Below are 72,089 nucleotides of genomic sequence, written 5' to 3' on the forward strand. Positions count from 1 at the left end.
TGACACATAAAAACTCCCTTATGAAAGACACAGGAGACAGAATACAATATAAATGCTTTTCTAGTAATAGCAGAGTACTGTGGGGTGTGCAGTGCTGGGCATGAGCACATTTTTTAATCGAGCTCTATGGGGCAGCACTGCCCAATCACATGATGAGGGGAGGTGGGGGTGAGGGTAATAGGGACCCCACTTTGATGCAGCCAGGACAGAGGAGATGAGGTCAGGCAGAACCCAGAGAACTTTGTGTGAAAGCAAAACCCCCAGGCACCCTCCCCAAGTGCTGCCCCAGCACCTGAGCAAAGACTCTGAGGAGAGCAGACCACTATGACATTGTGTGCACTACCTCCTCTTATGTTTCTGTTTTCTTTCTTGTGTTGCCCTTTTTATCCACATTGCTCTATTAATAAAATAACATCATTAAAGCATGGTATTAAATGTTTGCTGTGCAAGAGCATTCCTTTAAAAAGGGTGGAAACATGAATCCGCATTTTTGTTCCTCCTCCTATTTACAATTATTCCCTGAGCATCTGTCAAACATTAAACAATAAGTGTAAAAAAGGCCAATTTTTTTCCCTCTCTCTGCCACGTCATGACACAAGTGCCAAACCCAATAAAGCCACATGACATGAGCACAACTTTGTCAGCTCAAGGCCAAAGCCAAGCCTTATTCTCACCTCTCTCCTGACCTGCTGACTGCTCTAGACTCTCACCTGCCCTAGGGCTGGTGGATGCTGGTTCCCACCACAGGGAAGGGTGATGGGACAGATCTCCCAAAGACTGGGTGAGCACTTGGCATCTCTACAGATACCCTGTTTGCTCCAGCCTCCCTGGAGCACTGTGCTTGGCAGTGGTGTACTCATGGAATCCCGAGGGAAACTGGGCTGAGCCACTCTCCCCACACTTCCGGTTCAGGATGAACCTCACAGACACACTTGGAATTTAACTCCCGGACTCAACTCTCCCCTCTCTTCATTTGCCAATGAAATGGTGGCTTCTTATTTTAAAAAACAAGTGTAGATCCTGAAATTCCCATTGTTGAGTGAAAGGCAGAGGACTGTCAAAAGGTTAGCAAATCTCGGGCTTGCCAGGGCAATTCTTTTAATGGAAGAAAAGAAAAAGAAAAAAATCCAGCAAGTGGTGCAGCAACAAAGAAAATTCCTTTTTGATCTATCAAGCCTCTTTCTCCAGCCTCTGTGAATGCCTCACCTCCTGCACAGTCTCTGAATATAAACTTTGCCCGGCACACTCAGGGTAATCTTTTCACATCATAAAACTCATAATCCTCTTAAAGTGGTTTTGTAGGGTTTGAGGTATGATGCACTTATCAAATAACTGAAACAAATAAATCAGCTTATTTAGGCTGTGGTCAGTGTGTGTGTGTAGCTCTGTGTGCACAGGGAGGAAGCCAGTGCCATACCAGCATTTGTATACATTAGCAACAAAGCTGTCTGTGACAAGCTGTCCTCTGCACAACTAAATATTTAGTTGCATATCATAAGTAACTTCTTAAGCGATTAAAGAGAGAGGGTGCTCTCTGTCCGCGCTGGCGCGGGGCGAGCAGCCGGTAGGCGCGGCTTTGCGAAGGGAGGCTGCCCGGGCACACCCCGCGCTCCCTCCCCGCAGGTTTGCCACGTGGGGACAATCCCGGCTCTGGCCAGGGGAGCACGGCCTCAGACACGCTTTTCTGTCACCCTTCTCTGCCCAGAAACTGGCTCTAAACAGGCTCCAAGTTGATTTCTTGCATATTTGTACAGAGTTCAAGTTTTCAAATATTTTTGCTAGCTTTTTTGGTATTAGGGCAAGGTTTATTTTTAACGTGCCTGTATTTATGGATTGCCGTGCTTGCGTATTTCTTGCATGTGCAAAATTAAGTTAATAAAACTATTTCATGTTGAAGAAGTATAGAATAAATGTGTCCTGTTTGATATAAAGACATTGTAGAAAAGACATTCATAAATTCAAAACCTATTGCTTTGTACAATTTAACTTCGATCAACAAGCTAGGAAAGCCACCCTAAATTTGCCCCCAGTATGTTTTCCTATGTGTACAATAAATGCTTTCTTCAGACGGCTCAAGAACCATCACAGCAGCCCTCACTTTAAATGTTGTAGTTGTTGGGATATAGACACATGCTTAACAGAATATCTTGAATTTGCTATTTCGGCTAGGGGAAAAGAGAAAAAGTCAGCCTGTTGTAGGGACAAGGGCTGAGTTTTTCTGAGTGGGGGTCCCTCCTCTTCCTGCTACTTACTGTCCCTTCTCTGCTTCTCCTCCCCAGAAGATATTCCAACTTCTACTTACTCTGAAAACTCCAGAGGCAATTTAAACTATTTTTAGGATTTTGCATGTCTCTTCTGTTTCAGTATGTGCCATGTGCAAGAAAAGGGCAGACCAGGACCAGGGCATTATCCCATGTGGATGATGTTTGGAGGAGTCTGATAGCACTGTCCTGCATCCCTCAGGGTAAGGGAGTGCCTGATGTGCCCGATGCATTTTATCTTGTTTCCAAACTGCTCCTTGCTGTCCCATCCCTCCCTCAGGTGCCTTGGCCACAAAGGATGCTACAGCTCTGCCAGGCCTGTCCTGGCCACCTGGGCATTGTGCAAGAGCTGCTGCAGGGTTTGGGAGCAGCTTTCATGGGGAGAGCAGTGGCCCAGCCCTCCCTATTTATTGTAGAGATGTTTGTTTATAATCAGATGCTGGAAATACAAAACAGTTTTAGCTACCAAAAAAACCTACAAGACTTTGCTCTGCTGTTGATGACATGGAGGAATTTTTAAGACCTTGTTTCCACAAAACACATCTCAGAGATTTTGTTACTTGCATCTGGGAGAGCAGCACAAGGACAGAAGCACCAACATCTTCTTTTCTAGTACATGTTGGGTTAATATGAAAAGTAAAGCTCAAGTAAATATTCACCAGAAAGTAATTTCAGTCTGTCATGAAAATAATCTACATTTATAAGTTATCTAAAGTAAAGTGAGCTGTATTAGCCTCCAGCAGCTCTGAAACTATTATGAATTATTGAATAAGTAATCTTTTTTTTTTATAGTTATTGACATAATAAATATATTTGCTTGAAAACATCCGGAGCTGCATAGGCATAGAAATATTTATGTGCCTGTGCTCTTTACAGCACTGTTTTACAGGGTGCTGTCAACTGGGAAGGGGAAACAGGAGGAAGAAGGTATCACCTCTGACGATCTTGTCAGGAGACACAGTGTTTCAGTCAGCCCCATCTCTGCAGGCCCTCATCTTCATGGACCATGACATAAATAAAAATATTTAGGTGAAAATGGTGTGACTTGTTTTCCACTTTTTTTTTGATGGTTAATTCTTTAGTGTCTGACAAATAGACCTGAAGTCCTCCAATACTGCTAGAGGAACAAGAAGCAGCTTAATTAACATTTATCTAGTAACAGAGAGAGCTTAAATTAACATTAATTTGGTAACAGAGAGCAGGCTTTAAATTGCCACCAGATCATCTCTGGAGGAAATTAAAAATTTATAGAGTTTCAGGCCCAAATGCACTGTCAAAGTGATGGGAGAATTGTCAGGTGGAGTTGAAAATCTTTGCATGCAGCACCTGGGGAGAGGCACAGTGGCTGCAGTCTCATCAGAAGCTGCCACTGCCAAAGACACTTTGCCAAGGGTTGGATGGGACCTACTGTGCCATGAAACACAGAATTTTCTCTGCTGAGGGAATCTGCTGGGATGACACTGAGATGCAAAGCAAAAGGAGCTGTGTTGGGAATTGTGGTGCGCCCGAGCGTGCCCACACACCATAGGAGGTACACCAGTCCTGCCGGGGGTGGCATGGCTTAACCCTGCCCTGGAACCTCATGGCTGCTTGGGCACCCCGGGGGCCAAACACTTCTGCACCCCTGGGCATTTTCTGGAACACTCTAGGGTGCAAAGTATTTGCGGGAAAAATCTCTTTCTGCAGTAAAAGCTGCATTATATTTTTTACCTGTCTCCTTTAGGCAGTAAATGTATCATCAGTGGCTCTTAAATTTCCTGAAGTAAAAAAAATTAGCAATTACTAGCCATGAAATCACAGAAATGCTTGCTCCTGCAAGAAAAAAAAAGCAAAAACCAGAAACAAACCAAGAGCACATTTTAAAGAGCTCTTTCCCTGGAACACAAGGCCAGACAAGGATTTAGCCTCTTTTTTTCAATTTAAGTCTAGTAGAACATCATGTCAAACCTCAGACACTCACAACAAATCAGTCTTTATTCAAATGTGAAAATTTAAGCATAAATTGCTGGCTGCTTAGCTTTCAAAACAATGTCACATTACAAGAAATGTGATATTTTGAAGAGAAACAGGAAAAAATTTATCAAAGTTTTTGTTATTATTGCATTATCCTCCCGCTTGATCTACTAGCTATAGATACTTGGTGTCTGCTTAAGTGCTTTCCATTCTTCCCATAAGCAAATTCTGGTTGAAGACTATACATCATTTTACTCTTGATCACTGCTAGCCTCAGTACCTCATTACAGCAGACCACTTTTTGAAACTGAGCTATAGCCCAGATAAATGATTGTATAAAGTTTTAAATAAACATACAACATTTATGTTATGTTGTTTCTCAGGGATGATTTATAGTCATTTTCTTCATCCAGTCCTGAGTTCTGGACATAAAAGACACTGAGCTCTCTGCTGTTTATCCAAGCTAAATCCTCTGTTTGTTCTGCATAAGCGTTCTTGATTCTATAATATATTGCAGGCTTTAGCTTCAGGTTTATTCCCTCTGGGATGGTGGAATTAGATAAATTAACTGACAAAGATAAGGTAGGGACATTGTAGCTTAATAGCCATTAAAATAGATACTGTGATAATAAAAATGGAGTTAGAAAAGGGAGTTGAGGTTGTGATATTTTAAAAAAATGTATTTATAAGACCTACATGAATAAATGCAATATTTGAGAAATCTCTGTAAGGAAACCCCCAAATGATGGTTGGATTTGGTTTAGTTGGGGTTTTTTTCATAAGAAGAGAATTAGAAATGGAAGATATTGTGAACCAGATTACAAGTCGCCTCGTGTCCCCAAAGATAATTTTTTTCTTACTAAAATGACTTTATGTAATCTGGCTGCTGAGCCATTGAAGTACTGCTTTGTGCTACAGAAGAAAAATCAAAAAAAGCCCCTTGAGATAAAACCAAAACCAGCCTGTGTGGATTGTTTTTACTATATTCCTTCTTTTATCAGCATATTTAAACACACACACACACATATAGACCTTTGTTCAAACCACATAGGGTAGTGCCATTTCCTTCATACTGCTATTCTTCATCACAGTCCTTGTTCCTCTGTTAAAAAAGCAGACAACACTAAATGGCTGCTTTCTCCTCTTCTGAGCATAGAAAAAATTTTGAACTAAGCCCACTAAAAGTTGCTTTGTATTTTGTCTCAGTATTAATTCTTACATTTTTGTGTAAAAAAAAAAAAAGTGTTAGCATTTAAAGACCTAATACCTAAAACAGCGGGAAGATTTTAAGAATTATAGTCTTTAATGTGACATACTCTAAATCATCTCTTAGCGCAGTATAAAAGTTAGCTAAGGTTTTAAAGGCCCTAGATGGACTTTCATTATTTTTCTAAGTCAGGATTAACTGGTGTATAAGTAACAGACTAGGTGCTTTCACTGCCAAAAATTATCTAACTGAAAGTTTGAATCTTGTAGTACAAACAGCAGTCCTGCCTGTACTCATACTAGCTTGTTATTTTGTGGTACACAAGTCAGAGTGCTGTCTTTGCTCTGTAAAAAATTGCATTCCATAAAGCATGAAAAGCCTTTTTATCTGAAACTTGTGTGGAAAAATAAGCAGCAATCAAATTGAACACATGGGCAGGCTTTTCTCTATTTGTTGTTGTTGTTGTTGTTTTATTCTACAAGCATTTATTTTAGTTAAGATATTCTACTTTTAGAGTTGTGAGATACTTCCAGGAATAATGGCAGATGATGTAAATGACTTACTCAATGAGCATGAAAGGAAGGAAAAAGGAAGGAAAAAATTAAACTCATGAAAACCTTCCAATCTTTGTGAAAGATTCCCTGAGTAAGCATGAAAATTATCTTTTAAAAGCAAACAAACTTATTTTATGCATATACTGCTCTTCAAAAAATAATTGTGTTATCAAGGTTGCTTGATCAAATACAATAATAAAGTAGCACATAATTTCTCTGCATGTTTAATTATCAATTTTTCTATTATTCACTATAAAGAAACATTTCAATTAACTTGTTTGCTAGTGAAATCTGCTATTCTCATCATCATAATTACACTTGATAATAGGAAAAGGAGAGAGAAAAAAAAATGGGTGTGTGTAAAAGCCCACTCTGGCAAAGAAGTGGGAATTTCTTGCCATACTGGGCAAGGCAAAAGTTTCATGAGCTGCAGTAAGAGTATCTTTTCCATGTAATGGAAAATGCAGAGATGCAAAGTCACCTTCTCCTCCCACTGTGGCCCAGTCCGTGGCCCAGCATTCCCTGAGTTTTTGTACTGAGGTCCAGATCGGGATAGAGAGTTTGTGACTATCTCATGGGCACAGTCATGTTTGGCATGTGAGCAGTGGCCTGCTGTTTTCACAGGATTTGAGAATTACTTAGATAAGAATTGGCCTCCCCCACCTTCAAGATTAATTTCCAGAAGTATATGTCACATTTGTTAGGATAATAGGGATTTGCTTTTATTAGTATTTCAATACTAATAAGTCATTAAATGATTTTCCTATAAAAGTTTTCACTAAAATCCTTGCAATTACTTATTTACTCAATAGATGGGATATGGCAAAAATGCTTGACCTTTACTTTATCAAAAAGCTGTAACAACCAAGCATTAACTAGCTATTCATCAAAGTATCAGTATAATGAGGAATCACCTTCATCTTACCAAGAGAGAAACAGAGTAAGTGGTACTACCCCATAGCAATTTAAAAGTCTTGTTTGGGGCAGACCCAAAACTTAAAAAAAAAATTTTGTCCTTTCCCCTCCCCTCATCAAATAATTCTATTTCATTAATTTCTTAACAGAAAGATTAACCAAGCCTTTCATGGAAGACTGCAGCCTTAGACTCACTTAACTTCCCTATAAGGATTGGAGTAATTTTTTGCTTTTTTTTAAAGGTTTCAGGTGAATTGGTAATTAGCAAGAAGAATGAAAGAATGTACTGATTTATCTACTACAAAAGAGCAAAATAAATAGCTTGCACTCATTCGCTGAAGAAGCATCTCAGTAGAAGCCAGTATCTATCCCTTTAAGGGCATTAAGACAACTGCAAACAACACAAATAGCTGGAGTTTAAACAGTTTGTGAACCACTTAAACAGAAAAGCTTTTCCCACATTATTCTCATTTTGCTGATAGGAAGTGAAAGCCTAGAGCCCTGTTTAGGATCACTCAACACCCCTATAACCAAGATGGGCAGAGAAACCACAGACCTGGCGTCCAACCCTCAGCTTACCAGTGGGATCACCTTCATGAGCAACTCAGGAGAGATTTTGCTGTATTGCATAAAGTACTGCAACACAAGCTATTGGTCAGGATGGCAAACCATTGCTAGTCCCTTACACAGTGTTTGAGAGGAAATGGCTTTTAAGATGCCCTCTTGCTAAGCCTACCTGTTTTTAATTAGGCAGTTACAAGCTGTCTGCATTGATGATGATATTGATAAATTAAATGGGGTCGGTAGCATAAAAAATCTGTATCCTCAGGTAAAACTTCTGGACCATTTTAATGATTTGCTATATATATGCAGCAAGACAATAGTCAGTGGGCCAAAAAAAAAAATAAAAAAAAAAGACACTTGTGTTCTGCAAGATGTGTTAGGATGGGACAGGAGGTGAAACTCACTTAAGAGACACATAATCATATTGTTTAGGTGCACAACTTTTTCCACAAATAGCAGTGCCTTCTTATAGAGATGTACCTACAAATTCCCTAGGGTACTGCTCCGTTCTTGCTTCTGATATTCTATGTTTGGGTTTTTGTTTTTTTTTTTCTTTCTTTTACTTTGGGTTATTAGCCCCATTTATTCAGTCCAATTTTTATTATCAGAGAGTCAGGATAAACCAGTAAATTAGAGTATTTAAATCATTGCATCTACATTCAGGAAAACTGCAGTAAAAGACATTATTGTTATGGAAGCATCAAAAATATTATCTAGACTGAGCATGCCCTATACCAGGCCTGAAGGGCTCCTGGAGCAGCAGGTAGGCTCTGTGGTTTGCCCCAAATACACATGGGTAGTCATGGCACCATACCCACAGCCCAGGCTCTAACAGAATACTAACTGTGTTATTCATACAGACGAGAAGCATCATGTCGTATCTGACATGAATAGGACGCAACCTTGGCTGTGTCCACACTTAATTATAAAGCAAATAGCAGCTCATGATGCTTTCTGCCCCTGATTTGGATGAGCTATTGTATTACAGTATTAATCTTGTTGTTAAAAATAACCTTTTCAGGCAAACATACCAATGGTCTGGTATCTGTACAATGAACATCTCTTAACATGAGATCAATAAAATTATTTTCTGTACCTCCAGATCAGAAAAGCAAACCAAAAAAACACCCTCACTTATGCTATGAAGCAAATACACAAATGTTGGAAAGTTACCATTACCTCTTAAATTTTTCAAAAAAATGTATTATCTTGATTGCCTGCTCCTCAAACCCTGATCATTTAACTTTGCTGCTCTATTTACATTTGCCTTTGTAAACCAAAATATATGATATTCACAGTATACAACAATTTTCAAATTTTAACAGTTTTTTTCATAGTACATTTAAAGCCATGAGCAATGTACAGTAACTGCTGAAAGAGTATTAAGCTGTGGACTGTTCCCCTAGACTCCATCTGCCCCAGTGATGCCATATTATTTTGTCAATGCAATAATGTGTCAGTAATTAAAACCTTTTGCATTAAAACCTTTTGCTCAAACACTCAGTGACATTACACTTCCGTAACTATCTACTGGCTATGTATGTTGTTAGAACAAAACTTTTTGTAGTAGTACATAAATTGTTTAAAATGCTGTCAAACTACCACAAGTTTTACACTTGGAAAAAAGAGTACTGGATTACAAAGCAAGGGACATCACTTTTCCAGCAGCATTATTAATGGGGACTATTTTAGTCTTCAGTGATGGGGAATGACAGGCTGTAGCATTTTTTCAAGTTCACAATAGAAAATAACCATATTTACAAGAATTCAATTACTCTGCATTAAAGCTGCCATGGGGTTACTGTACATTTATACATCAGAAAGTCAGTAAATTATTTTTCTATAAATTAGTCTCTCAAAGATGATTTTTTTTCCCTTTCTGTTCTGAATGCCAAACTCCTGACTGCTTCTCCACTACAGAGACTTCATATCTGAATAGCCGACATCTGTAAAAACATTTCTAATGAAAACACTACTAATACAACCCCCTGGAGAAACAAATGAAATGAGATCTAAGTATGCAGCCGCCTTTCTACAGTTCTGTCTTAAACAATAGTGAGGCTAGTGCTTCCCATCCAAGCCTTGACACAGGTCATGATCATTTAGGCACAGTAGTAGCAAAATAAATAATTGTGTAAATATGTAATAACTGGTATAAATACTCCAGTAGCACTTAGAAGATATGATAAAGGACTTCTGTTTTTAGCCGTGCATTAAGGTTTATCTCGGAGGATGGAAGGGAGAAGCATTTAAACTGCAACGAAGGAGAACTGCAGATTGAATACTTGAAAGCTCAGTGCCAGATATAACAACGCTTCTTTTCCACAACAGCAATTTAAAAAGTGTATTAGTGTTAAAAGTGTTGGATCACTGCTGAAATATTATAGAAACAGGGCTAAGAGATTCACTCCAAAATAAAAAAATACTATAAAGATCAGTAATGTAACTATAGACTTAAATAATTCAGATTCAAAGCAAAATTGCACTATTTCTAAATAATTGGACATATTTTTTTTCATAGATACATGCATAAGCATTCCACTGCTTTAATATGCAAATAAGAATTTAGAGACAATTTTTCTGTGAAACAATCTAACAATTATCAGGGGAAAAAGGTCTATTTCTTTGTAAGATTTCCCAACTTAGCAAATGCTCCATATCAATCAAACACTACATCCAGGTTTCCAGCCCTACATTTAAACCTGTAGCAAGTAATTTGAGGCAACAGCAAGATGTCACCACTGGAAGAAAAATTAACACATAAAGATATAGAGAGGGATCATCTGCCTGAAGATCATAATGAAAAAAATAACAGTGCTTTTAATGCCCTAATTTCTAAGTGGACTAATGCTTTTGCTAGACTAGACTGTTCAAGTACAGGCTGTAATCAGTTTCCTTATGCAAAGTGAACTGCAAGTTCTGGTTCCAAATCCTAAGGCAGATGAAGCTGGTACTAATTTGACATGGAACTTATACCCCTGTCACCTGGGTTCACAGAAACATATCAGCAAGGGTACTTGGTTTGAAATAATTCCACCAGCTTCCCCAGTGAAACCTGGGTGCAATAAAATCAGTAGCACTTTGCCAGAATTCCAGGAGGGTCTAGCAGTTGCTTCTCTTCCCACCATGTTTTCTCTGGCCTATGGAAGCAGGACTGAACCTGTAAACAAAAGTCTCACTTCCAGCAGCCTTTATTAATTGGGTAAATTAAAGTGGGCTTCTTATTCCATGCATCTGTTTGAAACGGCATGTCTCATGCAATGAAGAGAGATTAAGATACAAATTTTGATTAAAAAACGGTATTTAGTCTTTCCACTGAGTAACACTAAGCTCTAAAATGGCTCTGAAGTAATAAAAAGGCAAATGGAACCCAACATAAAAATCTTCTTTGAAAGACAGTAATATTGAGCTCATGTCTGCTATACATATCTACTACAAACATATATTTTGCTTCTGGACTAGTTCAGACTGAAGCAGAAACAAATTGTGCTGGAAAGAATTAAATTAAAACATACAGCTTAGATTATCCATTATTTCTTCATTCTAATACAAACAATGAATACTAAGAGTAATGATTATAAAACAAAACATATTCTATGTAAGTTTTTTTAATAATCACAAAATTTATGCTTTGCACCTTGTAAGCTGTGATCTTTCAAGTGGCTAAACTGACCCAAAACAGCTTAAATGATGAATTTTATAAATGTTTTTAGAAAACAAGCATTCTATGTTTCATTTTACTCAGTACTTTGATTTGAGAGAAAGAAAACTCAAGTTTCTTTTTAAAACATACAGCAACATGATTGCAAGTTTCTACATGCCACAGAAGAGACTCAATTAAAAATTTAATTATTAAAAAAAAAAGTGACAACTTTCATTAACAAGTTTAGTGCTTGAATCTATAAGGTAATAAAGACTGTCATATGACTGGAAATAGTAAACAAAATTTGCTCAAATCCATAGTTAAAAAATAAATGCAAAGTCCTTAATATTTACTTGAATTTGAATTTTATTTCATAAAATAATATACCTGAAAGTTGTAACATAACAGTTCAAAAAGCAACCAGTTATGAAAATTTAGTCAACACTGTCTTTGCAATATTTAAGTCTCAGGCACCCTCCAGTGTCTAGAGAAGAAACTACACAAGTGAGCAAACATTTGAAGAAAAAAAAAGCCATGAACAAGTTTTCCTGTCAAGATAGAAGTTTCTTGCATCATTTACAATAATTGCATATAACCCTGCACCAGTGATATCACACTGCATGATGTAAAAAGTATTGTAAAATTGCATTTCATGGATTTCTATGGGACTTAAGAGAGTTGTATTTTCTTTGCTAGTGGAGAGGCATCTCTAAGCACACTACTTAGAAAAATACATTTACAAAAGCATTCCTTACAAAGTCTGGTATTGATAAGTATTCAAGTATTTCTCCGGGAGTATGATCTCAATGTTTATACAGCTTGTTTATAACTTTTCTAAGGAGTCTAAATTAGTAGTTTATTTAGCAGGACCTACACTCATGGTAAGGAGGAGGACAAACAATACATGGAGAGCTAAAGCCAGATACAAATAGCCCTCCTCCCATTTTATAATTAATGCCACACAAAACAGGAAGGTCACATGTATACAAGCCTCTCTATGAACGTTCACTGATTTTATGCAAAAAACCCAAACCACTATTTTTCCCATTGGTATCTTCATTCATTCTAAAAGTAATAAATCATAAGATGATTTTTGTAGTTGACATTCAAATGGAAACGGTTGTGACTACAGGACAGAGAAGAATGCCTATTGAATGGACAGTGTTGTAAGTTACTGTAAGTTACTGTTACTAGGTAAATCCACACAAACCTAACAGAAATGGAATGAAAGCTGGAAAACAAAAGTCTTTCAATTGTGATTATGGACAAACTAACATTAATTATGGATTTCTCCCTTGCACACTGTTTGTACTTCCACAATCAAACAAAAACTTTACATACAATTTAAGTGGTAATGAGTTAATATGTTTTGAAACACATATTAAGTAACTTGAAAGTGGTTGCATCCTGATTAAAGAAACTATCTTGACTTAGAAAAGATATTGTTTTATGTTTGTGCTCAGAGTTACGTCTTCAGGTATCATTCCTCATTAGGTATTGATATAAGAATGCATGTATACTTCTGAATAAGGTCTTCACCCTCCTGGGTATAGCCTTACGAGGACATGTGCAAAACTGCTAGGGCAACCCTGGACAATCAGGCTAGTTAATAACTGATTCAGTTTCAGTTTCATCAGGTTGGTTTTTCCCCCTCACACTCAAAACCTTGTCTCTTATTTACTACATAACTTAGTTATGTTAGCTGCAGTCAGAGAAGCAAAATTTTTTTGTCATTTAGTAGTAAACTAACACTGGGTCAGTGCTTTAGTTCAGCTCAGAATTAAGAGAGTTTTGTCAGAGAAAACAGCTGATTATGTCATTTTGCCCTACTACAGCTGAAGAGATATTTTAAAAAATTGAATGAAATCATAACATTGACTAAAAACCTCTTAAAATCAATATTAAAAATATTACAAATAAACCTAGTCAGGGGGATACAAAAAGAGGTAGGAAACATTTCAGAAGAGGGTACACAAGATAAATATATTTACACACACACACAATTATATATATACATATGAGTATAAAAACATTAAAAAACAGTCATTGCCCCCATAAAACTTACAACTGTGCTTAACTTGACATGTTGCAAGCATTTACACTGACTTCAAAGAGAGCTGACCATAATGTGCAAAACAAAGCATGATGTTATTTATTTCACAAAGTACTATAGGCTTATAAAAGTCACTTTATTCAGATTTTGGCTCTAAAACTTTTTGCATGCTTTTAAATAGTGATGTTCCTTTTTGCAATAGCTTCTCTGATTTGACGATCAAGTTCACTTACAATATGGTCTTCATGATTATATACTCCTGTTCTCAGCAGGGTATCCCTCTCTTCTATCAGGCGAGAGAGGTAATCATCTGTGTTCTCATTTAGTTTTCTACACTGAAGACTATCCACTCTACCAGCAGAATTATCTCTAGCATCCTGCAATTTCTTTCTCTCCTCTTCTTGTTGTTTTAGCCTGATATAGATAAAATAAAAATAATTAGAGAATATTAATCCTCACTTTGATTATCTTTGTATTAAGTCTTTAGTTTATTTACTAAACTACAAAGTAAAATAAAGAAATCTATAAAAGGTAAAAAATTACTTTGTCTCTGGTGAAAGCAACTACAACTAAAAAGAAATGTAATACTTAAATAGTAACAAAACCTTTTGTATGTGCATATGTAACTATACTTGCTATCAAGGCTTCTGCTTGGTAATGTAAACTGTACTCAAATTAAAAGGGTTCAACATACAAAACTAGTGCAGACAGCTTTTGGAGGACAACATCAGATAAATTTAAAATTTTAATGTATTCAAAACAAGAATAAAATGTGCCTTGTTCTTTTCTTAACACAGCAGCTATGCTTAGAACTGAAGATTTAAAATAGACAAAAAGCTTGGTGCTGCACATCTGTGACCTTAACAAAAAATAAATCATGTGGTGTTCAACATGGATTTTTCTATACTGCTGTACTGTTGCATTTTACAAATATGCAATCTTTACCTAAGGGACACTAAACCGTGTTCTTTCACTGAACTGACAGTGAATTATAATCTTGATTTAATTGAGTCTTCTCCTGTTTTGAGACTCACAGCAAGAAAACAGAAGGAAAGGTGACAGGGAGGAATCTTACAAATACTTTTTATACCTGTTAAGCTCATTTCTGATATCCTCCAGCTCTTGTCGGTCTGTTTTCCCCAGCTCTTTTTCTTCTGCTGCCAAATAGCGCAACCTCATGTGCTCGAGCTCTTGTTGCTGCTTTTTAAGGTGAGCCATCGCATTTTCTTGTTCACGCTGTGTGGGAAAGGGTGAAGACATAACTCAGTTGACTATGTGATTACATGTAAAAGTGCTAATTATAGTGACAGAGCAGAACTTTAGCAATGAAGTCATGACAGTTACCTCTCCAGGAGTATTAGAAATGTAGGAGTTAACAGAATGTCTTAGCTAGTGATATCAATAATGCAGTAAGACCACTGACTATCACCATCACAGTAAACCTGTCCAGGCTGGATCAACTGCAGCCCAATCACAGATATCGTCCCATTAACAAAATAGCAAAACTATTAACAAACTCTCTTACTAACTCTAGCTTAAGTTGGTAGACATTCTGAAATGGCTCAAGCTACTGAGATTTATTCCTTCACTATATGGTATATGAAATAATTTTTTTTGAGAAAATAAAAGCTAAATAGCCACAGAAAACGTCCATCATCACCCCCATAGTGACTAGTATCGAAACTTTAAAAACCGCTTTCCAAAATTACAACTTGTGGTTAAATAAGCCTTGGAAACAAATTTCTGGCAAGGTGTCCTTTTGCAGTTGTATAGTAGTATGTAAAATTTTAGATAACTTACTTTGTGGATTTAATGAAATCAGTCTATCCATTCTAAAAGTTTGCTTGGCTCTAATTTTTTAGCTCTATACAGATACTAAAATAACTAAGGCTTGAATCCACTACCACTTCATGACATTAAAGTGGTTTAGTAAACATGGTCCTCTCTTCACTTATTTTTATCTCTGTCATTTTCCATATGACCTTGTGCACTAACTGTGTACAGTCAGTCTTACATCCAGAATAAGACAGAAGACCTCAGGTAGTTAAAAAATAAGACAGGAGTTACACAAATATCCTGGATCTAGGCATGTTGTAAAGTGCAAGTTTATCTTTGCAATTCTGACATTGCTTTCATCTGGAGTGTTTGATTATTAATACAATCTGTATTATACTTATTATGCAGGTTATAAAAAGGTCATTTCTTTGTTTGATATGTGCAAGCATATTATTTACACAATCAACCTCATATTATTTAAAAGATTTTAATAAGGCAGTTTCCTGAATTCCAGCTGCCAGAATTTTAAACACTCCCTGTTGATGATCAATAGTGGGCAAGAAAATCTGAATTTCAGTAGGAATTGGTATTAAAAAAAGGCTTCAACTGTTAATGTGAACAGATAATGCAATAGAGAAGTACTCAATAAGAAAGCAACCCTAAAGACTCTAAAAACTTTGTTTTCATACTAAATTCAATACTCCAGCCAGCCAAATTAAATGGTAAAACTTCAGTGAGACAGGTTATAAATCTTGAAGAACATCTTGCTAAAGAGATACATACTAATAAAAAAACCAGAAGCAGGAATCCTGCCAAAGAGTCAACAGCTGATAGATGACTGGAGCATAGAAAAAGCACTCAGTGAAGATAAGGCCATAGTCCTTCCTTCTCCATCACAAATTCATTGCAGAAGGACATTCCCATATGAGAGAAACCCTTTTTTTATGTGGGAAAGGGTTGAAGAATACTGCAATAAGACCTATTCTGCTTTAGTCTGTGAATAAACTACAAATACATACAGTATATGTATGTATCTGTAGATTAAACAAGTTACTTTAAACAGGCTACTACAGACTGCTGATTTTTAGAATTTTCAAGAGTTATAAGGAAATACAAACAAAAATTTGTGAGACTGACTGTAGATTAGTCTCAATTCATCACCAACACTGGTGTTTACACCACAGGAATAACTATTTTTCCATTTTTTATTTTATTCTTTCTTTAAATAGAGGCCTTAGAAATACCCAGAAAATACCAGCAGAACTTAACTTCCATAGTGGCCAAACTAGTTGAAACCATAACTAAACCTAAACCTAACAGGTTGCAGGTGTACACCAGGAAGAATTAATTTAGCTTTTATGGACAAGTCACTCTTCCCACCAGTCTTAAAAAACCCAACCGAACACCACACAAAAGAAACCTCCTACCAAACACACAGCTAAGCAGTCACACTAAAAAGCACTCTCAGCCGACTAAGGGTTTAGAACATCAGAGAAAGAATAGCAAATGATCATCTCCACAACAGTCAGGTAGTGAAAGGGGAATTCCACAAGAATCTACCCTTCAACATATTCATGACTGAAGAAATCACTATGGAAGTTTGCCGCTGATACAAAGTAATCCAGTAGGGAAAAGGTGGATGTGTAAAGAGTGGGATACTGTGGAGACAAAAATGAAAAGGAAACAGATAAATGAAGAATACATTTACTTAGGTCCATTAAAGACAATCACCTAAATGCACCTGCTGGCTCACAATGTACTTAACTGTCTGACTGAGGGCTGCTAGAGACTATTCAGATATACAAGCTGCATTTCTAGATCTCGTGCATCTACTGCTGGCCTCTGTGTGGACCAGACTGATATTTCACATCACTTCACTAGTTGGGTCTTTCTCACCTAAAGAAAAGTACAACTGAAACTCAAACCTAGGTATATTTCATCTAGAGACATGACTGAAGTTATTAAAAGAATGGAAGTTAATCACTTAAGCAATATACTTGAGCACGCAAAAGCTTCTTGACCACAGAAAGTTTTGAATGAAGATAGACATTTATGCTCGAAAAAAAAAAATACTACATATATAGCAGTACTTTGAAACAAGCAGCAGAGTGTGGGTATTACTAAGTCCGTAAAATTGGTCTATCTCAATAATTCTGAGAGAAAATTAATTTTGAAGGTACATTGTGCAAAAATTGATCAAAAACTAAATACTGCAAAACAGAGTAGCACTTGCTACTAGGACAGCAATGCTTTCACATAAACACAAACCATCACATAGCTGTGACTACACTGAGAAGAAGCTTTCCAATCCAGTCCTTCAGTTGGTGAACTATATTACTCTGATCTATGAGGGAAAATTTTGAAAGTGCTCTCCCACCTGCACTGCAGAAGAAAGACATAACTGCATGCTGGCCAGAAGCAGCATGTGGGACGACAGGTTTCATGACATGCGGATGTGTTACTATTTGAGGCAGGGAAGCTCAATGATCCATACATTTCAGCTGCCCAGCAACATACTCACAATGGCAACCTGAGAGCAAAGACTAGCTTAAAGAAGAGGTATATGTTAGAAGAAGTACATATTCTTAATGTTAATAGAACAATGTCTATTTTAAACTGTATCTATCAGACCACAGAGGACACAATACTCCCAATGATTTCATATTCATCAGATCATTATTTAATAGATTGGTCCTTTATGTCCTCACTGAACAAATTCATTTGAGAACCGTAACTTTTAAATAAATATCTTTAATAATGTTTAATTAAACCAAGAAAAAAACAACAGAGAATGATGAAGAAGGCAAGGAGAGAGGAAGGAAAAGCAAGGCTTTTCTGCAGAATCCTTTTTTCAGTTCCTGTTCCTTTTAATATTTTTCTCTGGAGAAAAAATTCTACCAAAAAACCCAACAAACACAAAAACAACCAAAACCAGTGTCACTAGTGAGCATACTCTTTGCTAGGGATAACAGTCCTAGATTTGTAGGGAAGCAAGATTAAATATAGTGTGTGCTAATTTCTTGTTTACTCAATAAAGGAAAGAAACACCCTTATCAGTACATTTTGTCTCCAAGCCAATATTGTGTAGGGATTCCTTTCAGATAAATGTGATTTGATATCTAGTTTGATTACTAATAAAATTATGATGTAAATATGGCAAATATTTGGCACTTACTTATTTGGGTGTAAAGGGAAAAGTCCAGATTAATTTAAGTCACTGAAAGTCAAGAATTTTAGAGGTGTGCCATGTTATAGTCCTGAATAGCAACATTTAAGCACAGTAACATTAAATTAAAAAAATGAAAATCAACATTTGCTGAAGCAAGATTTTCCTACCATTCAGTTCATGACAGTCCAGCTTGGAAAACAGACACTAAAAGAAGTGAGAAGGGACTCTTTCATGATTGATCCTGTGTGTAATTTACATTACACACTTCATATTCTCTGCTTTTTAAATGTCTTTCCCAACATTAGTCTTTGACTCCTTTAAAAAATCTGTCATAACAATTGGTAGGGTGCATAAGAGAAAACTTGTTCTATGTATACCATTCATAGCAGAGCACGAGAAGCCCATTTCCTAATAATCCATCAATACAAGAAGATGGCAAAGGATTTACAACAGTTTGATAAGAAGGGAGGCACGCTCACTTTAAATTAATTTATATACAATTTTGTTATGATCTGTTGAGGGACCATAAAAAGACTGTATTTTGTTAAGGTGAGAGAGAAGGAAGGATTCTTTATTCATCTCAGTGATGAAACTGGTGTCACTTTATCAGACACTCAGGTATTAAATCGACTTTTTCCATGACAATGTAAAAATCCACTCAGCAACAAGCACTCCTTTTTTAAATAGAGAAGGAACAGACCTCTACTGTGTAACAGGACTTGAAATGTAGCAGGATTTGTTGTGAGATGTTTCAAAGTAAAAATTCAATAAAAAAACCACTTCTGCACATTTACTTTACACATAAAATTAAGTCAAACATTTTAAAATCCCTTTGTTGAAACAAAAATCTTCATTTTATTCTGTGTATACTGAAAAATTGAGTTATATTTAAATACTCTGTATTCTTCAAGTGTATTTCAGTGCGCACAAGTTTAAACATACATGCTGCATGCTGAAAACTCAGTCAAGACGTTCTGGCTAACTTTCCAAACTTTACTCCTAATATATCCTAATATAAGGAATGTACATTGTATTATATACATTGTATTATATACATTGTATTATATACATTGTATTATATACATTGTATTATATACATTGTATTATATACATATTATATATAATGTATAGTATCTCCTTAAATAAGGAATATTTCAGATTTATTCCCAACTGCTTATTCTAGACAGTCAGGCTATTTCAAATCTCAATGAACAGTACTATCATTTTTGCTCCTAACATTTTACATTTTGAAATAATAGCTAAGGGAATGCTCTAGAATCATCGGCTGCTGGACTAAAGGCAACTTTGTGAACAGAATATAAAACTCATCAGAAACTCAGAACACTTGGAAATATATTGTCCATCAATATATTTGCACCACCACCCAATTATCAGCCACTATCCCACAGTGAGGCAGCAACAGATGAATCAAGAATATCATATGCAAGAACATCAAGAATTATCTTTGCAATATGTATTAGTTGGTCCAGATACCTTCTCCTGCACTACTTTCTCAGCACTGCTAATCCTGCTACTCCTCTTGCTCCTTTTCCTTCAGCCCCTCACCCACCTCCTTAAATAAAAGTTATCGACAATATTCCTTTCACTTATTAATTCCATATTCTTCCATTCTCCTCCACAAACAAAATAAATCCATACCAAACAAGTCTGCATTCTAGTTATCAGATAACATACTTCAAGGTTTCATTAATTTTCTTCACCAGTTTTCATCTCTAATGTAGTGCTAGAGGAATGCAATACTGTTTTAGAAGCTTGTATGGTGGAAATCTCAATCACGTTTTGAAGCTTATGATACTACAGAAATATCAGCATTTAACAAAAACATTAACCAATAATTAAAAAAATCAAAATTTGAATTATAATCAGATCATTAAAGAATCCCTGTATGCCACCAGGTGCTTTAGTTAAGAGGCTCTTCAATCAAGGAAGCACAATCTTTATTTTGCCATAGCTGCCTATAAATCCAAAAGGGAGATGTAAACATACATACACTAGACTAAACAATGGCTAAATAGCAGCCACTATTCACTCTCCCACTCATACATACCATGCAAGTCTGTGGGAAAAACTTACGATTGAAGCTAAGGAACTCAAGTAAAGTTTTCTGAAAATAACCCAGAGCTGACAAGTCAGTAGGAGGGCCTGGATGGTTTCAAGACACAGTTTTTAACCAAGATTTAGACTTTCAACTGTGGGTTTTTTTTTTGTGTGTGTGTGCCTTTATATATATATATATATATTTTTAACAAAGATTTACATCCTATCCTTGGCTAAATTACTTATAAATTAATCAAATTAATTACTGAGTGGACAAGCAAGATACTGGACATGACAGAATGAACTGTCAGCCAGCTAATATGGTCTATACTCTTTTAAACAAATACCTCAGTGCTGGTTCTAACAGGTCTGCAGGACACAAACACATCAGAAAACTTATAAAAATACTTCTTCCAGAACACTGGATGCATGTGCATTTTGAGATTTTGGCTATTTAGATTAAATCTAACTGAGATAATCAACTGCTAAAAATGACATTCCTGCCAATTTTGCTTTTTGTCTTGATAAAATGTTTCTTACACCCAGACAGGTACTAAATTTGATATCTAAGTTCTCTGTAAGAATGGATGCAATTTCATGTAAATAGTGATGATTCCTCTGAGAAATAATGCTCACAAAAATAAAAAAAAATAGGAAATCTCATTTGTGTAGTATTTAGATCACCTAATTGCCAAACATTGAAAGAGTTCTTGAAATCTGCAGAAAGGATAACATTTACGTGGGTGCACAAATTATGTAGTTAATTTGGTGACATTTTTGTCTCCCTAAAAGTTGAACAGGGCTATAACAACTGAAGCATTAATATAGACTTTTACTAAGTAACAGAGAAAAGAAAAGTAAGCTGGGTGAAATCTATTGTCACTCAATTTTACAAACTAATTTAAATTTAACTAACTTCTGTATTTTCTAAGTACAGGTAAATATGATGTGTGTGTGCCTTCATGTACTTCAATAAAGCTGGCACTGTGCTTAGCATTCAAAGTCCTACCCATGGAGAAGCTTAGATCATATTCTATCAACAGTCCCATACTTTAAGTTATATGCTGTGTCTCTCATATTCTGCAAAATATAAAACTATCCCAGATGCTAAGAACTAGTTCCAAAGTAAAAGAAAACTTTTTAATTAAGGAAACATTGACTTTTATGGTTGCAAATCAGAAGAGCATTTTACTAAATGCTTAGCCTGTAGATTATGCTTCTTTAATTCACAAATTGACTGCACCAGGTCACTTTTAAGTAATGGAAATCTCTGTTTAAACATTTTTTTGGCAATGGGCACAAAGCATTAGATCTCATTTCCAAGACTTACCAGCTGGGTTTTGTCATTAACATTTATTAACAATCTAAGATACGGCTTTCAGCGTCTAATCCTCACTACACAAATGTTTTGTGTAGTTCTCTAGAGAGCTTTGGTGTGACAAATTACTGGCACAGATTACAGCCCTGTGGCTATTCACCAGAGGCAACACAAAATTAACATGGTACTAATCCAATTCAAACAAGAAATTGGTCAGACTATGCACAATTGCACAAATCATCTGAACTAAAGCAAATCTAGAATTCCTTAAGCAACAGTTTCCAAATTTATATTTAAAACACAGTAAGTTTTTTTTTTATCAGATTTGCTTCAACCTTTATTAAGCTCTTTAAAGTCACTTAAAACCTTTATCAATAGACTAAGTATAGATGAAGCACAGAAGTGTAAAAACCACAAGAAACTGCATTGAAAGGGTTTGTTCTGTTGAAGTAGTTTTAGGTAGCATAATCCACTGTACACGCCAATTTATTTCATGGTTCAGACTTTCATCAAGAGGTTCAGCTGAAACCATCAACATATATTAATGAATTCAGTTCACCACGTCTTTGGTGATGAAATGTGTAACAGGAACCTGATAGTGATATACATTAATGTTAGTATGGCAAGTGAAAATCTTTGCTTTTATTCTACAGAAAATTTTAAAACATGGCAAGAAAAAATAGGCTAGATATTTCATGACTGCTGAAGAAATCTTAATCAGAGGGATAAATTTTATATTCCTCCTATCACCTTCTCAAACATAAAAGTTTCACAAATTGCAGATGACACCTTTTATCATTTGGCAAAAAAGGTACAATTTGAAGATTGCAAATGAAGGTTAGTTTTAACTTAGTAACTAAAAATCATAGCGGTGTGCATTGACTCTCTTCAAACAGAAATACAGATTAAAGAAGCATTACAAATTAGAAGCACATGGGCTTAACTTCTTATTCTCCAAAACCTAAATATTCTATCAGTAGAAATTAAGCAGGTACCATGATTTGTAAGAAAACCCAACACTGTTCCTCAAGCTGGAAGTAGGTGTGAATACAGGCAATAAAAACCTTTTACTAAATGTGAACACTGAAGGTCTGTGTTCATATCAAGGTTTGTTCATTAATCAATTGGGACTAATGATCTACTAATTTGTTTGTCAGGGCCAATGGAAATGCTAGCCATTCTTAAGCACATCATTTAGCTAACATTTACTGGAATTCATGAAAGACAGATGATGACAAAACACAACATGAAATACAGATTCAACAAGGATGAAGCTGCTACTACTGCATGTTTAAGCAGAGTAATTTCAAGTCAAAAGTATATAATTTTATCTATATAGATGCCCACAGACACACAAGAGCTCTTAAAACCTAGCAGTAAAATAGCATATTACATTAGTATGAGGTTAGAATTTCCAAAAGCAGAGAAAAATTTCACATCCAGTTAAAGTTAAGTTTTCTTCATTTTATGCATTCATCAAAACTTAAACCCTTATTTCTGAAAGTGAAGATTTGTTTCTCATCTTTACCCTTCATTCATTATACAATTAAAATACAAAACAGTTATTACGTAACTGACCCGAGATGGTTGGGATTGTGGCAAAATACTATCCTGGAAAATATTTTGATGCAGAATTATTTGGAATTCCAAATTATTCTGCTGATGCAGAATTGTTTGGAATTAAACTAAACCTTTTATTTTTCTAATCACATCTGCTTTTAAATAGTTCAGCCTTCTTTGCAGGTCTGAGCCTTGGTCTTTCCTGAGTTCAAAGTCAAACACAAGCCAGTTTTGCTGTTCTCATTTTCGTTAAAAGCACAGCTGAGAGCTTTACTTTACAAAAACAAATACTAATAACATGAAAACAGTAGTTAATAGTAATCCTAGCAGCTTCCAACACGACAATAACTTGGTCGTCTCATATGACCAATGAAAACCTGCATACCTGTTTTAACCTTGCAAGTTCTTTCAAAGCCCTTGTCCATTGTTGTTTGTAGTGAAGCTTTGACTTGGTAGCTGACTCTAACTTTCTTTCAAGTTCAACCTAAAAGCAATTAAAATCATATCAGCTGAAGCAATAACAGCAGTAACAATCACTGAAAGATGTATATATACAAAGGGTCTGGTTTAAGAAAAGTGTTTATGTAGCATAATATACAACATCATCTAAAGCTGTTATACAATATAACATAAATATTATGGCACAAGAACATTTTCTTGTTTAAAATATAACCTTATTTTTACTGGATGGCCGTCTATACAAAGAAAAAGATTAGTTTTTAGCACTAAATCTGCTGATGTAACCTTTAAATTTAGGATTCTCGGATCAGCCATCCTCTCATCCTTTTTTTATTCAAAGTAAGGTTATAAACACTAATTTAATGAAAATGCTGATAGATAAATCTCTTTTAAAAAGGTACATAGATTTTTTTTTAGTTTGCTGATGGAAGATATGGCTTACATTATTTTCTCTGAAATACCCATCTGCTCAAACCACTCTTTAAGATCTCTGTATATAGTGTGAACCTATGATCTTACTAACTAAATAAATCTTTAAAAGTTTTTACCACTAAAAAATTCATTTCATAATCTGTGCAAAAAATTTTGCATTAAAAGCCAAATGAAAATATTTATGAAGCACACAAAACACAATAAAAAAATTAAGTATTTTTCACATCTCTGAGCAAGAGCTTTTTTGAATCTGACAAAAATTTCTTTCATTAAGCTTGTGAAGATCTTAAAACACTGTTTTGTTTAATTCATTTAACAAAAATAGTAAATCTAAAAATATTTAATGTAAGAGCTTATAAAAGTCTGTAGAAACACAAAAATATTTTGCATCAGTTGCTTGCATTATTAGAAGTTATTAAAGCATACAGCAACATACAGACTGGCCATATTGGTGAGTATATTTTGTGCCAAGAAGCCTGGCCAAATTTTTTTTCAGCTTATTTCACCAACCATTTTACTCAAATCTCACAATAATTCTGAGCATTAAATGCTCGTATCTGTGGCTTTAATTAAATTCTCTACTGTGGGAATATATGGCTTTTAAGCAAATCAATTTATCAATAAAATGGAATTGCTGTCATAAGTGACACAACCTCTTTGCAGAAATACTTAACTATGGAAATGCAAATAATGGAAAACCAGTTTAAATTAATCCTCAAGAAAATCATCATCTTTCTTTAGTTTTTTCAAACAGAATGTTCAGAGACCCCATCACAAATCATGATTTAAATATATATGTTATGGTTTTTTCCTGTGTTAGCTTCTAACATTACTGCTTCCTCTATAGAAATAAAGCCACTGTTGACGATATTTGTGTCTGAATATTTAAACTCTGAAGAAATTACTGGAAAAAGTAAACCAAAATGGACAAATTAACACTTCATTACAAAGTAGTATTCTACATCCCCTTTATTATTATCACATGTCACCATTGTGACAATTTTTAAGTACTAGGAAATTCCAATATACCTTTTCTAAAGTGAGAAGATTTATTTCTGATTGTAGCTGGATTTCTGGTTTGCTACTTTGCTGTTCTTTGTATTGCTGGAACTCCTTCTCCAAAGTCTTATGCTTATTTTCTACTTCAAAAAGCTACATTAAAGAAACCAAAATGCAAGTTAGCAGAAAAGCCCATTCACAGACAAATAATTAGATGACGGAATTTAAGTTACTTCTTAGTCCTTGGAACAAACATTTTACTGTCAATTATCTGATATAAAACAGACACAAAGTTACACATTCATAATTAATGATTTCTTGATGATGGCACACAGCAATGTTTTAATAGGAAGAGTTTTAAGGAGGATCTTTGCTCAGTACTGGAAAGAAAAAAAGAACTCTGTCCTCATAAACACAAGATCAAGATTTATGCACATTTTTGTTCACATTTCTAAAACAACTTGCAGAAGAAATACAGAAAGCATAATACTAAGATTTACACATCTTCTGAAGAAAGCCAGTGTTATCTACTATATGAAGTTTTATTACTTATTCAATTTCACAGCGTAACTTTCGTCAGAATGTCTGCAAAAGGAAACGACTAATACTTTGTACAGCCAAATGATTTAGAAGAAAGGCTAAAGCAGAAAGGCTTCAGTGACTAATGACTTAATACTGAGTACCTCTGCCCTCACAGTGTATTTCCACAGTTTCAAGAAGATTTTTATAGAGTGCTTTGCTTTTTACACACAATGGGTAATTTGAAAAATTATGCCAATACACAATTACTTGCTACAGAGAAAGTAAGGAAGTCAAATGTTTAACAGTGCTTTTTATAATATATTAAAAATACTAAGAACTTTTTGTAATGTTTTCTTCTGTTAAATATTATTCAACTATAAATACCTTTATAGACCTGATGGAACTGAAGTATTACATACTAGAAAATGATCCCATGTGGTGACCTTATATTTATGTCTACCTAGATATTGCAAATATTTCCATGAATTCTATCCCACAGTTTAAATACTGGCTGAAAATGCTTTAGAGAACTCATTTCTGTTTCAAAGCCAACAATTTCTACTAGTACGATAATAGTTCAATTCTTTGGATCTTCTAATTGGGTCAGCTTTATTTTTCTTCCAAATTTGTGCTTTTTACATTTATAATTGTTACAGAATGGATGTAGGAAAGCAAGGATACTTCCTAGGGAGTGATACAAAAACAGAGTTTGCTGTCATTGTTGTTCTCACAGAACTACAAAACCTATTGAACTTGAACAAAAGATACTGTTGTTTAACACCTTTCATTTTTACCTATTTATTTTAAAAGCAGACAGACATAATGCCAAAGACAAGAACCAATAACTCGCTATTAGAAATATCAGCTCTCTCTAGAAATTCTATAACAATGTTTAATTTCTTGTTTGGTTCTGGAAACACTTTCAAAAATTGAATTTCTTATGAGACCTCAGAACTGTGGACATGAAGAAACTACAAAAATACCCCAAATAAAGCACAACTTCTTTATTCAGAAAGCAAGGGTGATGTTCTTCAAGGTGGATGCTTCAAGGATCTCCTCTTGAACATAGTGGGGCTTACCTCAAAACAGACTGAATTCTAGAGTTCTCCAAGAGCCTAAGCGTGGAAATTGAGTACTGACAAATCTCTTTAAAAGGTATGGAATAAGATTACTTATTCCAGAACATTCCATGTTAAAAAAACCAAAAAAAAAAGCCACACAGACAAAAAACTCCACACCCAAAAAGGTTTTAAAAAAAGAGACTCATCTGGTAGCAACTGAAATTTTCTGCTTGTGCACATTACAAAGAGCAGGGCCCTAGAGTGAAACTCCAAAGTAAGCAAACAAAATCTCACCCCCAACAAAGCAAATGAAAAAAGCCTGTCTCATGCACAATATGTGGCAACAACCATCACATATTGAAGCATACCAGGAACAGCACAGAGGAAGACAGCCAGGATGCTCTGGAAAAAATGGTCTTAGTGGGGCTTGTGCTTGGAAGAGAAACAGAATGACAGCCACCTATGCAATCAGGAACAGTATGTTGCACAGGCACTAAAGGATTCTTCATAATTAGTAAGAAATGTGCTTAAAATTAACAAAAACAAGTTTTTAAATATAAAAGACATAATTAAATTTTAGAACTCACTGCCATAGGATGTTGCAATACTAAATACTTTTTAAAAAGAATCATATGAGATCATGAAGAAAACTTTCATTGACGGCTACTGAGTATGAAACTGATTCTGGCAAAGACTACATATAACCCTTGATGGTATTGCTGGTTATACCAAAACTGCATTTTTTTCAGAGTCTCGCTTCCTTTTTTCTTATCCTTTAGATCCAGCCATTGCTGCACCATAATACTGAGTTAAATCATATTTGGTCTGACAACTATGTCTGTTCTGAATAGGAAAAATAAAGTGATTGTAATATTTTATTTAGAAAAGGTCTGTTGAAGCTAAAAATGGTCAGTGGGAGCTGAAAGAACGAATGTGAATTAAGAATACTAGCTGGTGGCATTTGGCCACTTGAACAAGAACTATTGGCAGGTGCCAACAACACATATAATGCAATAGTGATCCACTTATGACTTTGAATAGGACTGCATTCTGCACTTTCTTCATCTTGATTCAGTGATGCTCAAGTAGAATAGTCAAAATAACTATCTTTAATGTTAGCAACATTTTTGTGTTAGCTACATTTTTAAAAAGTTCACTGTACTGTAGTTAACACATGCAAACAAGTAAAGAAGTATGTTAATAACAGTATTTATAACAGAACTAAAAAACTCACAAAAATCTATCACAACTCTTCCTAAGTAGAAAAATATGGCTTTTGCTGATACAGTTTTTCAAACAGTGAAAGCTAATATTGGATTATCACTATTACATATGAGACATGAAAAACACCAAAGCAAGTAATTAATCTACATAAACAAAATGCTTTTCATAATATTTAGGCATTTCTAAGATTTAATCTACTTTATAACAAATTAAGTGTCTCATGCTATAACAGCTAAAATAAATAAGTACTAGCTTTTACAGTTTACTTTAACAGTCAGGAAAAATGTCTAGACTATCCTTGTTGTTAGTGCCAAAGTTAGCTTACAGGACAACAGAACATGGTCTAAATTTTCTGTTTAGAAAGTACTACTCTCAGAATAGAAGACTGTAATAACAAGAGAATTTCCTCTTCTGTCCCAATAAGGATAACAGAAATACTCTTTTGCAATAGAAGAATAAAACTAACTGCACGGTCAAACTACTTAGATGTTAATTGTCAACAATTATTTAAGTTACTGAAATGTACAGTGCTGTTCAGGTTCTTCATGTAATGTATGCTTTTAAATGAAATTTGATTTTCAACATTGAAAAAATAATCACAAGCACCACACTGCAAACTGGCCATACAACGGACAAGACAGACACGGATGGATCTCAGCACAGAGATCCCTAATTTAAATACAATGTTTGTTACAAAGTTGCTAGAATGCAATTGCCTCCAAACCACTACTGAATTTGGTATTCTTAGAAAAATGCTCACTTTTATTGCATACATACCTGCTGATGTAAGCGAAGCTTGTCTTCTTCCAGTTGTTTGATTTTTGACCTTTCTAGCTCTAGCTGGTGTGCACATTCCTCCCTGGCTCGACGCACAGAATCCTGAAGCACCTGAAGATTTCGTTCATGCTCTGCTTGCAGCTCCTTCTTTACTCTTTGAAGCTTAAAAAGAGACACATATTTACATTAATCCACAGGAGTGAGAGCTTCACTTGAAAAGTCTTATAACTGTTACTGCTATACATGACAGAAAGATTGTTATTAATTTCTGAAATTAAATAATAAAATTCCCATTGTCCAACTGTTCACTATATATGTTCTTATTGAATTTCAGTTTAACTAACAGTCTACCAATTATTGTATTTGGGCTACAAATATACTCTTGCTTGACTACTGTAAAACAGAGCTCTCTGGAGCTCTTCTGTACAATTTAAATGATTGTACATGATTGCTCAAGGCAGGCTTCACTTTCACCTTCCTACTACGAAGTGAAAAGCTAAATACTCCAATTCACTGCAGACTGCGAAAGTCACAGCTACAGCCAAAAAGTCTTTAAGTCAGTGAGACTGCACTGTTCAAACATATTGAGCATATTGAGATAATTTCTCATCAAGATAAACAGAAGAATAATCCTTGACATGTTTGAACTTTCTAGAAAGATGCTACTGTCCCAGATAACTGCTAGATGAATAGAAACTTCTCCAATGGCCCGATTCTCAAACTGTAATTTGCTAACTGAACACTACATCATTTTGACCAGATGATTTTTGAATCCACTGTTTTTTATCATCTCCAGCTCTCAGGTCAGAATCTTAATAAACTTTGAGAAAGTTTTTAGAGAAATAGACACAAGATTCAAAATAACTACTTCTACTCAGACTGAAATGCACTTGGCCAAACCTGAGCACCAGATTTTTTTGCACAGATGTTGAAGTCAAAACATTATTTACAGCACAAATTGCATCTTGAGGTACAGACAGCCAGCGAATTTCTCTGTTGGGAGTTCTCAATTTTGTTATAAGCACAGAAAGGATTAGTAGGCTAGAAAAATTAATCTGAGTTACAAAGAGGAAAGATAAAGGTTTTTTGGACAGCTAAAACACCACAGTATTTTACTTATATAATTTTGAGTTTGTTCTTAAATACAAGAATAGGCAGTTTATTTTCTCTTTTCATATGACCAACACCCCTGAAGTCATACACACTTTGCCAGATTGGGGGGTGTTCAGTACAGTGATAGTTACTGGTTTCTCCTGCATCCTCTTTCACCCTGTCACTATTGAAAAAAAATAAACAGAAGTAGGAACTCTGAAAATGTTGGATAACAAAACTTGAAGTTTCTCCTAGATCTCCTTGTCACCTTCTCCTATTTCAACAGTCAATCTAGAAATTACTTTTTGAAGTAAGGCACTCTCGTGTATGTGTACAACACTCACCTGACAGTGCTAAACTTGAAATGGAGATATAACGTTACATAAATGTCTGCACTGACATTAATTCTGCCAAGAATAGAAGGTTTACAGTTCTGTATAACCTAGCAAGCCATTTAAAAGTTCACTGAATTTCTGTTTCAGTAAAAAAGTGTAGCTGTAACAAAACTTGGCTTAATTGCTAGTGTTCCTCTACATATCACTATGAATGTGGCTAGCTAGTATCTTACAAACAAAGCACAGTTGTCACTATGTGAAAACTCAGACCTTATAGAAATAGCTAATGTAATTACACTGTTTAATACAACCAGTTTTTACCTCCGATTCAGCACTAAAAAGCTGTCGCTCTCGCTTATCCAGATCTCTCAGGGTTTTCTGAAGCTGTCCTTCCAAAACATTATATTCTGCTACCTAAACAAAGGAGGGGGAAAAAGTACAAAATATTGATAGTTTTTATTTAGAAATTTCCATATAAAACAAATATCCAGCTCTTAAGTAAGAACTTGCAATGGAGTACTTCTAACTCATAGGCCACAGAAGGGCTTTTTGACCAGGCAAGTAAAATGCAATCAAACAGCTCCCATATACAGCAAACTGAACTAAGGAAATTTCTAACAAATACTCTATGATTAAAGGCTACTTTTAATTCTTTTACACTGTTTCAGACTATCTGCTTGCATATCAGTAGGTGCAAAGGTTAATTGCACACCCTTCATACATGTTACCAAATACCTTGTTAGATTTCTAACAATTTAGACTTTCTGCAAATACAAGGAGGAATTTCTTACCTTTTTCTTCACCAACGCTTCTCTCTCTCTGTCTCTTTTCTTCCATTCCTCTGCAAGTGCTTGCATATGGACCATTTCCTTCTTTTTAAGCTTTTAGAGGAAAAAAAAAAAAAACAAAATCCCCAAACCAGATCAAAATTGCTGGAAGGGCACCTTTAGAGTACTAGCAGACCTAAGTCTTGAAGCAAAAGAGTTTAGTATGATGACTTGTATAGCTCAAGATATGATTCTGATAGTGAAAGACATCTTAAACTGAAGTACAACATACAAAGTAAATGGATGTTGGAGAAAAACATCCAAAGAAGTACTAGATTTTCACTACCTTGTAAAAAGAAGTAAACAAAACCACCTAGAATAACCTCAAGAGTAGACAGCAATGGTTTTTGAGATGGAACTAATGGAATAGAGAATTATTATTTAATATCAATAGTTTGAATCTTGAATCTATTGTACTTAATAAAGAGTAATGGGAAATTGTGAAGATAGTATTCTGCAGCTCAAACCCAGCACTTTCTTCACTTACTTAAGAATTAACCATCTTCCTTAAGTAAGAGCATGGAATTTGTGAATGGAGTAGTTTACGTCTGAAGTTTTAATATTCTGTATGAGTAAAATTTAATTCTTACTTGAAATAGTAAAATAAAATATAATTAAGGTTATTCTCTGTACCAGTTCTGCTAAAACTTTGCTGGTAATCACATTATTTAGGTAATAAAAAAGAGAGTAAAAACCTGATTTTCAAAAATGCCCTCTTGCATTTCCTTCCACATTTCTAATTCCAGTGCTGCTTTGTATTCCAGAGTTTCTCGAGGTTCTGGATGGTCTTCTGGGGCACAGCGAAGCTGAGTGTGAGGGACATGCCGTTGCTGACCAGCACCTACATCCTGATATAATAAGAGTGGATTTTTCATTGGAACTTCAACTTATCTAAGACATATTCAAAAGAAAAAGAAAAGATTTATAAAAAATTTACTTGAGAAGAATCTGACACCATAACTTCTTGCACTTTGACAAGTCCGTAGTCTTCCAAGGTGATGGTGTACGAAAGCTCTGCTATTCTGCTGCCTGACCTACAGATAGTATTAGAATGTTATTTTAATTAAAACTGTCTAAAGATACAAAAAAGAATTCTAAGACAACACACAAAACAGCAAAGCTGAAGTTGTTCTGTGCAAGCTCAGAATCTCTTAACAGTTGCCTATGTGAGAGCTCAAACATGCTCTGCTATATATACTGTTAAGTTAGGGCCTAGTTTATGAATATATGGAAAGCCTTCTGACTTAAACAGATAAACAGGTTTCCAATGACAAGTTAACTAACGAATTACTATAATCAACACATCCCTGCAATGAGGGAATAACCCAAAATTTACCTACAGTCCTAAATCTTTCTAATGATTTAACTGTTCATACACAGGCACTGCTGCTGACTTCAACTTAAGATACTCAATAAATTTCCTTAGCTTTCCTTGTTTAGACTTTCACAGTAACCTTCTAGTTATCCACAATGTAAGTAACTTAGCATATAATTTGTGGTAAAACATCACTGGACTACTAAAAACACATTTTTGGAAGCTTCAGCATAGGAAACTGGCAACTTTAAATCACAAAGAGGTTAAAAAAAAATCTATCTGCCTTTGTACAGTGAAACAATACCTACATAACAGGTATTTTAATAAATTAATTTGAAAGTAGTTGTGATTTCTGTTTAAGAACAGCTTGTTTCCAACTCCCTCATCTCTAATCACAGTCAAATTGTAGCAAACAAAGCCAGTCTTTTGCACAGAAAGGTATTGGGAGAAGGAACAGAAAGTCATGCATCTGGAAATTATCAAAAGTCCCACATGAAAGTACACTGAAGTGTAGACCTTAGCCAAAACAAAACCTCTCCTTTCAGTGATAATCACTCAGTAAGGCAAATTACACAATCACTTGTCACCTGGAAGCTGCAGAACATACCAAGCAATAAGATGCTGAAGGAATTATTATTCCTTATAATAAGATGCTGAAATTGTCACAGAAATTCACTTTCAGCAAATATAGATTAGATGACACTAAAATGCTTTTTATAAGGTTGCAGCCTTCTACACTATACTTCTATTTGCAAAGGAAAAAACCCAATAAATCCTTGTATTTCACTTAAAATAAATTGCTGCATTAAATTCTTACACCTTTCTATCAGCTACTGACTAAAAAAGAAAATAAGATTTGTATTAATTGACTTCAGAAATCTGAGTAAATGATTCAACAAGTCTGTTGAACATACCATGGTAAAAAGGTTGGATCAACAAGAGCAAGGATAAGAATGGGTCAGCCCAGCAAAACACAGACCTGATTACATTTTGAGAATGCCATCTAGTGGTTATGTTTTGTGCAAAACCAGGTTTCATTTAACTAAAAGTATGAACCTTAATGTATAGTGAGACCTTAAAGTAACTCTTCACAGAATCAGACCATGCCAACTTTCCCACAGAAGTTAAAACAAAGCCAGAGGTTAATTTCTTATTAAGTTGGGAGGAGAGGAGATACCAGTCACTAACATGAACTCTCCTGTGAGTTAAATATAAAATGCCTTTTTTTTAAATCTGTTGCATTAATGGTTTAAAACTGACCTCAGTCTTAATAGCAATCAGTTTATTTTTAAGGGCATAATCAAATTCCATCATTACACAGAAAAGATGAAGGTCTAGATACTGATTGTGAACACTAATAATCTTCAACAAGGACACGGGACAGAAGTAATGACAAATCAAAAAAAAAACCACATACACACACACATTATATTTATATAGAGCAGTGATGGGGTCTTATATATATAAGATTTGCCTTCAAACAGAATAACAGCTAATACTGCTCCTTCTGAGGTACATAAGCTGAAACCCCTGCTACAACCCTGAAACAGGAGACATCTCCATTCTCTGGGTGTATCTGCCCTCCTAACTTTCACTGAAGTCAGTTGTATCTAAAAGCATACTATGGACAAACAATGTCAAATATATTATGGAATATCAACCCTTTCTATAATTGAGTAACTTAAGGAAGTGTCTCAATAACATTTTTTCCAGTTGTTTATTTCTTAATGTGTATGTGAAGTTTAATTTACCCAGGATCATGATTATATAAAGGTTTGTTACAATGACTTTGGTAGTAAAGTATACATTGCTCAATATGAAGCGCCAATTTAGCTTTTCATCTCGTGGATGCCTATTTCCCTGTCTGCATACTGCAGTACTCTGCAGCCTGTTTACCTATTCAAAAAGCTATGCAGGAAAAGTTGGCTGTTTTTCAGAGAAATACTAAACAAACAACTCTAGAAAACTTGCTACAGAGCTAAGTATTTTTTAAATAGTTTTACCCTTGTGCTGCTGTGAAACTGACTGTTTCATTACAAGTCTGACGCCAGCATTGTTCACCGTTCCCACCCAAGAAGCGGGTTTTTTCTGAGGCCAAAACATTTGAAAGCTGAAGCCTTGCCACTCCTAGAAGCAAGTCTTTGGCTGTTTTATCCTTGTGCCACAATTCAACCAGCAGAGGCAATCTGAAACAAAGACGTGATCTTCATGTCAGGCATCAAAATGACAGAGGAGGTATTCTTATTCAGAAGAACCTCATGTTCTAAAAGTAACTTCTTAAATTAGTGATGGTTACCAAAGTCAAAATATGAGTTGGTTTTACTGCCTTTCACTTAGAGGAATGAGACTGACTGACTTTTTATCTTCTCAATCACTTGGTTCAGTTAACATTCCTTTCTTCAATTAGGGACTAACAATGTTACAGTGAGTGACAGATAGAATAATGCTAACACAACTTGATAATCTTCATTTATAAATACTTACAAATTAATTTTAGTCATTGTCACTCAAAATACAGCTCCCCCATTGCTACTTTCAAAACACTGCTATTTTGATGATTTTTTTGTTACATCTTAATAATTTCTTGAAAGCTGGTTGAACTACTAGGAGAACTGTTTTACAGTCCTCAACACTGCAAACTATTTTCCAGGTACCTGCTGTATTTTCAAAGATATCATATAGTCATTGCGTATTAAAAAGAAAAGAATTTCATATTTCAAGAAGTACTTGGTCAAAAATGATGCTATCAAGCTTTACTTTTAAAATTTATGGCAATTGAACTTGTTTCTGTAAGCAACAATACCTAAGTATGCAAGAGAGAAACTAAAGAACTTTAAATGATAATAGAGACACTGGAAGAGTAAGCTATTAAGTATTTATTGACATTAGCCTTGAATCATTTACTAAGTTCTAGAACTGATAATTTTAATGTGACTGCATTTGCAACAAATCTAGACAAGTGTAATTAAGATAAAAAGTTGCAAATTACTACCTGAAGAAAGTATCTTGAAGCTGATGTGGTATAGTTGCAAAGTCAAATGCACAATATGACTTTGGAAGAAAGACTTCCATGTTCTTTCTAACTTCTACAGGTGGACTTGTCATAATAGGTGCTGCACTGCCAAAAAATGGGTACGAGTACCTAATAAAAACAACAACAAAAATAAAAATTCTACATAAAGGTAACTTTTTTGTACCTTCTGCAACAGGAAAACCAGTTTAGACATCATTTAGTAAAGCATGACTTGCATCAAAGTCTGAGAAATTTATACTAGTACATTCAACAACAGAACTTAACTCTCAAGTATTCATGTTGTCATTTACTTCAGGAACAATCTAGCTTCTTTATCTTGGCTGTTGCTTTGACAAAAGAAGGTCTAATAACCTGTACACAACCAGATGAATTCATACTTTACTAGAACTCTGCAATAATTATACAAACGAAGCAGACAAATAGAAGAAAAATTTATACTCACGTGTAGATTGTTACTTGAGAACATCTGTAATTGCACTTGCAGTTCAGACTAGACTAACATGCAATAACTGATATTACTACAGTATAGGTATACTATACTATATAAATAACTAGGTATACATATACACAGTGTCAGAACCATTTCATTAGCTTTTTCATTTCCAAAGTTTAATTGACTGAAAGGCAAGTCAAATAATTTTACCAATATGACTTAAAATGTGGCCTGAAACCACTCTACTGGCACATTCCAATGCATGATAAACTGTTGTCCCAGACTGCAAGGCAAGATGTATTCTATTTGCCATCTGTATGGCAGTTGTTTTCTGTTATGTGAGCAGTCTTCCTTGTCTCTTCCACAACCACTCCTCCCTCCAGGGAGACACCTGCTGATAACAGGCTATTGAATTTCCCTGCATGACTGATAAGAACTATAGCATCCCATTGTGAGATGCTCTGCCCAGAGGGCGGAGACAAGCATTCCTACCCAGATATAACCTGAAGATTTTGGAATACCAGCACAGCTTCTCCACTGGATTTCCCAGAGGAACAGCAGCTGCCTCTTCTTCCACTGGATTATCAGAGGAAGGCTACATCTTTTTCTACAGGATCCCTGCTCCTGCAGAACCACACCTGGCACTCCAGGAAGACTGTAGCCACATTTCCAATTCAACTGCTACCATCACCCTGACCAACAGGGTGTCAGGTTGTGTTCCAACTCTGTCAGTGTTGTTTCAGTTTATTGCATTGTTTATTTTATCCTTTTATTTTCTTCCTTATTAATGAACTGTTATTTTCTGCTCCCATATTTTTTGCCCGAGAGCCCCTTAATTTAAAATTTATAGCAATTTGGAGTGGGAGGGAGTTCACATTCTCCATTTCAGGGGAGGCTCCTGCCGTCCTTAGTACGCACCTGTCTTTCCAAACCGAGACAACTGTAACAAAGGGGAGATCATGAACCTCTTAAACTTCATTTTGTTCAAACTAATGATGCCAGCCATCAGCTAAGCTCCTAATAAAATAAAAGCTGCATCAAATGATACATCTATATATAAAAATTGCATTCTTCACCTTTTGTGAAGAACTGTTAGAAGAGCTTGTTTAGACTAGAATAAAATAATGCTTCCAATCTACAGTGAATATGCAATTTTTTACCCTGCAACTTTTCTTAATGTTTATGCATCTGGATGTTTATACTCTTCAGCTTCTTGCCATGTTCATCACTGACTATAAAAATTCAAGTCCATAAAACAAAAAACCTAGGTGTTGTTACTGTTCTGGAACAAATTAATGATTGAAAAGTTACATAAAAGATTTTATGTGGCAAAATTCCATCTATTGTACATTGCTTTCTGCATACTATTTAGTAATCTAGCCAATATGGAAAGACATTAATGATGCACTCTATAGTAGGTGTATTTTAAAATATTCTAGCCCTACATCTTATCCACACCTTTTCAACCTATTTCAGACAAAATCTTTGTCTGAAACCAAGACAAAAACCCCAAGAACCACCACCACAATTAGACTTCCCAGCAACCAGTTAAAACTCATGAATCAAGCTCTGCCAGAAAAGAGGTAGAGCAAATGGAGAGGCACCTCCCCAGTCAGAAATCCTCAATGCTTTCAGACTGAATCACCATTTGAAGATACATTTCATCACAAACATCAAAGGCACCCAGATGGAAATGAGAAGACAAATTGTAAAAGCTCTTATTAATCACTCACTTCAAATACACCATCAATAATTACTATAATGAAAGTAGATTTTCTTTTTTAAACCATCAAAATTATCCTTGTATTTACAAGTCTCTCAGAAATGCATATAACTACACTGATTCTTCATTGAAAGTAGAATGGGCTTCCTTTGGACTCATACACAAACCAGTGATCTGTCTCTTACTAAAACACTGAGACGAGTTCTTGGTGAAATGTGGAAAACTATACAGAAGAAAAAAAATCACTTCACTGATGAGCTGGAAATGTAGCTAGAAAGATTTAATACCAACTACAGCAAAAGGCAGAGTTTTACATACCATCTTTAATGCTCAGTTTAGTGATAAGCCAGATGAACATTCTACATTATTTTGCTACTAAAAATCAGCTACATTTTAAAAGGCATGAAGAAGCAAAGAGGCACCATGCCACCAGCAATCACTCAGATTACAAAAGCTTTGTATTTTCCAAGAATAACAAACGCAAGTTGTACCTTAAAATGCAATTTATTGGAAAACCAACTTCCAGACCACGTATACTTCTTAAGTCTATTGAAAAGCAAAAATGGTGAGAGGCTGCTGGAATGACAATCTTCTGTGCTGATGCGGGCTCAGAAGAACTAGACACACCCACAGGGTTGGGCTGAGATATCGCTACTGGACCACCAGCTGTGTTATCAGCTGAAAACACAAAAGAATTCATGTGCATTTTTTATAACTTGTTCTGCCCAAAATAACATCAATATATCAAAGATTAGTGTCACATTTTAAATGCAAGTAGATTGGTTGCTTCCCTAAGAGATTTCTATTCCTTGTAAAATAAATGAATACTGTGAAAAATAACCACTCCTTCTGTAAGTTACTGCTTCCAAAGAAAAAACACCAAAAATCCAATGTACTTTAAATCTTCTTACAGGACTGTAATATTTTTCCTTTCTTTATTAATCTTTGAAGCTATGTAAGGTTTAATTCATCCATAAAAGTTTACAACAACATCAAAGAAATTAAATTCTTCAGAAAGATGGTGTAAGACTTCAGTTGATACTAATTTTTCATAGTCAACTTGAGGGCATGCATAGGAAAAGAAATATTTTTAGAAATTTAGGGTTTTTTAAAAATAACTAACTTCTTTAGGGGAATTACAAAGACAATCAGATTAGCAGGCAAATTGTGCTCATGTAAGGCAGCATCACCCTTGGCCTCAAGCTGAGGTTTAGCCATTGAAGCAAACTAAAATGTGCAAAGCACATCTGCTTCTGTCACAGAACCCAAGTACCGTGACACTCATTTTATAACTTAGAAAGCAGAAGAAACATTGAATGCCTGCCTAATTGCATCCAGGCTTCTCATATCCTTACAATGAGACACAATACTGCCTTCAGAGAGTAAAACATCAAAATACAAGTCCATAGACAGGTCTCCAAAAGATGTTCTTGAAAAATGTTGAAGACATTTTGTTTGAGACTTTAAGGGCTATTTGGGCTACCAAGCCCCTACAAAATGAGGGAATGAAAATATCAGATAAGAACTCAATGGCTTTTTGTAAGTGCTACTTGTTCTGATACTTCCTTCCTAATTATTTAAACCATTTCCACTTCTGTAATTTTAAAAGAAATATATTGTTACTAGCATTGACTTTATTATTGCCTCCTTTTTTTCTAAGTGTTTCACTTGCATTAATAGTAACATTACAAAAAAGAAAAACGCTGTAATACTTCAACATCAGCTAGTTAACACAATGTATGAATGAAACTATTTCAAGTGATTCAGGTAGAATGTCAGTAGATTGCTTGGTGCAAAGAATTGGCTGAATGGAATTTAAAGGTCATACAGTTTTTAAGTACATACAGCTTACTGTAAACAATCCATTAAAATCCACTTAAGTTGGTACTATAGTCAAATTTCATTTAATGTACTAAATTCAATAAATTTTGCCTTACTGGGATTTTGCAGATCTGTCAGAGGTGACTTTGCTCTGCTCTGTGATTTCAAAGCTGGAAGCTCTTCAAAACACTGTTTGCTAACCTCTTGAGGGCAGCCAGCCACCAGCCCTGAAAGACAAATGTGAAATGACATGTTTTACATCTTAGCAAAACAGAATTATAAAATTACTATTACTATTAATAAAAAAGCACAATCCTGGATTTCTTAACCAGAGATTCAAACCAGCTGCTGGGTTCACAATACTTTCTTTTTACATTCCATATAAAGGACTTAATCCTTGCTTAGATAAGATCAGTTAGGGTTAAAAGAAAATTTGTCTGAATTAGCAGACAAATCCTGAGAGCCCATTCTAGGACACAGAATTTCCTCTACAGAGCTGTCTTTAGGACAAAGCTCAAAACACCAGCAATACAAATATCATTAGAAAAACAATAATTCCACTTTATTCATAAACCATCTCATAAGAAGATTCATGTTCAGTTAGATTTAGCAAAACAACATTTTTTGAGATTTATTCTGTTATCATGGTATTTCTTATCTCTGTTCCTCTTCCACTTTTCCACTTCCCAGTTCTCAAATCAGAAACAAGTCTTCATAGGGCTTGGGCTACCAAGTCAGAACAAAATGATCATGTAAAAACAAAAAAACAACCCAGTTGCTTGGTTTTGTTCAGGAATCCGTACTATATGAACATCTGTCTTCACAAATTATAACCCACATAGCAAATTCCTTAGAAAACTCAAAAATCCCACATTATACCTGCTTTTCTATTGAATAAATTAACACTAGACCATTTCATCTCATTGAGCAAGTCAGTTTCTTCATAGGCATTGCACTAAACCTTCTCAGTCACAACTCCAGGAAATTCCAAAAACTTTTTTTATAATTTTTCAAGCTTATGACCATCCACATCATTTGTAATCTAAACTACCCCAAATCTCTAATTTGGCTCCTGCAAGTGTACTTAACAATGATCATGTTCAAATCACAACATTTATCCCCCTTCTGTTACTTGTTTATACAAATGATTCTGACTTGCCTGAAATTTACTACCAGAAGTGAGTACTACTTCATGAATATACTAGAAAGGAGTAGTACATGATCCAAGACCACACTTAGCAACTGGGCAAAGAAATTATATACCACATACCCCTTTTCCTTGGTTTTGGGCCTTTTTCAAACTTAAGACTTTCCACTTCACTCTCTGTTGCTACTTCTTCTTTTGAAGAACACTGGTCAGCTTGAGATGGGACATTTTGGGATCTCTGCTGCTGGCTCTCCGTTTTTCCACTAACAGGTGAAAGAACTTTCTCCTGTGGCTGTTTGGGTTCAGTTGCAGCATTTAAGGGAACCAAAGGCTGAATGAAATGATAGTTTTCTTACTGAGCACAGCTTGCATTGAAAAATTCTGTCTGACATTTCATAGTATGAGATTATTTTTCAGACACAGAAAAATCCCAATGAAACAATTATTCATATTAAGCAATCTTTCAGGGTTTTTTTGTTTTTTACATAAAACCCAGTCAAATATGATTAAGAAACGCCAATAATTTTTTAACATGAAATTGTGTCTAAACCAACAATGAACAGGTAAGACATACCTGGGTAGTCAAGTTCTCCCTTTGAAGAACTACAGATACCCCAACAGTAGGAGCCAGATCCAGAGGCAATTGTGGCAATTTCTGTTTAGCTCTATTTGGTGGAACAAGAACAAATGGCCCTTCTATTGCCACAGGGTGTTGGTCAATCTCCACATTTCCTCTCTTCAGCAGTCCTGACAGGGGAACTTCAGTGCTTCCAAGAGAGTGGTCCCCACAGCAAAGATGAATCTGCAGACACAAAAGGTGTTAGAAAGTAACCGGTATGTGTGATTTGCACTGGAACTATCTGTGCACCCTCCACTAAAGGTAGCATAAATACAACAAGTTATCATCCCTAGCCTAATCCCTGCATGCTGAGAATAAGAACAGCTATGAAACGTTGAACAGCTATGAAACGTCAGTTTTGAGCAGGTGGGATTTGTTCACTGGCAGGGCAGCAGCAAATCACTGCACTGCCCTTCTGAGGACCTGTCATATCATTCTTTCTGTAGGATAAATTCAGTACTCTGGCTTCTAAACACACCACAGATCCTTGCCCTTCATGCATAGGCATATAAAATGCATGACTGCAAAGTAATGAAAAAAGTTGCTTGAGGGCTTTGGGCATATATTTAGACACCACTTAACTGGCAAGGATTTTTGGAATTAAGTAGTGGTTTTAATTCCTGGTAAATATAATAATTCGAAAACTTGATTCAGCTGTTTATTCCTTACACAGCCATACATATGAGTGAAAGATGGATCTTAAAAAAAACCAACACACACTAAGGTAATCTATTTTCCTCAAAGTTACTCTTTGAAACTTAAACACTAACTTGCTTTTTCCCAAATAAGAGTCACTTTAGTTTTGATTTAGCAGATCAGAACATTGTATTCCCATCCTTAATATTTATTGCACTTAAGGAAAACTGTCATGCTGAAAGGTGTGAGCTGCCAGTATACATATATACACACACAGACTCTAGTCTGGCAACTAGCACCTTTTACAACCAAAGTCTTGATTTTTGGAAATATGTGTTAAAATTAAGAATCAAAACACAGTGCTCTGATCTAATATCCTAGGATTTAAGATGCTGAGTGAGAACTCAAAGGAAGAAAACTGTAAATCAAAATGTGGATCTGACTGCACAAGAGCTTTTGTTCAAAAAATTGTTCTTTACATATAATGCAAACATGCATAATTCCCCACATACGCATCATATATGTTTTAAGACTGTTTGAGAGTAAGAATAAATTCCAAACACATCAGTGCACATGTTGATCCAAAAATATTTAAACTTGGGCAAAAAAATAAAAAAATTGAAACAATACAAGATTTAAATAAAAACATCCTTAAACCACCCTGCAAAGAATGGTCTGTATAAACTGAAAGAAAAATAACTTTAAAAGGGTCCAGATCCACAAATTGCTTTGCATAACTAATGTGGTCTTATTTACTACCTACATTCAGAAACCCTACACCACCCTCATTCAATGAAGCAGACTCTTGTTTTATAATTTTGTAATTACTTTGAGCTAATTACAAACACTTAGTTCTGAAAAGACCCTTAAGTCTGCTGAGTCCAGCTGTTAACCTAACACTGCCAACTTACCACTAAACCATGTCCTCCATTTACAGGCAAGGCTAAAAAAGATAAGCAATATCCCCTAACAGCCCAAAAACATCTGTAGTGTATTTAGAAACAGCATTTGGTTACAGAGCAGGGAAAAAAGACAGACCTCCCTAGTCATTCACAAAGAGTGCTGAGGAAAATTATTTTAGAACTTAAGCAAAAGTGACCTGAGTAGCTGGAATGGTATTACCATAGGTAGCACAAAGCAGGACTCTGGGTTACAGATGGTCTAACTGCAGTACAGGCCCCAAAGCTCAGAGCTCTTCAGAGAGCCAACATTAGCTCTTTGGGAAGATCACATTTCAGCAGCAGCTTTTATCATGACATGTAAACCAGCCTGCTGTTAACAGGCCAATTAACAACAACTAATGAAAAGACACCACTCCACCTGAGCTAGGAAACTTGCTGCTACAGTTTCCCTCATATCATCAAGACAATCAATTTGTATTTGAGCCAAAATACTCTAACACCATCTTAGTTTTGGAAACAGAAATGCTTCACAGATACAACTTTAGACATACTCTATTTCTCTCGTTTTAATTATTTATTTTCATTCACATTTGAAATTAAACAGCTTACCTGCAATTTTGATTGAGCACAAAGATAAACTTGAAGAACATCCACCGTACTACGTATTCGAACTGAAGCTCTTTCTGGCTCGAAGTTTGGGTTAATTAAATCAGTGAAAGGTTCATTTGTGACATCATTTCCCAGTAATGAGTAGTAGAAAAAAAACTCAGGTTGCCAATCAGGGAGCTTCATAGTACTAGGAACTAACTGAAAGAGATGCAGAAGAGAATTAAGTATCTCTTTCCTTGATGCAGAGTTACAGTAATTCTGAAGCACTAGTTTGGAAATTGGAACTTAAAGAGTGACCAGCTGACCTAAATTGTAGCTTGCATGCCACATATAACTTATTATATTAATACTCAAATTAAAAATGTTTTACTTTTTTTAAGAAAAAGAGCAAGACCTGTCAACACCAAGGGCTGTAACTGACATGTATTTACTAACATCAAGTACTGCACAAATACTCAGAAATAAGCTATGCCTTCATAAAATATTTCCAATTATTAAATAATGTAGATTAGACACTGTTATATAATTTATGTGATTAAATAAAAGACTGAAACAGACGAAGAGCTAGTTCATCCTGCAGGCAACTGTGAGTTCAATGCCTGAAAGAGGCAATACATGAACTCTGTCTTACATACTTAAAAAGCATTTCACCTTGTTTGAACTCCAGTGCATGGGCACCACACTGAAGACTGGTATTATCCATACACAAACTTCTTACACTATATTGCAGTAGAGAGGTGTGCACTTCATAAGAATGCATCATATGAACTAAATACAGCTTTGGTACTTCAAAAGAATTATATTTCATTTGCAGTCTGAAATTCATGAAGTTTTAAAATTAATATAAATTCACTTTGGGACAAGGTTATTTCCTGAAATAAACTCAAAAAACCATAAAAAAACTAATTAGAAATGAGGAATGGGAGGGTGAAAATACTACTGTGGGATAACACTTAAAAACTACACATAGCAAGGAAACAGACCTGTTCCAACTGTGTGGCAAATGCAATGGTTACAGACAAGATAAAGTGATCTCTGCAATACTCTGCTGGTCCAATTTGATGATAGCCCTCTTCTTCATTCAAGACTGGTACAATACTTTTAGGGTCCAGTCCACGAAAAAGGGCTAGTACTAAGAGAGAAGAAATAAACATAAGTAACTAGTGCTCTTTGTAATTGCTGCAGCAATCTGATATATAATTGCAATTTTATTTTTAAGCATTACACATGAAATTTACATGTGGAAAGAAAAATTACAAATAAAGATCTTGATGCCTATTACCAAAGTTTTGCATGCAAAACACAACGAAGTCCCTAGGTATACTTCGAAACAGCTACAAAAATTTCTGAAATTAACTTTTGCTCACAACTGTTACGGTGAACACCATGCTAAACAGAATTCTAGTTCCTATTTTTGTGTTACAATGAGAAAGATTACAGTGACTGGAATTTTATTTCACTAGGCTACATGATACCATACTATTTCTTTACTTTGCTCATTAAAGAAAATGCAGAACAATAACTGCATATTGCAATCTATTGGAACAAGTATGCTGTGCCATTCCACAGATCTTTAGAATGCTTCATTTACAGATTTTTCATCTCAAGTCTTCAATACATAAAACTCTGTATTTTGGTTTGCTAGTTTTTATTCTATAGTGGCAGTAATTCAACACATTCAGCCCTCAGGTTACACCAAATAGAAATAATGACATAGCATTTTGTGAACAAAAAAGCTCTGTTTCAAATACTGGAAGCCTTAGACAACTTAAGTCAAAAAAGAAAAAAAAGAGTGTACGAATACTGAATGGAAAAGTATCTGACCAGACTAGAATTGGGTAATACAGCTTTGTCATACCCAATGCCTGGAACATTAGCTTTAAAACTGTGAAAACATAGAAATTTGTTTTTCCCCATCACATAAATATGATATTGACTAATTTTGACACGATGAAAAAAAGGAAAAAGCTGTCAAACTTGTTTGTAGCAATTATTCCACAGAAAACATGAAATGGGAAACAGCGCTGAGTAAAGGCAGAAAGGTCTTTTATTTTTTTTTCTCAGCATCATGAGGGATAGGAGAACTTGCAGGCACAAAAATCACACGGGAAGTCCAGACTAAGGAATCATTTAGAGTAGTGCTTTGCCTCCTTTACAGATGTTACAATATGGAAAGTTCCCTGTGTTTTGCTCTAAACCTGAAAGAATGAAGTAAGGTATCTTACACTGAAACTTAAATCCCATCTTAACTAAATCCTGAAATGCAGCCAAGTCAGTGAATTCTGGGCCAGAAGCTTATAAAACACTTGCTGCCACTGACCACTCTACTTCTACAAAATTACAGCCACAGATCATCAGCAGATAGATGATGGATTTAGAATTAGGGAAAATGCACCTTCAGGGCAAGAACACAAACTATTGTAAGGTTTGCAGAAGAAAATCCACTAGTTGTACCAAAAGGCTCATTTTTGAAAAGTTAAGTAGATGAGCATTTGGGTGAGAGATCAGGGCAAGATAGAAATAAGTTTTTGTTTTGGGACTCTTTAAATGAAGTTTCTAAGACCTTGTTTTTTGAAAAAGTTACTTAAAGGCACAGCACAGAAGTGCACCTATGAGCATTAACACTTGAGGTCCAATAGATTTTTGACACATTTCACTGATTTCCTATAAGAAAAATAAACAAGAGAATTGAGAATTGGAATGAGTCCCAACAGTAAGCAGATGCTACTACAAAAAAATCTTACCAATAGTACATAATTTAAGTACGTAAAGATTAGAAGAAGAACCCAGCAAAAAAGAAGCAAGTCTACCCAGCAAATGAGACATTTTACTACTTTACAGTTCCAAGCCCAAACGACTGAAACTTTATCTTCTATAAAGAAGCTCCTTTCCTATTTCTTTTGTAACTTCCAAAGCCCATAAAAACAAGTAAAATACAAAAGGGGGTTAACTATGAGCTCCTGATTCTCATCTTAAATACCAATTGGTTTGCAACTTGTCCACCTAAAAGTCACACAATTATCACAGCAAAGAATCCTTGAAAAAGTTACTACCACAAGGTATATTAATCAAAGGATTTGCACTGGAACTGCTGTGAAATTAAAATTCTCTTGAGACTTAACACATTTGCAACAAGTGATACGTCATCTGGCACAGGAAGATTTTTAATTCAAAGTGAGCAATGTCATGTTACTTACCCTTCCCTTCTCTAGGGGGTGCCTCCTTTGCTTTAAAATCATCAACCAGTGCTTTTGAATCTGTCTCCAATGCAACACCAATTTGTATTTCAGGTTTAAACTTAGGGTACTTGTTGCTAAGCAAAGGATACCATTTAGGTGCCTACAGAGTGAAAAACAAAAATAGGACCCAAAAGTGTTTTAAAAAAACAGAAAAAAATAGTATAATACTATTACAGAAAACTCAGTACTAGCACTAATCTAGCACTTCTACTTCATCATCTACAGAAATACACTTTGTTTTTTATTTCTAAAAATCTGGTCTATTTAGTACACTACTGTACTAAAATATTCTATAGAATGGTTACTGGATGACTACCTGAACATATTGTTTTTTTTCACTGACTTGTACAGTGCAAAAGTTAGATAGAGAAATATATCATAAATCTTTATTTAGAAAACCTTTAAATCCTCAACCGCATAGTAAATCACATGCATTGAATATGCATTGAAAATGCTCTAGATGAATGACACCAAAATAGGACACCAGGCTCCTTGTATGATCCATATTAAAGTTATGTTTTGATCAAGCTTGATCAAAGGGGAGGGAGTTGGCTAATTAAATTTAGATAAACAATTATATTGTGCTTACTCTACGCTGTATTAAAGGGCTAGAAACAATCACCTAAACACATCATCTTCCATAGAAGCCCACTATAAAAAAACAACTTAAGACTTGATTTGATGATGGAGACTCAATTCAACTGCTCCATATCTATTGCTTAGATAAAATTTTCCAGTTGATTAAATAATGAGATTGTGTAGATTAATTGGTTGCTAGTTATCCTATTATTTAAATCAGAAGTAAGCAAGATTAGTACCAACTGTATTTTTTCATTTGTGCACGCTCTCTGAGTCAAGATGTCTCTCCTCTTAAGATAAGCAACAAAATCCCCCATATATGATCAGTCGTACTCCAAAATGAGATTCAGAAGTTCAGTCTATGCTTTAATTCAAATTATATTATCTGTAACAGCATTGTTGTCAAAACAAATTTTTAAAATCTTTATACCCCATAATGTACCTGTTTCTTTTCTGGTGCAGCCCTTAGATCCAGTACAATATAGCCTATATTCTCTTTAGCTGAAGATACAGGATCCAGTGCAAAACATTGGAGTTTGATAGGTGTACGCTGCAGTCTGAAAAAGTAACGCAGTGGAAATACTAAATATAAAATGTATGTCTACACTTAGTTCTCAAAGATAGTTTGTAAGTTTCCAGCAAGCCAATGATACAAAACTTATTCTATGATTAGCTTCATTAGGTCAGAAACCGAACTTATATTGAACATCAAGTCATCACTAAGTGAGAGTATGAAAAAGTGGTTTAATTTTTTAAGAAGAGTGCGTTGGAGCCTCAGTCTCAAGTGCTATTAAAAAGACATTAGCAACAAATAAACATTTCACTCACATAAAAGAGAAAAGTACAGTGCCTCATATAAAATTTCTATTTCACTTGGAGGGGCATTTTAAAAACAGGATTTGTGGACAAGACTTTTGGGTATAGCACCTGACTACCGCAAGGCACAGATAAGACATCTAGCACCTGGCAAATGTAGGCATCTTTCTCAGTCAAATAAAAATGATATAGCTTTTTTTAACTTCTTTGATGACATAGTCATAACATTACAACCTGTAAGTTGTAAGACTTGTGAAATGAAATAACATTTATGAAAACATTCAGCTTATCTCTTTGAAATTTTCAAAAACTAATTACACAGGCTTTTCAGACTTGAAATTAAGTTACTTTTGTGCCACAGTATACATAAGGAAGCCTGACTGCAATGTTTGAATTACAGAATTATTTGCTCTAAGAGCCTGCGGGGTGTTTTTAATATACCCTTTAGAATTTTTTAACATCACTTATCTTGCCACATATTACCTTTTTTGTATACTAGTATTATCTTTTTTGGTATATTAGTACATTTTTCCATATTATTGTAGATAAAAGAAAGTTTCTAAAAAACAATTCAGATGACAGTAAACCAAAATTGTATTTCACTAACTGTAAAGACAAGAAAGTTAAAGTTTATCTGCAAATTAGACTCCACTTTCTAACAGTACCTGTGCTGATGAAGTGCTTTCCTATCAAGTTCCCAGGCCAATTCTGTAGCAAATTCCGGCTGATCAGTATGCTCCACAGGGTCAGTAGCCAACTGTTCACTATCTAACTTGGCTTCAACTACAAGCATGTACTTGGGTCGTTTTGGGAAACAGCGCCCTGTAAAAGAGTGGCATTGCATGTGCCATCATTAAAAGAGGTGCAAGAACTCAGACTGATGCCATAAATCAATTACCAGATGCCATAAATGAAATTAACTTCCCATGTCACCTTCCCTGCTTCGATCTTTAAAGAAAAAGAGTTTGCACTATGCAGAAATATGAAAGAACATAACACAAAACAGACTACATGTGAATAAACAGGAAATTAAGTAACAAAGCAAAGTAGCAAGCACTTAGAATTATTTGAGAAATCTATGATTGGCAATAGGTAAGGGAGCAGGCAAGAGAAAGAGAGTGAATGTTTTACTTCAAGTGAAAATGTTATGACCGTCCAACATCAAAACAGAAAAACATGATCTTATAAAAGTCATGAATGGTGTTTCTCCTCCTTCTGCCACTTACTGAAAAAAAAAAATCATACCAGATTAGGAGTGTGCCTAAAACTGTCTAGGATTGGTCCCGAGCTCAGGATCATCCTGAGTATTCTGATTTGAAATGACAAAAAGAAGTAAAAGTTTACTTATATCACAGTGGGGGGAGACGATACTACAAGCATATCAGATGATCTTATTCGTAAGCTCCTCTGGCAAAATACATAAAGGGACAGAGAGATAACAGGATTTACCTGACAAAGAGAAAGCATTCAGCCAAAACAATCCAAACCCCCACTAATCTCCAAAACAGCCTAAAAGAGAAAACGACATCCTAACAAATAACTCACACACACACATACTCTAATTAGACGACAGAAACTAAAATCTGTGGAAATGCAAGATGACCAACTAGATATACGTTTGAGTCAACACTCAAGGCTGATTGCTATGAAGGGATAGAAATACCAGAATACTACTTAAAAAAAAACAAAACAAAACAAAACAACAAAACCCAAAAAAAACCCCAAACAAACAAACAAACAAAAAAAAAAGCCCAAAAAAACCCAAACAAACAACAACAACAAAAAAAAAAACAACCAAAACCAAACCAACAAAACCCAAATCCTCAGAGAACGAATGTTACTTTTCTCATTCACTTAAAACAATACATCGCATAAATACCTCTAAAACCTAACAGAGGGTAGCCAACCCCGGCCTTAAGATACGTACGTCCAAAGCTTTATTAGTAACAGTCGGGTTACTCAACGCTGCTCGGCTTACCCCGCTCACGTCACCAGAGAAACACCTCGGAGGCAGAACCAGCCTCATCTTCCTCTCGGGACAGAGGGGACGCGCAGCAACCGGGAGGCCACGACCCTCTCGCCCCTCCCGCTTACCTTCCAGCACGGAGACGACAATCAGCAGCCGATCGGCGGCTCTGGAGACCATCTCCCCGCTCCGCCCGGGCACTGCCTAGGCCGGGAAGCGCAGCCACACCCAAGGCGGAGCGAAGAGAACCGGGAGCTCTCGGGCCGTTCCGCCCGCCTTGCCGCCACCCACCGCCCTTTTGCCGCCGCAGAGCCTTTAAACACCAACCGCCGCCGCTTCCGCCCGGCAACGCCGGCCCCGCCGCTTCCGCCGCCGGCTCCGCCCCGCACCGCCGCGCCTGGGCCCGGCCCCGCCCCGCCCCGCCCCGCCCCGCCCCGCCCCGCCCCGCCCCGCCCCGCCCCGCGCCTGGGCCCGGCACCGCCCCGCGCCGCGCCATGGCCTGAGGGCGAGCGGCAGTGCCGAGGCGCGGAATGTCAAAGAGGGGCGTAGAACCGTATTCGAAGAACCTCACAAACAAAAGTATAAAAAGGTTTTTCACAAGCACTCTGTATTGCCAGTGGAGGAATGCCAGCTGCTTCAAAGACATGCCTTCTGTTAAAGCGGGGAAGTTTCTTTACTACTTCTTTTTTTTTTTCGCCCGCCACTGTCATGAGAGTCAGAGCAGGAGAATTTGAATCCAGTCGTAGTGAAATGCAGCTTTGTCCTCCTTAGGTAAATTTTTTTACAGTATTGTCTTCCATATGAAGTAATAATCAGGTAAGCAGCAATATCACAAAATAATGTGTCCTTGCACCTGGCATTCCGCGTTAAACGGGGAACGTTATATGTCTTGACTGTGAGGCAAAACACCCCATTTTTAAGTCTGCAGTATTTTTTTAGTAGACGGCGTAGCAAATTCTTTGTGTGCACATAAAATCCTTGAGTTTTAGTAACACATGTACTCTGTAAAGTTGCCGAGTCATGGTTTGCAAATACCAGAAGAGGGAGAACCTGTTTTCCTTCTGCAAGTATTTTATTCTGGTTCTGAAACACTTCTCAAAAAGACACTTTCTTATATCTGAGTTGAATCTGACCAAGTTCAATTCTGGCTGTTCCTTTTTGTGGTGTCATCTTCAGGTGTCTAACACTGCATGAGACGCAGCAACTCTCCATCTCTACAGACTGAGTTAAATTTCTATCGCTGTCACCTTCTGCAAGCCAGGTTCTAGGTACTTTTTATAGATACTTTTTACACAAAACCTGGAGGCAGACCTCTGTTAAGTGCGTGATTTTGGCCAGTGAGGGAATGTGATCCCATTTGATAACAAAAATATACAGTTTACCTGTACAGCTTTTTTATTTGAAAATTGATTTTTCTTGGTGTGATTCATGAAAATATTATTCTTGTGAACCACTGTTGAATAAACAATCACTTATTCTTGTAATTGTACATGGATTTGTTTTTTGCCTATTTAGCAAGTTGGACTGGTTCAGCAGAGAGCCAGAAAAATGCCGGAGCCAGCACAAAAGATTGAGCATGTGACTAACAATGCTGGTTTATGGGTATTTTTGTCTGCACATGGCAAAGCATCTCTCCTTTTGGTAACAGCAAGCCTTTAAATCAGGTCGCCTAACTCATGGAACTTTATCCTTTGACATTCTCTCTTGGCTCTAACTTGACTTTTCATGTTACAGGTATTAACTGTGCCAAGAAAGAGCCTCATCACTATAAACTTTTCAGTAAAGACTTTTTTTTTTTTAGTAAAAGGAGAAGATAGAAGGAGAGAAAAATGACATTAAAAAGACAATGGGACCTTGTTATTATCATCTACGTTTACTCTGAAGTACACCAAGTCTTTCTCTATTCATCCAAGAACCACCAAAGATTGTTTTCTTATTATGCTATCATAGTCTTGCTAACTCATATCTCAACTTGTGGATTTACCTGCCGAGGTGTCAGATGCAGGATGTGCTCTATGTGAGAACACTGGCAGTGAGCCCACCTGTGGGACATGTGCCCAGGCAGAGGAACACCTCTATTAATGACAGAACTGTGTGAGGAGGTGAGTACATTAAGCAGCATCAGAGAGTCTGAGTGAGAGACAGACTACTTGAAAAACCCCCTACCTTCCCAAGGACAAATCTGTCAGGCAGACAGGGTGCATGATACAGGGGATTCCCTATCCTGTCTTTAATCTGCAGAACATCATGACTTAAGAGATAGGGAGGAAATGGTGACAATTTCCTGCCTTGCACAGTGGAGCTTCCCTTCCATTGCTACCCCACCCTCCCAGGTGCCCTGGTATATAATAGGAATAAGGCTCTGCAAATGCAGCTGAACAGCAACGAGAAGGATTGTTCATCTAGGTCAGAGATGTTGCTGAGGTTAAATCAGCTTAAGTCACTCCCTGTGTCAAGACTGCTTCCATACAGAAAAAGAAAAAAGGACCTGTCATTGTCATAGGAGACTTCTGAGAGGAACAGAAAACTCAATATGCACAGTGGATCCAGTTCTTAAAGAAACTCTGCTGCCCCTCAAAGCCTGTGTTAAAGACATTAGGAGGAAATTTTCTACCCTGGTACAGTCCTCAGATTATTAACTATTAATACTTTTTCAAGCAGGCAGTGATGAAATTGCAATAAGAAGTCTAAAGGCAATCAAAAAGGGAATTCAGTGTCTTGAGACTAACTGGTTAAGGGATCAGGAGCACATGTAAAATTTTCCTCTATTGTTGCAGTTGCAGGGAATGAAGAAGGAAGAAACAGGAAGAAGATCAAGAGAATAACAAAACAGTGTCTGAATCAGGCTGGTCCCTGGCAGAATTTTGTGGGTTTTGATCATGATGGTGCTCCCAGGCTTGTTTCTAGTGAGTGTGTTTTTACACCCTTTCCTCTTCAAATCTAGTTTAAAACTCCTTTAATGAGGCCTGTTAACTCGTGAGTAAAGATCCTTTTCTCACTTTAGGACAGGTGCACCCCATTTGTCAGCAGCAGGCCTGATGATCAAAAATATTCAAGGGTGGTATGCAAGTGGACACTAGCAGATTTCAGTTGGCCCTGTACTCATTTGGGCAGCAGGGATGGGGTTTGAAGTGTTAGAAACCATGGAAGCACTTGAGAACAGTCACATAGGAATTAGGTTTTCTTCCCCTGAAAAGGTGGCAGGATTAATAGCCAAACTAAAATGGATCTACACCAATGAAAAACATTGTGAAGCCCAAAAACTACAGTGTAAGCAATCATGGTGAAATGGTGGGATAACTTGCACTTCTGGAATGCTGCAACAAGTGGCTATAAACAATTCAGAATCAGCAGAGAAAGACAGCCCTCTTTAGGAAGTGGAGGAGTTAGGAAATGTTTTGACTATCATCTAGACCTTAGTGATGAAAGAGTAAAACATGCTTTATTGAAATTTGTTTTGCTCTTTTCTAAATGCATTTATTGACTTCAAACTAAGGAAAACTCTGAACTAAGGAAAACTCCGAACAGTAGCGACAACCTAATGACTCTTACACTTCAGTAAGTGTACCAGACTTGGAAAGGCATCTAAATGAAACAATATAAAAACATTGCTGGTATTAAAAAGATTTTATATATTATTTCTATTCAGCGCTCTTCTTTCTAATAATTTGTGAGACTGTTTTATTCTATCTGAAATGATATAGACTTAAAATCCCCCAAGTTACAACTGTAAGAAAGCCTAATTCACTGAGAATATGTCATAAAATGGGCTGTTTCAACTACAGTCAGTTTCATTACATTATATTAATGTGTTTGTCCATTTTCTTACTTTGATCTTTTAATTCACCTTTAACAGATTAATGTTATTAGGTTTCTCTTTTAGCAACAGGATTAGAACTATAGCACTTAAAGTGTCCTTTTGTCAATCTGTATCAAATTTCTGTGAAGAGGATAGAGACTGTCCAGTATGTTTTGCTTTATTACTATCTTCACCTTACTCACGTCTACGGAAACAACATAATTAACTTCAGGTGAATACATATTATAAGTTAGCTCATAAAATCAAATCAAGTAGTGAATGCTAGGTACAATACTTAAGTTAGCACTGATTACAAACTTTTTTTCATATAGACAATGGTTAAACTAATTATTCAGTTAATAATTTATGAGTGCATTTATTAGATGTTTTAATCAACAATTTTTATGTTTATCTCCTTGTTTAGAGCCTATTAAGTTTTAACAGTTCTTAATTAGTAAATTATTTTTCTTGGCATGGTTTTTTTTCATAGGTTTATATAAATAAATAGGCTTTTATTTATCATTAATTTTTTCACAGGTTCACTTCCAGTGGACATGACATATCAATTTTTTCTCCATGTCTTATACCTCATTTTACAAAGTTATTCATTCTGCCTTCTTTACTTCATTCTCTTAAATAAAAAATCGAAAAATATGTTTCTATTGACATTGAAAGATTTTTACTTGCTGTATTTCTAATTGGCTTAGAGTCATTTATTTAGTCCTTATTTAACCTGTCTTGTAACTCCTTTTACATTTGAGGATTGTTCATGCAGAAAGAATAATAAATAGCTGTACCTCTTTGTAGAGGGGATTTAAATTGCATGTAAGTGGAATATGTGTTATAAAGATAGTCTTCTTATGGTTGTTTGGTTACACTTTGAAATACTTTGGACATATCCTTAAGTGTTCCAATGTTTCTCATTGTAAAATAGCCTCAGTATGAGCACACTTTATGTGAAGTTTGAATATGAGAGACAAATTTTAAACACTGTCTTTAAGGCAAAATTTAGAACTTGAATCACTGATCTGGAGGAGAAAAAAACATAATTTACACAAAGGATATTTGAATTGCAGAAGAAGGGAAGCTGAAGGCTCTTTTCAAAGATTAGATTAGAAAAGTACAAAGTTTTCTTCTTCTGAAAATGGGAGAAAAAAGAGTGAAATATATTTCTTCAGAAAAGTAATAAAATATTATTTCTTCTCCACTGACAGCTGTTATATGTGTAAATGGTGAAATGTCACTAGACTGTTTATAGTGATACCTAATTCTATTCACATGAGCTGCACTCACGGATATCATGTATCATGAATATCAATGAAAATTAGAAAAGCTGTTGTACTTGCTTTGTGTGGCAAGGTTTTCGCAGTGGGGCTTACAGGGTGGTTTCAGTGAGAAGCTGCCCCCATGTCCAGTAAGGCCAATGCCGGGCATTTCCAAGCTGAACTCACTGCTGGCCAAGGCTGAGCCCATCAGGAATGGTAATAGCACCTCTGAGATAACAGAGTTAGGAAGGGAAAAGAAATGGCTGTGAAACAGAAGGCAGGAGAGACGAGTGAAAATGTGTGAGAGAAACTGCCCTGCAGACACCATGGTCAGTGGAGAGGGAGGTGGAGGAGGCATTACTGCAGGTGCTGGAGCTCAGATTCCCCTGCAGCCTGCGGTGCAGCTCATGGGGGACCACGGAGGAGCAGGCATCCACCTACAGCCTGAGGAGCACCCCATGCCAGAGCAGGTGGAAGTGCCTGAAGGAGGCTGTGACCCTGTGGGAAGCCCCCATGGGTGATGAACTGACCAGAGCCCCCATGGGCTACAACTCCCATTCCCGGTCCTGTGCTGCTGTGGGCAGGAGGCAAAGATCAAGTGCCTGAGAAAAGGGAAGGGGTGAGGGAAAGTGTTTTAATATTATTTTGCTTTTATTTATCATTCTCACTCTGATTTAACTGTCAATAAAACAAATTAATTTTTTCTTCAAGTTCAATCTGTTTTGTCTCTGTCAATAACTGGTGAGTGATCTCTTCATGTCCTTATCTACCCATAGCTTTTTGTTATACTATATCACTGCTGCCCAGCTGAGGAGGGGAGTGATAGAGCAGTGGATGCTTGGCAGCAGATGCCACAGTCAACCCACCACAACTGTTAGAATAATTGGATCTGTAAAGGAAACAGACAATTACATTCAAGAAAAATTAACAGAAAGTATCCTGTGGATATTTCCAAACTAGGGACAAAACACTGGCTTTGTTCTTTTCTCAAGCCTAGGACTATCTAGAACTTTACGATGAAAAAAAAGAGCATCCCGAAGAATTTTGGAATATATTGTGCATCTCTCTCTTAAGCACTCCTATGTTGTTGCACTTCTAGGACTGTTTATGTAGCTTACCAGATTGTTCCTGTTAAATTTTCAGACCTTTTCAGTAAAAGTAGCAGGTCAGATCCTGTGTGAAATTGCTCGTGATCAAAAGTTCTAAGACTAAAAATGGCTAATGGCTTTGAAATCTAAAAATGCCCCCAATGGGTAAATAATGAGTGGTCTCATGGTCTCCTACTTTTGACTGCTCACTACTCACCTAGTAAATATTGCTAATACTGAAGAATTGCCAATCCTTAATTATTTGTAAGAGGAAAACTTTCAGTCATCATTTGAGGGGGAAAAAAGATTCTGTAAAGGTGAGAGTATTTCATGGGCTCTATTTTTCACTTCTAGTATTCTTAGAGAGACCTTTCCATTTTTCAAAGTTTATTGTACTTAGTGAGAGGAAAAATGTCTTAAAGATTACTCTCTGACTGATACTTAAATATGTTTAGCCAATGGCATCTCCTTATGATAATATTGAAGGCAATCTCCTATGTTACCATATTTTATTTTTATTACTTTATTACTCTTTAATTCCCAGGAAACTCATTCCATCTTGAAAGAGCTAGTAAGTTAAACAAGTTAAACTAAGGATCTGATTCAGAACCCACATGAGTTAATGAGAAGGGACATTATCGTTTTATTTGGAGGGGTAACTTCAGTGGATTTCAGATCTTGTCCCAAGCGACTACAAATATGCTCCTACATCTCTGCAATCAGAAAGTTTATCCATGCAGTTCAGGTTATATTTGAATAGCAAACATAGCGGATTTTTGTCATTTAACTAAAGAGAATAGTATCATCTTGGCTTGCAAAACCCGGCAGATCAGTGAAAAACTGAGAGCCTTGATCTCCCAAATTTTAGTTCTTTCATCTGTGCATTAGGCCTTGCTGGTTGTAATATAAATCAAGACATTATCTTTCTTTTTTGAAGAGAACATTTATGAATGTGCTGTATAATATAAAAGTGGAGAAATCAAGGACAAAAACATCAAAATACATCTGTAGTCTATGATAAGTGGCAGCAAAGGTGCTAAAATGAGATATTTTTAGAGTATTTTAAGAAAAAAATCATTTGGATATGGTATTCCAGTTTGGGCTGCTACCAGATCCACTGTTAATAATGGGATATACGCATCTAAATAATTTATTCAGACTTCATAAGTTAAGAGTGGGCAGGAGCTCATCCAATGAAAAACAAAAGGGAAAATGGACTCAGGGATAACTTGAAGGCTGCCCAGGTGTTTGGATCAGCTTGTCTACTAAGGGTACATAGTAAGCATGCTTCGGACATTAAGTGAAGAAAAGAAAAAGGAAGTGTGTTCAGTGCAATAACTTTCTTTCCCAATTCCTCTATCACAACTAAAAATGTAAATGCAGTTATTAGAAAGCAAGTGGAAGTCTCAGAGTAGGCATCAACAAAGCAGTTATGTAGTGCTAATGACCTAATTATGATAAAAAGCACAAGTGATGTTCTGCCCTGAAGGAATGACGTTAATCAAGAGCTACTGGCACTCAGTCACTTTTCTAACATATTTCTTCCCACAGATACATTATTTCTTAGATCATATCTGTACAGATGCACAACCTAATATTCTTGGAAAATTCACTATTATTGTGGGACACTCAGGTATATAGAAAAAATAAAAATGATTGTCAAATACATCTCTATGATTGTGACACCAAAATCTAGTGATGCAAGTCACATTCAAGTATCTGTGTTAGCCTGTATACCTTCTCACAGAGAATAAAATTAGAAACTAGTCTTTGCTGTTTTCTTTGAATAAGAGAACATAAGGAATATGTATATAGCAACAACCTAACAAAAAATAACAGGTATGAATATTATGTTTCCAAAGACCATAATGAAATTGTGCTAAAGCTGATTCTTAAGGCATATATGGAGGATGGAAAGTGATACATGCAAAAGGCTGTCTTAAGTCTAGCAAGCAGTAATCTATACTTGCATTTGTATAGATTTGCTCACACAAACTATTTCTGTAACTGGATAACTCTGCCAATATGAGTTAGCATCTGGTCTTGGATGGACCAGAAGGACAGAGAGTTAGAGACAGGTTTTTTAATCCCATTATGGAGATGGATAACTTTATTAGAAGGATTGTATGCCTTGCCCATGGATGCTTTAGAATAATAAAAAACATTAGTTTACTCCTCCACATTCCATTATGATGTCCTATCCAGAACACATTATGTGCAAAGGTACTTATGGAGCTAATTATCACATGCCGTGAAGTTAATTTACTTCTAGACAGTGTTTGCTGTGTAATATATATAGGTCTTTTTTTCTCTTCTAATTGATGTGCAGATTGAAAGTGAGCTTTTAAAAAATTGCTAAATTCTCAAAATTGTGTAAAAATTACAACTGTCTCGTAAATGGACTCATTTCTCTTCCTCACAAAGTTTGTGTAAGTTACTATTCGAGTGAATAGTACTTATGAGACAGTTAAATATAGGATACAGAATCACAGAATTGAAATCCCTGAGCTGAAAGGGACCCAAGAGGATCACTGAGTTCAACTTCTACAGATCAACCTAAAGACAAGTCATCTCCTCCTTGAATACCAACAGGCCTGGGGCCACTTCCCTGGATTGCTTGTTCCAGTGCTTGACCACCCTCTCATAGAACTTTTTTCTAATATCCAATCTTACCTTTTCCTGTTATTTCTTATAGCCCCCTTACCATTCCATAGTGTCCTATCACCAGACATCAGAGAAAAGAGATCAGTCCACTCCTCTACTCTAGTATCTGTACCTGTTTTCCTCAATGTGCTTTAGGAATTTTCTGGACCTCTTTGTGTCTGCTGTACGACAGACCCAGTTGACCTCTGAGAATTTGAGGTTACCTGTAATGACCTGAGTAACTGCTCTGGAGACTTCCATTAATTCCATTTAAAATAATACAGTGGTGGCATCATCCTGTCTGGCTGATCTATAGTATACTACCCAAAAAAATCTGCTTTATTTGCTTTTCCTTTAATGCAAACACTGTCCGTTCCAACCCCTCTGCCCTGCCTGCCCTGCCTGTCTCTCCTGAAGGGTCTGTAACTGTCCACCCAGATCATCCATTGAACTTTTTTATATTTCTGCTTGAGTGCTCCAAAGATAAAAATCCTTTATGTGTATATTAATTTTGCTACAATCCCAAGAAATTTTTTACATCCTCCCTGAACAGGAAGGCAAAATCAAAGGCTTTCACTCAACTGAGATACTTGGAGTGAAATTCTCTAGGAGATATCCAAAAGGAAAAAATGATTTTTTTTCCTGATCTTGCTTTTGGAGCTCAAAAATTTTGTGTTCCATGAAGTCAGTCGATAAGGACACAGAAACCAGAGGCTTGACCCAGTCACCCATTTTTGTAATCTCTCATACACTTCAATTTATTGGTGCAGACTAAAACAAGAGTGAAAGTGCAACAGAATATGCCATGGTGAAACATCTGTTCTTTTTCACAAGTTGAACCACTTCAAAAATTTTGTTCACTATATAAAAATTAAATGCAGGAAAGGACAGATCATGTCCTGCATTCACAATCAGCTTTTTACCAAGTATCCAAAGCTCACTGCAAATTAGCCTGTATTCTGAATGCAAACATGTGTTCCTTTCATGCCAGTGGAAAGTCCACCAGGCAGTGACAGAGGTGCTACCCATATTTTAAGTGGTTATTAAAAGGAACTGCAGACATGCCACAGTGTGGACACAATTTATTTTTCCTAGTTTAGGTAAAAAAAAAAAAATCCCTTTTGAATTCTCATGAGGGAAAAAGGAACTAGCAGATATAATTTTCTTAAGCAAACATGTGATGTATTGTTTTCTACTTTGATTCATCAGGGAGTTATGCTCAGAAGTGTTCCTGTGAAAAGCTTTTCAGCTGTGGTTAGGATTTCTATTACAATTCCTCTTAGCGGTAAACAAAGCAGTGTTACTTTTTTATAAAGTGCTTAATATTATTTCACATACTAGTTATGAGAAGTTCATCATCCATTTAGTCTTTAAGAAATAGGAAGATGAAACAAAATAATATAAACATGTAATTCTTTATTTTCAGTGATCTTTATACAACTGTAAAATAAGCATTTTGTCTCTCAAGATCTGTCTTGTTATTTCCCATATAGCCAAAATCCAGCTGAAACAGACTTTTAGTGAAAGGTTAGTTGTTGCAAGTATGCTGTTATAAACTTCTGGACTTGCCAACCACATTTTAGTGTGTTATGACCACAAGAGATGTATATGAATGTGCAGTTGACTTAATCATGTTTACGCTTCAGGACTTCATAAGGGGTCTATTTTTACATTCAGACTGGAACGTGAGAGAAGGAATGTAAACAAATATTTCAGCATAGTTTTTTATACAGGAATAGAAAGAATTTTACCCCTTAAGTATCATAAAGAAAACCCCAAAACCAAAAAACCTGCAACTTTCATAACTGCAACTTTCATAATTGTGGCCTGCAATTAGTTTGAAGTGATTGTAGTTAGTAGTAGTTTAATAATTAACTTGGTATTGTTAAAATGGTTTTGGTGGTGAGTCCTTTCCTCCACTATCAGAATGATAATTTTCCTCTCTAAATACACATTTATAGGCATTGCAATACCATCAGTAGCTGCTGAATCCAGTGGCCAGTCTTCAACTATCTTCCATGTTTTCTGGATGACTAATAGCACTCAGTGGGGTGAAAGGAGGGATTTTAGGGATAACTAGATTTCAATAAATTGTCTTAATCCTACTTCATTACATCATGCCCAATTTAGGCAGTATTAATTGCAAAAAAATGAATAAATAAATTCACACTACACAAGCCATTCTGATTTTTTTCTCTCTAATGCATAAAGTGATGCTGAAGCATACTGCATAAGGCTACTGCTAAATACATTTTAATGTGAAAAAATAAAATCCAGGTAAAGTGGTTAGATGAAATGCCTAGTCTAAAACAACAGAATGTTTCTGTAAGCATAATAAAATTTACTCAAAGTTTGCAATCTCTGCCTGTGTGTACAGAGATGCTGACTCAATTACATTTTGTGTGAAGTCTCTTTCTTTCACCATTGTTAGTAAGCACATATCATTACTGGAAGTCCATGAGATACGGAAGTGTAGAGTGTGGCCATTGACATTATTACTTATAATAAAACGGCCATGAATATTGACTATTTAGATTTTCACAGTATTGAACGCATCTAGTGTGGCAGGAGAATGCACAGATTCAGAGCTAATGTAGGACTATTGTAAATTATCCACAGTTGGTTGGGATTGTTTTCCCTAGTACTACTTACTAGATGCTTCCAAAAAGGATCAAGGTTCCTTAGTAAAAAATATTGACATATATTAAAGGAAAGCAGTGTTTCTTGCTCTCTTCTTCACCACTAAGGTGTGAGCTGCCAGTATACAAACCTAGGTGCATATAATATGTATATTTTACAATATATATATAGAGTGTATATATACATAGAAATACATTATGTATGTGTGTACACATCATATAAATGCAGTCATACAATACACATATACACACTATACTGATAGTGAGAGTTTTAGTTTTGCCCCTGCCTTCAATCTAAATGCCATAAGGTTATAAAAACGTTGTGTAAAAATCCATAGTCCCAGATAAGCAAAATTTGGCAGTATTTTTTCTGTATTTTTTCTTTTGCATCCTCTAAATAACCTGAAAAAATTAGAATGAGACAGTTACTGAAATGCAACCAGAATAAGTAGATTGTAAAGGACACTGGACTCAAGATATACATTTTTAGTAATAGACAGAATTGTAACAAGATGATTTCCATATTATTTTACCTCTAAAATGAATAACTATACTGCATTAATCTGCAAGTTAATATGTTCTGCTGTATGCTAATACGTCAAGTCCCAAAAATCTCTTCCCGTGAAATCAACAAGGCCTCTGAAAAAAAAAACAAAAAACAAACTAAGACCTTAATGTATTTATTTAAAAATCTAGAATCTTTCATTAGTTGCTGATTCAGAAAGTATTTCTAGTATGTTCTAGTGCTTGTCTTTCATTAGGAAAATTGTAAGTGAATGATATAATAATGTAAATTAAAATAATATCTAAAAGTATGTTCTAAAGTGATTGAAAGCTTTACTTGTATTGCTAAAATGAATGATTACTAGATCATAGAAGCAGATCCTTTTCCAGATATTTTAACTTTTTTTTTTATCTGCAGTTTTATATTTATAGCAGCCTACTGAAAAGACAGTAGGTACTAGAAGTAATGGTACTAGAAGTATTATTTTTCACAGCAGGTATTTTGAAGATTTATTTGTTTTTCCTACTTTGTTAATCCAAAAAGATGTAATGAACTGTCTTACCTGTGCTGTGTATTGCCAAGAAGAACACGCAGCATTATAGATAGTGAGCACCAGGTACTTTTGCTTTACCTGTTTTAATACAGATAATACCTGTACATTAAGGATGGATCTTCTGAATAGAATAATTTACCTGTTAATTGTATGTAATCAGGGCTCCAATTAGGAATTTTTGGGTCTGAAGTCAGGGGCATGATGCCTATTTGCACTGATGGATGGTGGACTCCAACTGAGGCTTTAGGCAAGATCAGAATCAAGGGCTGAAATGTGCAAAGTGAGAAGAATGTTTTAGTGACAAAAGATACACTGACAAATGTTGACTTATGGAAGGATGATGAAGCAGAAAAATCTGTAATTTAAAAATATTTCATTTTACTGGATATCTAAATATTTAAATCTGGTTTATTTGCATTTGGTTTTTACTGTATTGTATTCTGGGAACAATTGACATATTTTTGTAATTTCTTAACATTAAGAAATTCCTGCCTTGATTATATCTTATTAAGTGATTTTTTAACATCATAAAAATGATAATCTGTACCCTGACATGCCTGAAAAATGTAAGCAGTTCTAGTGAAGTCAACAGAATAATTCATGTGGAAGTAAAGCTATTCATATGCTTGAGAGTGTTCAGGTCTTAAATTTTTTTGCATGACTTCTTCTCAATAGTGAGAATGCATATAACTTTACAATTGACTCACAGTAATTCTACATGGTAGAATTGTAGAATATGTCCCTCCAGAGCTCAAAATGCTTATAGTAGGAAAGAAAATCATACCTGATGACTATTCCATGTTTTTGTTCCATGAGAAAACAAAATAATTACATATGTTACTGCAAAAAAAAAAAAAAAGAGAATTTTCCATGAATAAAAATAATTAATTTTCAAGTGAAAGGTGGATTAAATTCTCAACCTGAATGCCTGATAGCATTTCACCCTTCCACAATTTTTCTATTGAGTTTAAAATGCTTTAGATTAGGACATAAATTACTTAATTTTTTTCACATCAAACTACATCAGTATTAATTCACTCAGTTCCATCTTCCTCTTTTTGGCACAAAAATTCTCCTGCAAGTACTGATTAAACACTTTATATAAACTTATAGTTCTATCATTCTCTGATAAGGCTGGCAAGCAACATAATAATACAAATATTATCCCCATAAAGAAGATGAGGATCTTTTTCTCCCTGGTTTTCAGTAGTACAGTATTTATAGGTTAACATGCTACTAAAAGCAAGGGTGAGTTTTGGCCTATTTGCCCAATTATATGACTGTAGCCATGATATTTTATGAAAATCCCTTTGCCAGGATTTTTTCTCCTGAGAAGCTGAGAAGCCTCAGAGCAAAAGAAAAACAATAATTATCTGCTGCTGTGGAATGCAACAGGTGCATCTTTGATTGGTCCACGCCAGTTGTTTCTAATTAATGACCAATCAAAGATGCAGCTGGATCAGACTCTCTGAGAGTCACGAGCCTTTGTTATTCATTCCATTCTATTCCTTTCCAGTCTTCTGATGAATCCTTTCTCTCTATTGTTCTAGTATAGTTTTAATATACCATTTTAAATATAATATATATCACAAAATAATAAATCAGCCTTCTTATAAATGGAGTCCAGGTTCTCATCTTTTCCCTTGTCCTGGGACCCCTTGAACACAGTCACATACGACCATTGGAAATCTTCTGGGAAAAGATTAGACAACTATTGGCTTGAATTGATGTAGATGTAGTGTTGAGACAAGGAATTGGAAATTATGATCTTTATGGGCCTCTTATAACATTATTTTTTAATTTAGTTGTGTCTAATTTTTTATATACCTACAATATGTGCATTACTAATCTAAAACTGGTGTTTTTAAGACTTAATTAATTTATGATTTCAAGAACTTACCTAAGTATATGTCACAAAATTCAGGAATAAATTTATTAGCGGTAAAAAGCAGTGTAAGACTGCTTGATCCCACTGCAAAGTAGGATAAAGTACTGGTATATTTTCCCATGAAGGCTAGAAAGTTGAGGAGAGAGGGGAATGATTCCTTTGAATAGTAGTACTGTTTGCATGGAGGATGAAAGAATCTTTTGGCTGAATGTTAAAAATGCACTGGGTAAGCAACACTAATTAATTTTGGCAACACTGTGTGTGGACACAAAAAGTAGTTCCCTTTACTGTAATTGCTGACCTGTTTTGGGTTCTTTTATTTGGTTGGTTGGTTGGTTGGTTGGTTGGTTGGTTGGGGTTTTGTGTTCATTTTTTGCTTGTAGGTTTGTTTTGTCACAGTGATCTAAATAACTAAGAAACTAGTTGCTATCAAAATTTTTACAGTAGACTGAGAATGGATAGCATTCTAATGGCATAACAGGAATAAGAGAAGATTTCATAGTTTTTTCAAATTCTCAAGGTTCTACTTTCATTAGCCTTGCCAGAGAAGAAGAAAAAATAAAACGCAAACAACAAGTGAAATAATTGAGAATTTACTCTACACAAATATAATTAGTGTAAATATATGGAAGTTTACAGAATTTGAAGAATAATTTTAGCAGATTTAAAGCCATCAGGATAAGTGTAAAAAACATATTTATCAATATATAATGTAGTTTATACCACAAGTAGTGCTAGAGCTTCTTGTTTAGATTTTGTTAACCTGAGCAATATCTTGGTAACTTGGACCCTTAAATTCTTCTTTTTTCCTTCTTGCGTGTCAGACTGTGGTGAGAAGTAAAATGCATACACTGCACACTGCCTGAGCTTTTATTAACTACACTAAGAACAAATGAGACACGCTTTTCACACAAGTATATTGATCCAGACACCTTAAAGGATTTTTTCCCCCCACTCTCCTGCTGTCCCAGCAGAAAATAACTTCGTATATTTTCTTTGTCTTAACACTTATCTTCATTATTCCTCAAATTCAACAATGTCAAAAACTTCAAAGAGCGATATCCTGCTAGGTAGCTTCTGTTCTCATGAGGTGGGCATTCACACTCTTTTGAACCTTTAGGTATGCAGTGAAAATGGGATTAAATGCCTTTATGCAATGTGGGGTTTATCTGCAACTACATGGCAGGGATTTTTTTTTTCCCACGTGGAAAAACAAAGATATTAACTAACTGCCAATTTAAATGGGAAAAAATATAACTTAACTGCAATGTTTTGAAAAAGAGTAAATTGCTTACTCTTTGTAAAGAGTTGTTGGGCTTTTTTTGAGTCAGATGCACACAAATAAATCTTCAGTGGTTTAATGGCTTTCTACACTATAGTTAGTGTGATAGAATTTCTGTTTTTCTTAAGATGTCTTGTCCTTTGCCTTTTCATCCTACAATGTCACTCTATTTCTTCAAAACAAAAGAGAACTACAAACCCAAGCTTGATCTTTAAATGTATCTTAGAAATGTGCACCAATCTGATTTTTTTATGATCTAATGATGAAAATTCCTGCATCTTATAAGACCAAATCACCTAGCAGCTGCAATGCCAGGTGAACTTCAAGACAGACAAATGTGAATTGATGGACCTGGGACAAAACAATGCTAGTTTCACACATAAAAAGCTGGGCTAATCATAAGTATACAGAAGATGGATCCTAGTTTATGTGCAACACTTCAACTTAATACTCTATAGAGGCCAAAACAAAAGAAAATTGGAAATTAAAAATAGTTTGAAAATAATATGTAAAGAGCCAAGGAGAATCATCCTGATCCTCATTCCCCTGATCTTGGAAAAGAAGTGTTGGAATTATAGAAGATTCAGAGGAGGGTAACAAGCATGACCAATGCATGTAACAGTTTCTTTAAACTTCTTTACAAGGAATAAAAGAATGAGGCAGGACTCTTCAGTCTGGGAAAAACACCCCAAACAAACCAAAGAACCCCCTCCCACCCGAAAGAACAATTTCATAAGGGTTATATCAGAGGTTGCAAAATCACTGGTGGCATAAATTAAGTGGCACTTCTAACACAAGTCAAGGCAGAGACGAGCCAGGCTCAAAACAAGCAAAATTCTTCAGACAGGAGTTACATTTTCTGTAAATTTCCCACTACAGGATGTTGTCAGTGCACAGATTTGACATGAGCTCAAATGGAGCATGGACTAACATTGCAAAAGTGATCTATTGGGGGCTACTAAACAGAAAAAGCAAAGGAACTCCCTGTTGTGAAAGCAATTGGTGACTTGGAAAACACATGGGGGCAGTCTCCTAAGTGATTGCTATGTTCTTACTAATCCTTAGGTAGTGCTGGTTTGAGTCCTTTGGACAAATAACGAAGATCCTGTGGAATGCTGTTTGCATTTGTATTCATATGAAGGCCAAGGGCTAATCTCAAAAGATGCTGCAGGCTTCCAGTCTTGCTGGTTCAGGTAGAAATCCCTCAGTACACCTTTTGATCAGACTGGTGTTACCTTACTTTTAGAGTGTGTTCAGATGGAGCTGCTATGAATACAAACTGGGTACAAGGTACCTTATCAAAGTAATTTTCGTAGGGGAAAACTTAGGGAAGTTTTGTAAAAGTCAACTTATTTTTTTTTTCAGATGGAAACAGGAAGCATATGATTATACCACTGGGCAGTAATATATCCCTGTCTTCAGAAGGAAGAACAATGGAGGGAAAACTAAGAAATATTCAGGGATCCACTAGCTGCTTTAGGACAGCATATTCCATTGTCTCAACTGCTCATACAAGAGTATAAATCAGGATCTATTTTATCTTTGCAACCTTTAGAGACAGACTTTAAACAAGATAAAATATGATTCTTAGAACTAGAAATTTGCTTGTGTGATTTTGGATTGACAAAAAATTCCTCTCTTAAGTTTAATTAACTAAAGTAATAACTACATTATTGGGACATCAGCAGCCGCCTCCTCCAAACAAAAAAACAAACAGAACTAACCTAACCTGCCTTCCCCAGATAGGCAAACCCCCCAAAACTCAAAGAAAACAGAACATAACAATCCCCAAATGTGTCTAATAATTACATATAGCAACTATATGTAAAAGCAAAAATGCTCACATTATATTTATCTCTCTACCTTCCCCCACACAATATCTTTTTTCCAGTACAGCAACAGCAACTGGAATTTGGAGAATACAAATTCAAGGATTTTCACAGAAAAACTGTTCAAAGAAAGGTCCTTGATCTTGTAATAGTGATCATCATCCACTGAGCTTAGCGTTTTGTTGAATGTACTACTATTCTTCATGAATAAAGAGGAGTTCTGTGGAAATACTCATGTTTTCAGCACATCACTGGCAAGTTTCCAAAGAAAATTATATAACAGCAGCAACACAGAGCACATAGGCAGCCCTTAAAAATGGATTTTTATTGAATTAATGAAAAGGCAGTGATGTTAAGGAAGCCAAGCTATTTCATCTCTTATTCTCCATCAGATGATATAACTGGTTTCTGTTTCAGGATTGAGCAGGAAATCTTATTTTGTCCTCCAAATCCATGTGAACCCACTTTTCAGAAATTTTATACACATATCTTAAAAAGATACATAGGGCTCTTTAGGGTGAAAATTACTGGAATAAACGCTTAAGAAGTCAATAGGAGAGATAACATAAAGCCTGGAGAACCTCCTTTTGAATGTGATTTAACAGCAAAGTTATTTTTATGTTCAGCTCTTCCTTGATTTTCTATTTGTAAAATAAAATCCACTGATCTCAATTTTCAAAGAAAATGTAAAACACCGTGATCAATCCAGTGCAATATTTGTATCTGGAAAACCAAGCAAAAGAAACACAAATCTGAACATGCATTTTACTACTGTAAAACTAGTTACTTCCAACAGGAAAGCATTATTTGAGTAATGTTGGTTATGAGTTGCTTCTCTTTAACATTTTGATGAGAAACACACATTCCCATTAACTTTCATAAGAGCCAGTACAGTTCATAATAGGATACAAATCTTTGGAGAATTTTCTAGCTTTTACTATACAAAAGCCACTTGGTCTAGCTAGGATAGGCATAATTTTGCCTTGTAGCTCTGTGTCTGATCAATTACTCTATTTCAGGAGAAATTTTAATGTCAATGAGCAGAATGCTATTGATTGGGCAGACAATGAGAAAGCCAAACCCTAATGTGACTCATGTACTATTGATTTTCTAAAGTAGCATTCAAATAATTAGTAACCCAGAGAACAGATTTGAGTGCAGAGTCTTGGGTGTAACAAGGGTAAAAATCTAGATTCAAAGTACTATTTGTTGCTGCTCTACAAGGGAAAGGATTGGAAAGAACTACAAATATTGGCAAAGCCAAATCATGAACCTTTTAGCAGCTGGCATAAAAATCAAGTACAATTTCTAGCACAGTTTGTGATATATTAGCAAATATAGCATTTTAAAAACCTTGAACCTTACTAACTACTCTTATGAAAGAAAATATTGCAGAATAACTTGAAACACATAGTTTATTTGTAGTTCCTTACTGTTAGAATAAAAAAGGAAAATAATAATTAAGATGTGATTTCAGTGCCTGAAAAAGATTGAAAAAATTACATTATAGCAGTATTCTTCTGGGTTTTGCTTTGGGTTTTTAAAATTAATTTTCCAGAATTATGGAGGCCCTGCTAAAACATATTGAAAACAGAAAATGGGATAAAGAGAATATAAGGAAGCCTATATTGCTCAAAAAGAGAAACTACTCTTAAAAGTACTCTATATTAATAGAAGAAAGCTCAATTTTTTTAAAAAAGCCTGTACCAGCTTTAAATTAAAATAGTAACAGGTGGAGTCATAGAATGAAAACAAAGAAGTACCATTATAATGAAATCAATAGATTTATTTTTAAACATTCTAACACAAGGGTCTAGTTTTATTTTCAACATTTACTGGGAAGCTCAATTTTGAAAGTGCTTGTGAGATAGAAAACCTTTTCAAATGCCTCTGATTTTTTTGCCAAAAACTTTCAATCTCCAAGTTTTCTTGCTCCTAGATTTTGAACCTTGCTGATCATTCTTAATTTCATGAAAAATATATGTGTTCTGTTCAACCCCTTGGATAAATGACAAACTGATTACAATAGGTTAAGCAGCTCTATGATAAAATGCTTAAAACAAACAAAATCCTCTCTGTACATGAAGCAGTGTTAGATCAACAATCAGATTACTGCACACTATCTCAAATTCCAGAATTGTAGCATTTTGCCAAAGTACCTGATTTTCTTATCATGTAGTTCTTATATACATGGCATTTTCAGTCCTTTTACTTGACCTGACTCACTTTTTTTTTTTTATACAATTGAATGAGATAATTCACCGGTTGTATGGAAACAGATTTAGATGCAGTTGAGGTATATCATGAATGAAGTTCTACATGTCCTTTTTTTTTGTTTTGTTTTGTTTTTGGTGCAACTCTGATTTCCACCACCTTTTAAAACCTCATTAATATGGAGGGGATCAGCTTGATCACAGAACTTTTCCATATCTCTCCCTCATATAGGAGTACTCATCCTTGGTTATAGGGAGTTCTTCCAAAGAAAAATGGTGACCAGCAAACTGCTAAGCAGTTAGCTCAACCAACAACTTCAGGATTGTGACGAGAAAGTAGCATAACACTTGTTCGTGGGTCAGATGACATAAACAGCTGATGTGAGCTACTGTTTTTTATTTAGGGTAATGACATTCTATCAATTTTTTATTGTTGTATGATGTATGGGATTGATGTATTACAGGAATTCTCTAACTGGTCATGTAACCATCCTTAGCAATGACAGCACTATACCATGAACTGCATGAGCCTCACGTTTCTCTCATACAGTATTAACAAATCCAGGTTCTTTGTTGTGCTCTCTACATTCATAAAAGACTATAAAATGCTCTTTGCAGTCCTAAAATTTTGGAACATACACATGGACTCTAGTCTGCAATGCATACTGCTAAGCCCAGCCAGGTAAGGCTTTCTCCTTCACATCAGCATTGCTGCCAAATTGCATGAACTTTACAACAAATGAAAGGTACCCAGGGTTGTCTGTTTTCTCTTTGTATGCACATATTTGCAGCATCTAGGAAAAGATTCCCTCCACTGCTTCTCCACACAGACCTGGAGCAGTGCTGGCTCGTTACTATGTACTTTACTATGTCACAGTAATTTTTTTATCACACACTGGTAACTTTTAGTCCAGAACAAAGAACTCAAACTAAAGGGTAATTAAACAGAATTTGGATGGTCCTTAAAAAATAATTACTTTATTGCAGCAGCTTATATTACGGCCTGCTCAGCTCTATTTTTAGGTGTTGAGATCTTCTTAGGCATATGGATTAAGTTACAGGATCCTGAATGGAAGAAATTTTAAGGGACTGTGTTTGAGATACTACATTGAGAACAATCATTCTAAATGAGCTTGATTGGATCAAATCCTATGTCAGTGGAAAAAAGACCGATATTTAGCAATTGATATTGAACAACTATTTAGAAATTGAGTTTAAAACACAGGGTGGAAGGAAGAATCCCATTTATTTCTTCCGTGTGTGAAATGAACAAAGATCTTAAGAAGCTGGAAGAGCTTTTAAGATGTGAAGGAAAAGTGGAACTATAATACTTAAAAGCCAGATGTCTGGGGGTTTCTAGTGCAAGAATTTAATTTATTAGTATCTAGTAATTAAATAGTTCAGCATGGTAAGGGGGAATAAGTTTATTAGAGAAATACAGCATAAATAAAATGGTGTAGGCTACTAGAAACAGCTGTTGAAATACTGCCAAATGGTGAATATTAAAATGAAAGCTGAAATATTACAGGGAATGAAATATCATGTCACCTTTATTAAAACGTACTTTTTAAAAAGATAAAAAGTTTTAGAAAGCTAAGAAGTGTGGCATCTGGCAATTCCTGTTACTGTGCTATGTGTGCAGGATTTGTCAGAGGATTCCAGGAGGGCAATAATGCTGTCTAGGACTAAATACTGGAAGTACTTCTTCACTTAGAACAGCATCCATATGTATACACAGCAAGTTATATCACCTTTTGGGATGTTCACATGGTGGTCTAGGCTGAGATAGAGTAAATTTTCTTCACAGTAGCTAGTAGGAGGCTGTGTTTCACACTTCTGCTAGAAACACAGTGTGTGATAACACGTGTATTTAACATGTGTATAGTTAATGCTTACAAGGAGTCAAAGCCTTTTCTGTGTGTTGCTCGTGGCTGCTTGGTTTCCTGCCTCTCACCATTAGGAGGCTGGGTCTACCAGTGTTGTGGTGTGTCTTTTGGATTTATATTCAAGTTGGTATGTTCGGTGCTCTCCCAGTTATATGGGTCTGCCCTGGTTTTCCCCTCCCAATCAGGACTTGTCAATCCCTATTTCTCCTCCCCAGTTACCATACATTCCTGCTGAGTCATTCCTGTAACCCCTCCCCGAGCCTCTATCCCTCAGTTGACAGGCCCTCCCTTTCTTCTGGAAGTTTCTACCTTTGTCGTTGAGTGATTGGGTCAGGGACCGCGGTCCCTCCTCCTTGTTGAATCTATTGGTTTGTCCCAATGTCAGTCTTTTGTATCCCCCGCCCTCCTGTTTTCCCATTGGATCTTGTGTCAGCTCTGCCCCTGTTCTCCTCCCCCTTTATAAACCCCTGCAATCTTTGTTTCTCGGCTTTGCCTGGTTGGCTCCCCTGGAGTAAATAAACTCTGGACTGTGCCCCCAGACAGAGTCTCTCTCTTCCTTTCCTTGCCGCCACTGCCTCTAGCCTTTCCAGCTAGGCGCCTTCTGGATTCCGCAGCGTCTCTGGAGAGTGCCCCCCGGTGCTGGCTGTGTCAGAGCTAGCCACTGTTGATCCTGCTCCTCCGGTCAGGAGCAGAAGGACACAGCGCAGCAGCTTGGCGGGCCTGGAGACCAGAACCCTGGGCCCACCCCTGCCATCCCAGTGGCCCCAGTCACATACCACGCTGAGAGGGAGGGGAGAATCCAAGTGCAGTGGGCCCCGATCCCCCACTCCACCATCAAGGAGTTGTGCAAAGCCCAAAAGGAATTCTCACTTTTGGGAGAGAGAATACTTCTGGGGAAACC

The 72,089-nt window shown here is 35.9% G+C and overlaps 1 protein-coding gene across 3 annotated transcripts; it reads right to left on the reverse strand.

Annotated features, from left to right (window-relative positions):
- Window positions 1–11,445: 11,445 nt before the first annotated feature.
- Window positions 11,446–49,977, reverse strand: CEP120 (centrosomal protein 120). 3 transcript variants are annotated; one of them, XM_038124861.1, is made up of 21 exons: window positions 49,727–49,977; window positions 48,298–48,454; window positions 47,259–47,373; window positions 46,196–46,337; window positions 43,982–44,130; window positions 42,999–43,196; window positions 40,807–41,034; window positions 40,356–40,524; window positions 39,202–39,312; window positions 37,756–37,942; window positions 35,067–35,216; window positions 34,078–34,260; window positions 31,697–31,793; window positions 31,455–31,607; window positions 30,724–30,813; window positions 30,254–30,346; window positions 28,506–28,667; window positions 24,952–25,074; window positions 23,417–23,515; window positions 14,241–14,386; window positions 11,446–13,564 (listed from the first exon to the last, which is right to left on the reverse strand). In XM_038124861.1, exons 1-21 carry the CDS (start codon window positions 49,776–49,778, stop codon window positions 13,324–13,326), a joined length of 3,045 nt encoding a protein of 1,014 aa, XP_037980789.1. In that variant the 5' UTR covers window positions 49,779–49,977; the 3' UTR covers window positions 11,446–13,323. The 3 variants fall into 3 exon arrangements, with proteins under 3 accessions (XP_037980789.1, XP_037980788.1, XP_037980790.1); XM_038124860.1 differs by having other exon boundaries at window positions 40,356–40,563; XM_038124862.1 differs by lacking the exon at window positions 49,727–49,977 and adding an exon at window positions 49,082–49,720 and having other exon boundaries at window positions 40,356–40,563.
- Window positions 49,978–72,089: the final 22,112 nt, after the last annotated feature.

Source organism: Motacilla alba, chromosome Z (assembly GCF_015832195.1).
Source record: "Motacilla alba alba isolate MOTALB_02 chromosome Z, Motacilla_alba_V1.0_pri, whole genome shotgun sequence".
Classification (NCBI taxonomy): Eukaryota; Metazoa; Chordata; class Aves; order Passeriformes; family Motacillidae; genus Motacilla; species Motacilla alba.

Bases quoted from the DNA above. Each gene is read 5' to 3' on its own strand.
- CEP120 (XM_038124860.1), bottom strand. From the start codon at position 49,778: ATGGTCTCCAGAGCCGCCGATCGGCTGCTGATTGTCGTCTCCGTGCTG. The intron at 34,261-35,066 runs GTAGTAATTTGC...TCTTTGTTTCAG, and splicing joins CTTCAAGATACTTTCTTCAG to ATTGCCTCTGCTGGTTGAAT. The intron at 31,794-34,077 runs GTAAAACTATTT...TACTATCTGTAG, and splicing joins AGTTTCACAGCAGCACAAGG to GTCAGGCAGCAGAATAGCAG.